Source organism: Bacillus rossius, chromosome 12 (genome assembly GCF_032445375.1).
Source record: "Bacillus rossius redtenbacheri isolate Brsri chromosome 12, Brsri_v3, whole genome shotgun sequence".
Taxonomy (NCBI): Eukaryota; Metazoa; Arthropoda; class Insecta; order Phasmatodea; family Bacillidae; genus Bacillus; species Bacillus rossius.
The window spans coordinates 17,061,802-17,133,890 of NC_086339.1; the positions used below are offsets into that span (position 1 = coordinate 17,061,802).

Consider the following 72,089-nt stretch of genomic DNA (forward strand, 5'->3'; position numbering starts at 1 on the left):
CTTCTCGTAGCGAGGAGCACGAATTTTAACGGAATATGTAGTTATTAAAGGAACCTTAGAAATAAATGGAACAGACTGAGGGTGATCGTTAAGTATGATATTTGTCCATGCCACGGGTTTTACGATTTGTCCAAAAAATTAAAACCTATAATATTAATAATGTTTATTATTACGGCTGTCTTAAATTTCAATTTAAAACACCAGCTTTAAAAAACGGTGCTAATTTTGTGCGTGTTTTTATTCCATCATGTTTTGTATCTAACCATTTTTTTTTAAATTTCATGTTTGAATGTTCTAGAACATAAAAGTTTATCCTTTAGCCTAATATGTTTTGCTCAGATATTTTGATTAGTCTACTAATTCATAAAATTTATGTAATTTCATCACATAGTTAAGTTCTTTATTTATAGATATCTAAAATTGTGTGTGCTTTAGAGATGTTAAATTGTTACACTGCATTATATTTAATTGCATACTTTAAGTAATTCATGGTATAGTTCAAGATAAGCCAAAGCCTCAACTTCTTCGCAGACAATAATCTCCGCCCCTGCCAACGCGGCATCTACATGAGAAAATATGGCGAAATTGCATCGAAGAAAAAATTATGGCCGAAATAAAATAAATAGTTAGTAGGCTTTAATTCTACCGAATATATTTGTGACAAAAATTATATATTTTTCAATTATCCACAAAGTGACTTTCCAGTGGCAGCCAAATTTTGTTGTCACGAATACATAAATTATTTTGCCGAGAAAAGAAAAGTGTTTCCTTGTCACCTCAAAAATTTTAATAGGGCGAAAGTATATGGTCAAAAATGGCTATTTTATGACAGTCACTATTTGTTTTTAGAGTGAAGCTGTATGCTTAATACATGGTAGTGCATGTGCATACCTATACAAATACTTATATAAATAAAATATTTAGTTGAAAAATACCCGCTATAAAGTTTGTCATAGGTAAAATAAAATAAAAAAGAACTGGACCTACTTCAGGTACATAGCTTTTCATACATAATAAACTAATTATTGCTTGTTAATTTTCACAGTAATGTAAGCAAAGTTACCGCTCAGTTGAGCGTCGCTCAAAAGAATTGTGTCATTTTTAATGACCAATTTATTATAGGCACATGAAGATATTTTCTCTATAGGTAAGGCCTGTGAGTTAAAAGTGCTCTAAAATAATATTTTTATAACTGAAATCTAAGTAGGCCTATGTTACCGACACGGGTATTTTTTCACTTTAAATTTAATTTAGCAGCTATATAAAGTATGATTTGTTTGTAATTTGAAAAGAAATTTAGTTAAATTTTGAACTATCAAAATAATAATATTAAGTAGGCCTATACTTATAAACGTTGAATATCCGTATAAATACAACTTAGTTATCGAAAATATATTTAGACTGATATAATCATTGTAAAATCGGTAACAACTACTTAATTCAGTTTATTTCAATTTTTTTGGACAGCCCTGTTCATTTTAACAAGCCCATTTTAAAACAATGCAAGTTTATTATTTTTAAATTTTTCACGCGTTAATTTGTGCCGTTAATGGAAATAGCATAATGAATTTATAGGGGAGGATAATTTTCTCTTTGATACAAACTGTGGTAAATGTTGAGTAACTACGTAAGTAAGTGCACAGAAAAAAATGGCGTTGGAAAGGAATAAAAGTAAATTATTTAATTTAGAACCGTTGTTGCTATCATAAACATTTAAGCAAAAAAAAAAACACTACAGTTGAGTTGATATGGCCATTTTTAATATTCTGATAAATTCTTTGTTAAGTTTTAACTCACATGGGGCCAATGTTTGAAGCATTGGAGCATACGTAAGTGACAGACGTGGATGAACCAGGCCCCAGGCGTAACGCATATCTCCCCACTAACGGCGCTAAATGCGGACGGGGGGTGTAAACGGGAACATCGCTGTCCTCCGGCATGAATATCCCTCCCCCACCCCTCTTTTTCCTTTTCCAGGTCGTAACGCAAACGGCGTGAAAGATCGTCCTCGTTAAACGTCCGCATAATAAATTCCACCCGGAATCTATAACGCGCGCCTGTCCGCGTAGGCAACCCGTCGAGCGGCACCGCTAAGCCAGTCGCATAACAGGGTAAGGAGTTGCCGGGAGGGGGGGATCTACCGGGAAGAAGTGCTGGTAGGGGCGGGGTACAAAAAAAAAAGGGTTGCCAGGCAACGACCGGCGCCGGCCACGCCCCGCGCGCGTCGTGATTGGGCGGCCGGCTTGCCCGCGGGTTGAGGGGGAGGGAGGGGGAGAGGGGGCGTGTCCCGGGAGGCGTTTGAGGGGAAACAAAATCGAGAGGTATCTCCCCTTCCCATCCCCCGGCATTTAGGGGGAATTATAAGAAGATTTTCCAAGTGTGACAGAAGCCGTTAGGAAGAACGGGCGGGCCACGTGGTTGAGCGCGCGCTGCGGCGAGTGAGTGAACCAGTGAGTGTTGCGATCGGGTTCATCGTTCAGTGTCGGACAGAACTGCAAGTCAACAGACGAGAGTCACTGCTGTTACTAGACAAAGATGCCTGCACCGACGGAAGGAATCGAAGAAAACGAAACCGCCAAGAAATGGACGGACTTTTAAAGTGTCGTCAGTGAAGTGGGACTGTTCGCGCGCTCGAGTGTCAGTGGAGAATAAACAAAAAAACAACTAATAAGTAAAAAAAAAAAAAAAAAAGGAGGCGGCCCACTGTGCCATGTTAGTATGACTGCGGTAATGGACAGACGGTTCCCGCCCCCGCCGCCGCCCGGCCTGTTCTCGCTGCCGCCCCCGGCGCCCGCCCCCGGCGCCGCCTACATGCCGCCCTCGCTCACCGCCTTCCAGTACGCGCTGCTGCTGCAGCACCGCTACCACGCGTACCACGCGGCGCAGGCGGCGGCGCAGGCGGCCCGGCAGCCCGCCCCCAAGCCGCCGCCGCCGCCCCAGGCGCCGCCGCCCCCGGCGCCCGCCTACCTGGGCGGCCTGTTCCGGGACGGCGCGTTCCGCAAGGTGGTGGGCAAGGCGGCGTCGCCCCACCTGCCGCCCGCCGGCAAGGACCCAGGTAGGCGCCCTTACGCCTTCCCTCCGCAGTCCTCGCGGCCACGAATCAAACAAATATCTGTTCATACATGGCGAAACAAATATTTACTTGGCGGAACAAAATAATTTTGTTCGTTTAACCAAACGCGGTAAGTAACAAAAAATAATTCGTTACACCTAACCAAACATACATTGACAAAATCATTTTGTTGGGTCAACAGGATCTTTCCTACTACAAAATATTTGTTTGAATTAAAAAAAAATATATATTTATTTCGCCATATATAAACAAATATGTTGTTGAGGCGAACAAACCTTTCTCTCAGTGTACGCCGTGTTGCAACCGCGTCTCCAGTCTGTAAGCGCCGCAAGAAATACCTTATTATTTCACGCGGGCGACCATAACTGTCGTGATAACCACACCAGCACACGAGTGTTGACTTCAGCAAGCAGCCAGAGATAAGTCCTATGCCATGTCATACCAAAAAAAAATAAAAAAAATAGCACGGAAGCTTTATTGCAAGCGGTTATCAAAATATTGAAAATTGCAAGATTAAGAGGCCTGATCCCCGTTAGGCTCCGTCTCACTCATGATGACTTTTCATGTTTTTTTTGTCATTACTTTTATTTAAAAGTTATTTCTGCAATTTTAACACAATACTTTCTTTTCGTTTGTTGTCCTGTCACAAATATTTTGAACAGATGTTCACTTAGTGGGTGTAAAAAGTCTTCATGATTATCATAATTTGCACGCCGTGAAACATTCTTGTCACTATAGGTAGGTATAGAATGCTTTACCATGAAATATTATTGTCAATATATTATAGTTGTCCCACGCAATATTATTGTCAATATATTATAGTTGTCCCACGAAATATTATTTTCAATATATAGCATGCTACGTCATTACATATTATTGTCAATATATTATAGTTACCCCACGAAATATTATTGTCAGTATATTATAGTTACCCCACGAAATATCTTGTAAATATAGTTGTATTGACAACGACATAATTATCTGGTTTCCACGATGTGTCTTATTTTTAGTCGTCACTAATAAATAATTTTGCTGATACTACAAAATTACTTTGAAACCACTATACATAAATTTGGTGGGGTCTAGCTTATACTGACAAAATATTTTTAAAGGCTGTAACAAAAATGTTTTCATTTGTTTATTTTAATTGGACTTAAAAAAATTGTTTACACCGCTTCATTTGTAATAACTTTGGAGCAGTATCTTTTTAATATCTAGTGTTTCACTGTAAAAATTGATCGAGATTTTTGAATTTGGCTAAGTTTGATAACGAATACTTAGATTTAAAAGCCATTATGCGTGCCTATACAAGAAATCCACCCATTTGTGTTTAATTTTCAGTTTTTTTTACAGTGCAACTTGTGATTTTACAATCGTTTTTACAGTCATGAAAAATTTATCCTAGTACCTGTTTATACATTAACGAATCCTTTATCTCTAACACTTAATCCACTATAAAATGATACAGTTATCGCTTGAAGTCCAAATAGAGGCGCGTTACAGGCAAGACAGACTGATCGTCAGTTCGGCTCTTGGCACGTAGAGGCGAAGACACGTGTGACGCTCGAACCGATGTCGCCCTTAGCGTCCCCCCCGCGCTCTAAGAGCTCGTGCGTCTAGCCGAGTCTACATCCATGTTTTTTTATGTGCTCTGAAATATTCAAATGGTGAATAATCTTAGTTATTAGAAATCAGCAGCATAAATGTGAATAAAATAAATAATTTCAGTGTCAAACTTGGCAGAGAAGCATTATTTACGTGTCAGATAGGACGAAGAGTTAACTATCGCTTAGTCCGCGACAAAATTTAATAATAACAGCACTGTTAGCATGAAGATAAAAAAAAAGTTGTGGGGTGGGGGCCCGGGCCAAAACTAACTTTTTATGAGTTTTTCTGCAGCACTAGCAAATATCATTAGAAAGTAAAAACTTAAAGGGCTTAGGCAGTAAGCGAGAGGAAAAAAAGAGCGCTGTGATTAATATTTATGCTTGACTAAATTTATCCTCTATAGGGATCATCATCATCATCATCATCATCATCATGAATCACCGTGGTTCCCAAACGAGACGATACCACTTACCTATGTGTACCCCAGTGGCATTACAGTAGGTTACTTGGTCGTTCAGACTAGGGAGAGGGGTGGAAGTAGAAACCGAAATGCTCCAACTTGGGTCGTTTGCAATTTCGAAAATTCACTTTCCTAATCCTTGATTTATTGAAATTATTACAGTTGAAAGCGATTGTCTTATCTTATTTATTTTTATTTGAAATCATTGTATCCCAGTACTAATTAATTTCTAACAATAAATACAATTATAGCATTATTACCAGTTATTATCCGTTCATAAGCTCAAAAAATATAATAGTATAGTGAAAGTTTAAAATAATAAAAATGTGTGTGTTGAGTGCATAGTGTCATTTTTCGATTAATATGAAGCCTATCATTTCACAGCACTTGGTAAATAGCTAATTTACTATGTTTTTTTAATTATTCTTGCATTTGGGAATGTTGATTTAAAATATTATTTTTGATACTACTCAATTGATGGTCTTCACAATACTTATGTCACAGAGAAAACCTGAATAATGGACCAAGAAAAATAAATACAAATCTGTCCATTATTCTCTTTGCCTCGCAAAAACAGTGTAAATCACAAATAGGGTAAGTCCAAATTTTTTTTTCAAATAGTTCACAAGTTCGTTTGTCGCGTAAAACATTTTTTTTAAATTTGTCTATAGGTTAAAAGAATATTTACAAAATCACATAATTTTTTTGTGTAGTTTATTAAAGGAAAACGGAGTAGGTACTACTTAAAAAAAATTAATATTGTCCCTGCCTGCCAGTAACTCTATATTCAAATACCACTAGATATCCTATCTAATGCCAAAAAATCAAGAAAATAAAGTATAGGTACTACATGTCAAAAGTTTTATGAAAAAGTTAATAATAACATGTCTCTAAAATACTTATGTAGGGTCTACGTGTTTATTAATGATCGGAATTGGAGTAAATAAAGTAACATTATTTACATATACCTACTTGTTTACATATTACCTATTTTTACGATATTACAGCAATTCACGTGATCGCAATGATGGCGAATCCACGAAAAAGTTGGTTTTGACACGTAAAGTAAAGATGTACCTAGCTACACAATCTTGACACAAAGATGACTGTCAATGAACCGACTGTAAAAATGTAGATACTAATCAAGCAACTGTTTGATATGCCTTTCCCGAATGTCGGGTATTAGTAAAAAAAATTATACCATACTCTTTAGTGTATGATTTGCTTTCAATATAAAAACTCCCTCATTAAAAATGTAAAGGTAGTTTATACAGTATCGTTGAGCCTAACATTTAATTAATTGAAACTTCTCAATTACAAATAAACAAATAAACCATCTCAACATAACTTATCATCAGTAGAATCCTGAATACCTAAGTCATTACCTAAGTGTTTTTATCAATGGATCATTTTACATCTTTAAACTTCCGATCAAATAAACTGGACACTCTGGTTCAGAAAATGAGAACTTAGGAGGATGCTGGAAACTTCATCTTTGTTATCGATTAATCGATCATTGGAACCTACTGCAACTGAAGTACTTTCACCAATCGCGATAGCTGAGTGTTAAAAAATTCCATTGTCAACTTGACATTTATTTTCAAAATAGAAGCCGCGGTTGTTGGCTTATCAAATGGGCATTATGTCCAGTTACTTATAAAAAAACTTGTCATTATCTTGTGTTTAGCAGTACTATGTAATAAGTGGTAATTATATGCTACAACTAGGTACAAATGTTTATTTCCGTCAATTTGGGCCAATATAGATACATTATTATCTTTTGTATACAGTTTAAACGTTATTGCATACCAACTAATGCTGACAGCATGTATAGTTAAACCAGCCTTATTATAAGGAGGTAAAGTTTATATAGACTATGCAAAATTTAAAATTTTCAAATTATATTTTGCGATGAAAAATGTTACACGAACTTGTACGTGAGGCCTCATTTCTCAACAAATTACTGGCAAATTATTTTTAAATTAAAACAGAAATGATAAGTTACAAATTATAAAATACGAACAAAACTAAATCAGCCATAGTTTCAGCTCGCAAATAAATGCAAAATTCGCGTTGTATTTACGCCTGGTTTTCAGTTAATTTGTTAGCTGCAATACTCTAATAAATTATTTTATTCCCTGACTTCGGTGTTAATGTCATGTTTTAGACCTAGTGGCAAAACCGCATTGAACATTTTGTTGTGTTGTTGTCTATGTTGTTTATCTATTTCGGTCACGGACAAAACACGTGTTCAAATTTTATGAAAAATCTTCTTGTGATTATTTTCAGGTATTGAAATATGAACTAGAACGTATTAAAAAAAGTAAGTATACTATGTTAGAATGAACATACACATTAAAAATACATTGTATAACTTAACTATTTTTATACTTGTTTGGAACAAGATAAATGTGTATGGCCCATTTTACACGGAACATTTAGCAAGTCAGAATTTATAATGGCGTTGTATTAGATATAACCTATACTATGTAATACATAGTAGTTATTAATTTTTTTGAGCACAATATTGCAGCAATAAGAGCATGTAAAATTCGTCTTTATTAAATTTTTCATCAGGTTTAAAAAATACGTATTTCATTTTATAAAGATTAAAAAAATAACATATTTAGATGTGAGGTTAAAGTCCATTAACAGAGATAATAACCATCACAGTATTCGTAAAGTTGCTGTTTTGCCGGCATATTAACTGATACAAAGTAAAAAAAATTAATATTTGGTATTTTTAATTGTATTTAACCTTTCTTATTACAAAGTTATTACAGTCTTCAAAAAAGTATCCTATATAAATTTGAAACCACTTTTTCACGTGGCGTTATTATTGTAAAAAAAAAAAAAAAACTTTTTTTTTTGTTTTCAGCTACAATTTTTGAAGATTAAATTGCTCGGCAATAAGAAAAAATCATTAAAAGAACCAAAATAACACAACTAAAAGAGTAAAGGTTGGAGTTGAATATCACGGATTGTGATAATTTAACGTCTGGAGTTTACATAAACATGTTGACAGCATACAGCTAATAACTTATTTAAGGCAATTTGTGTTACAGTGTTCCCCTTAGCTTAAGGTGTTAATTACTCGATTGGAAACTTTGCCATCAGTTTTTCATAATGAAAAATAGACATTCATTGGTAATATGCTTGCAAGTGTCAGTATTAACACTCAAATATTTCCGACTTATTGTACACACTTTAACCGCACTTAATATTCCCGATTCGTAATATTTAGGTTACTGTATTAAAAAATCTGAATCCATGTTTATTAATCTAACCTCTTAATGAAATAAATTTTGTTAAGTCCAAAGTCCTGGAACGTTTTTACTTAATTCTTTCGTAATAGCGATTTTGGTGAGTACTAAATTAAAAGACACTTTAAAAACTATAACAATTTTTAAAAATAAACATAACTTTAACGTTGTTATTAATTTTTGTATTATGCAAAGGCAATACCAACAGGTTTTACATAGAGTTAACCTTATTTTGAGCTCTTAAAAATGCATTAAATAGTGTTAGTAGTCCGCTAGGTGACATTTTATCACACCCAAGTGCATACGATATCCAAATTAATTGCAATTTAATTAAAAAAATACTGTTTGTAGAAATTTAGAGAAATATATTTAATGATATTAATATATAAGATTTTTTGAGGGAGTAACTAAGGAAATAGGCTTAGACAGGTTAATGGTATGCAATAACACCATTAATTTTCAAAATTCCTTTTTACTTTGAAATAAAGTTTTTTTCTTCAAGTAGCAAACATATGTAGGTACCTACCTACACACCAATCTTTTAATACCAAATGTTTCATATGCTGAAAAATGTTAGTATATAATGGTTCTTTATTTTTATTTTAAAAAATGTTATTAAATTGAGAGAAGCATTATTGTATCCATATGGGCTAATAACGCCAAATTAATTTCATTATTACAGTAAAAAACTACATTGAAACAAATTATTCGTCAGTAATTAAAATTTACATATAAGTTGACACATACAAAGAGGCAGTCTTTATTCACTGTCACAGCCAGGAAGATATCACAAATACCAGTTTTTGGATACCAACCCTGCACACAACTTTTCGTGGAACCAATGACTATATTTTGTGCACTAAACCAAGGTTTATTTTTTTTTCCCTGCATCATCAAAATAATTTTTCAGCGGGTAGTCGGGGCATGGTACAAGCGCTAGAAATACCACCGAACAAAAAAAAATTATGAGCTATTGTAGCCATGGCGTAATTACATAATTTACCCCATATGTAATTTTTGGAAGACTCAGCCCACAAATTTAATGCATGTCTGTTTTTTTTTAAAGTTGCAGTTTTGCCTTTTGTTTTTTTAAAATATTATTAAAATTTTTTAATCATGCTACAATTGTGTGGTATAGATGTATGCAGCCTGTCTTCCTTAAGGGAACTATATCTATTGTGTAAAATTTAATGATTTGCATAACTGTTGCAAACATTGAAATGAACTTTACTTAGTAAAACGTTGGTAAAGACAGTGTAGCATTTTAAAGTTACTATGGGAAAAATTAAATTAAATTTTATGAAAAACCAGAAAAAATAAAACAGCAGAAAAAATCACACGAAAATATATAAAAACCAATATTTTTACATATATTTATTTGAATATATTTATATTTGAAGTATTTCTACATTGTTTGCTTACACAGAGCTTTGGTAGTTAAAACAAAAAATTATTTCCTTAAAACCAGAGTAACAGCTAAGGCGCGGAACTCATTACCCTTGTCATATGGAAAAAAAAAGTAATATGGTTTTTTACCTTTACTAGACTTTACCCACCTCATTGTAGGTAGTATAGATTTTGAATTGATTACACCTACATCACAGTTTTTTCATCTGAATTTTTCACAGAAGCAATTGTTTATGTCACTTTAAGTGAGCTTTTATTAGATAAATTACTACTACCATTTCAAAAGTATTATCAATAATATTATAAACTTTTATCACAGTAATGATGAAAGTTAGATTTAATACGTAAAAAAATGGATACATTTATGTAGTAAGGGTTAAAACTATGAGCATCAGAAAATATTAAAAAAAAATTTACATTTTACGTTTTAGAGTAATATCGTTTAGATTTAGCCAACATATTACTTTACTTTCTATTACCCTAAATAATGATCAATTAATTTTCCAAATAGTTTCAAGCACTTTTATATTCAGAGGAATAAAAGGAAGAACTATGTAATGTTTAGCTATTGTTTAGCTATCGATTAACTGTAAGCTTTTTTTTGCGACATGTACCTACATGTATTGGGTCTAATGAGATATGTAGGTATGATCAGTATTCAATATTAATATAAACACGTGTATTCAATTAATTATTTATTATAATAATATAATCGTGATAAATTTTAATTTTAATGAAAATCATTAAAAATTCCGTATGTTTACTCTAATTTATAAATTTTTAATATTTATAAATAATAATATAATAATTAATTTATAATTTATAATGCCCTACGAAAACATATAAATAGGTTTTACTTGAGAATATACTTAAGTTTATATATACAATTTCTACCACTAATTCACAATTTATAAGTGATTTTAATTGTATGGACCAGTATTCAAAATCAATCACTAAATTTTTAAACGCCACTCACACGTTATTCCGCGCCCGCCACTAGAATACGCTATCGGAGCAACTACGTCGACAATCGACGTCGACTATTCGATTTCAGAGCGAAAGGTTGAACTCTATAATGAAATGTCTTCAACAAAAACGAACCCCCCCCCCTTCCCTGAAAAAATACTACATACCAGTTTGGACCTGATTACTGACAATAAATTTTAATAAAATACTTCACAACTTGTTAAAATCCATTAAAAAAGTGAATTCTGTAAAAGTTTCCGCACACGTTAGATGATGATAACTTATTACGCACATACTAAAGGATAGTTGTACTATTATAAAGTTTTATTTTTATTACCTATGCGAATTCACGAAAATTCATTTCCTAACAAACGTAATTAATTTAATATTACTTCAAGTAAAATTGAGAACATAGGCCTACCTAGTATGAAATAACCAACCCAATGGGCTGAGCTATGTATTTAATTATATTATAGCAATACGATTAACAAATAAATTGCATTCACATATATCTGCCTAAAGCACAATTTGTATAATCCATAGTAATCAGTAATTTTATAAAGTAATTTTTTTTCCTACTAACGAATTTTGAACCACGTTCATTTAGCCTAACAGCCGCGCACTATGACCACTGTGCTACGAAGACTAACTAACGATGATAAGGAGAATGTGTTTTATAATAGCTATTTGTAATACCAGTACATATTAGTAGGTTTTTTAAAAATTTAAATTAAATTTCACTATGACTATTTTAATCTCTAAAATGCATGTTCCAGGGTAGATTCACTATCATAAAGTTTCATTCGGCACACCAATACGTTTGGCATGTCCTATAATTTTTATGAAATTGACCATATATGTGTTTATGTTCATACACGTAGGTCCACCATCTTCCTGTGAAGATTTCTGTACACGGTGCGCGCGCATCGCAAAAATTCACCCTCGTCATTTTACTTTAACGCGCCTTAAGAAGTATAACTTTGCGATATATATTTTAGACGTTTTTAATTCACGTATAATGTCTGTCAGCCTTAATGTTCATCTTCAGTCCAGTAATTAGTTCCACTCTTACAGATAAACACATTTTTGTCTTTTTTTCACTGCACTACGCAAAGGAGAAATGATTTAGTGTTGTAAAACGGCATCTCCACAATATTTTAGCCACGTTATAAGAAACCAGCAATAAACACTGAAGAAGGATATATAGAAATAACGTTTTCTTGCCTATTTTACCGCAGGTAAAGAAGCCGTCAAAGGTATTAATTTTCGCCATCCATCATCACCGCAAATGCCGTAATTACACTGCCTTGACAATTTTAAATGCCATTTACTTATACACGTAAAACATGTCGGTAATTTTGTTTTAACAGACATGTCAGCAAATGTCCCAAGAACACGAGGAAAATCAATGTTTTGTATTTTTCATTTGAAAAATATGTCACGCTAAGGGTACCCTCAAGTTACTATGTAGTAAAGTTTCTTAGTTTAATAGTAATTTCTATAAGTAACTTCTGAAACAGGCAAGCGTTTTAGCGGTGAACGTTTCTATAACTGTCAGATATATGTATCTACATATATAGGTATTGTAAGATTTTTTATTTGTGCCTGTGGAAAAAATTATTTTAGCGACATAGTCTGTAGTATGTTCACAAGGTTTCCATTGTTTTAATTTGACTTAATCTTATGCGTTTCGAAGCACCCAAAATTTCAAAAACTGCCAGTAGTCTTAAAGGAAAATAAAGTTAGTGCTCTGGTTGAAAAAAGTTTCCGTGTCTCATTTGTCTAAATTTTTCGACAGACGTATCCTGCATTTATAGTCCTCAAATGGCAACTAATAACTGTGGCTCTTAAAACCTTCGCTTGAGAAGTAATTTGCACCTTTTACGTGGATTAGGGTCTCTTTAACCAACTACATAGCTAACCGCATAACGGTTTACTAAATGAAATATCTTGGCTTGATTATGAGTTAAGACAAGTATATGCCGTATTAAGACTAATCTCGGTTTAAATCCACATCCTATAAGCTCTCCACACTTTTGAATGGAATGGCGCAAAGCTGAATGTATCAATAAATCTCATTAATTAAATAGAAATCGAAGAGATATTTAGAGGAGAACCATTTATGAATTCGAGAAGAAAAAAAAGTATACTGGCATTATTACTGCTTAAACCAAGGAAAAAATCGTAAAGGAAATTAAAAATCAAATAAAATTATTAGGGCATACACCTAGGTACATGATTAGAGAATAAAAACGAAGGAATAATATGAACATCATTACATTTGGTGTAGGTAAAACTAAAGCGTAGATAAAATTTCGCTCTTAAAAATCGAAATGAATGTTCGAAGAAAATGAGAGATTTTAAATTCGAGTAAAAAGAGAACAAGTTGATACGCTAATTGGAAGTAAAAGAAGAAACAGCTAAAACACTATTTTTTAAATTAAAATAAATTAACAATGGCAAATTTAAATAAAACATCGTCGAAGAAAAAAAGTATCTAGAGCAAGAAAATATCGCTAAAGTACAAAAGAGAAAATATTAAGAAATTTCGTTGAGACAGTCACAAAACTTTGTTGAAAAACTAATGAGAAAGAGTTGTGCATATGATAAAATGTAGAACAATAGAAGTTTTACCAAGGAACGGTATGAAAAAAAGTATAATAAAAATAAGAACAGAAACAGAAATATTCATGTAAACTTACATACCTACTTATATTTGTCAATTTGTATATTTACATGGAAACAACTGTATAACTACAAAATACTGTTCGCAGTAATACTGGGTTCAGATTCTTACCCGGCATTTATGCTTTGTGTTGTCCCACCTTCATTATTTAAAGTTATTTGTAAACTTTATGTGTACGGACTCACGTTAAAATATGCTATATAAAAAAAATACCTGAAGTTTTGACTTTGGTTCAGTTTCGTAAGTACTAAGCATAAAATCCAGACTACAACACTACATTGTCCAAAAATAATTCACAGGAAATCTACCATATTTGAATTTTTACATTCCCAATGCAATGCATATGTTAGTAAATTTCATTGCATTTTCGGGAACCTTACCAAAATGAATAAAGTCATATTCAGGAAAATTCAAACCAGAGGTTGACTGAAAAACCGAACAGTGAAATCATACATTTATTTGTATTGTAAGGAGGAGCCAGGGCTGGCGCGTCCATATAGGCGAACTAGGCAACCGCCTAGGGCGCCAAGTAGCTGGGGGCGGCGCAGCACGACACATAACAGCTGATATATGTTTAACAATTATTGAAACTAGATGAAAGTGGATTTTTGTAACAGTTTGGAATGTTTATATTGATATAAGTAAGCCTGCTCACATTTGATTGTTGACAAAATCTTAGGCTTACGTGATGTATTTTGAGGCAAGAAAAAATTTTTTTTGGGGTGTCCGGCCTGGGGGAGGGGGGGGGCATTAAGGTTTTTCGCCTAGGGCGCCAATTTACCTTGCACCGGCCCTGAGGAGGAGCTGAATCATACGATGACGTGGCGGAAATCACCCCGAAAAAACAATCACCTGCACTCCACCTCTTTCACCGAAATGCTGTCATCGTCGGAACTTGCGGCCTTATTTGTAGCCAGCGCTGTAAAATCAAGCGAGAAGCGAGGCGGGCTGCGAACCGAACAACTCAGTCAGCTGGTGAACTGGGGCGCTTGGAGAGTGAACCACCGAGGAGACGACGGCAGAGAAGTTAAGACGTGGACCATTCAGCGGGGACGAAGGAACCGCATCCCCCATTCCGGCACACAGGGAAAAGAACTTGCCCACCGCCTACCGATTTTTCAGAGTCCTCTGTTAGTCCCGAGCTGTTCCGGGGCTTGCAACTGCGGAGGTTATCGTGGCCAGTTGCCCCATTAGAAAAGGGGATCATGCCTCTCCATCTTTGCAATTTTAAATATTTTCATACCGCTTGCAACAAAGCTTCCGCGCCAAATGACATGGCATGAAAGTTGTGGTCGTCCGCGTGAAATAATAAGTTGTTTCCTCGCCAGCGCTTACAGACTAGAGCATGTCAGTAAACATGTGGTTGCTACAAGGTGTAGAAAGTCCGGGAGATATGGCTTATGCCTTGACATGCGAACAATTGTGACAGATAGTCCAAAATTACATTTAGGCTATAGCGAAAAAGACGGAAAAAATAAAGAAGGCGGGGTCTTATCCCTCTTACGGATTCAGGTGTGATCTCGTCTCGTTGCACAAACCGGTTTTCCATCACGGGATATCTTGAGCTGTTAATAAAAAGCGCGTTTTTTTCCTTCTTAAGCTCTGCTAAGAAAAAAAATATTTTTCTTTTTACAAAAGATCCCTTTGAAAAACCAGTTGCCAAGAAAATGGTTTGTAATACTACAAGGAAGATATTGTAACTTCGTACAACACATGGATGTGGTAATTTTTGCATATATGAAAAACTTTTTTGGAGATAATACCGAGTAGCTACTATTTACGAAAATGGACGCATAATTTTATTTTTAATTGATGTTTAATTCAAGCATTAAATTTTAACCATTGAAATTACAACCGAATATTCAATAATTGGATTTTATTCTGTTTTAAGGCGACAGGGACCTGTTTATGACTATGGCCTGGGCTCCGAACCACTGGGCTACAGCTGTCCGCCCACCACACATTGTTCTCAGCACCTGCACCCGACACGTAGAACCAGGGGAAAACACCGCACGTCTCGAGTGCAGAGAGTTAGGAGCGGAGGGTTCACTAACTACCAGAGCAGAGTCAGCACAGACGGTAGTCTCTCCTTTCAGTGGTCAGGAGTACTTCCCCCCCCCCCCAACCCACCTCCTCCGGGACATGCACAGCACGAGTGAACTTCAGGGGCCCGGTAACCACTTCCCGAACACACGCGCCGTGCCAGTCCTTAAGGGGCGATCACACGGGCAGAGTAAACGGGATGGCAACAAGGGAAAGCAAAGAGAAGTCGCTCTACTATCCTCGTGTGGACAGTTGGGAGAGTACTAAAGCTACTAGTTTGAAGAGTCCAGTGGGGTAGCACATGAGGATAGCAGCTCGCCCACTCTCCTCCTCCCTACACCCCGCGTATGTACTTTACCTGCGTGGACCGGTGCAGTCTAGTAGAGGAGTTTACTCAAGAAGATGAGGTGGTCAGAAGCAGCAACTATTACATTTGTAGAATTGCGCAGAGAAAATGAATCTGTGTGGAACATTCAGGAACATTTAGGAACAAACTTCTCTTAAAACAATTTTTCTTGCTGGGAGCCACTTTGTACTGAAGCATACAATTTTGTAATTCTGTGCGCGGACAGCTACTCCGCCATGTGTAGGATATTAGAATTGTCACGAGATTTCGTTTTCCCTACTCGCTATCCCGTTCACTCTGTTTAATCGCGCCTTTGATACCTTTCACAGATTCTTTCTCTCACCCTCCACCTAAATTGTTCAGGAGAACAGAACGATGAGTTAAATCTCCAAGTCTAGAATGGGTAAGACTGTTTCGATATAATTGGCGTTTCTTGGACTGTCACCTTCCGGGTCTGATAACTGTCAGGGATCTACTGATGATGGTCGTTTTAGCTCATTACTGGGTACCATGAGCTCAGGCGACGCTACGGTGATGTCCTTATGCTTTTCGAAGCAGGATGATGCCCGCGGGTTGAAGGTGAAAAAGACATCACAAACACCCAGACATGAAAACCATGGAGAAGGTTAAAAAAAAACCCCCTCCCCGACCGGGATTTGAACCCGGGTCCCTTGGTCCCCCAGCCAGTCACGCTAGCCACTAGACCAAGTGTGCGTACAGGGTTTACCAAGGGTTTATAACTGCCATTTCATTGTATTATTTTCTGTAATAATTGTATATTATTTATCATTAATCTACGAGGGACGTTCCGAAAGTAAGTTTAGTCATTTTTTTTTTTTAGAGCAGATGGTACAAACAAGCAGGTGAAACAAACAATCGCCATAAGAATCCACACCAGTTGCTGGTTTTAACGACGGAAGTAGTCAGCGGAGGAGGAATGACTCATGCGCAGAGCGCCGAAGAAGAGAGAACAGCAGCAGACCGACGTGTCGGAGGTTGTTCGTGCACAAATCGCGTTGGCGGACAGACGTGTGCTGAAAACGTGATCGCCGATGGGAGTGCAAGCTGGTATCCCTGCGTTGAAAGCCGCACTCTCTGGAAATCACTTCCAAAACAATGCTGAGGTGGAGCAGGTTGTGCGACAATTCCTTGCTTCGCAGGGCACCGAGTTCCACCAGAGCGGTTTCTTCAAACTGATTGCACGCTGCGACAAATGTCTCAATGTCGGTGGCGACTATGTCGAAAAATGTAAGGTGTATAGTTCATGATGCCATGGTGTTCTTATTTTGGCAATAAAGTTTCGGGACTTAATTTCGGGACGTCCTTCGTACTTGGGTTTTCATTCGGGTGGCTAGAAGTTCTATGGTATTAGCGTGACCCTTCGGCTTAAATATTTTTACTGTACATGTACTTTATTCCTTTTAAATGTCGCTTCTTTATTATTTCGTTGAATGGGTAGTAGGTACAAGTCATGCCGGGGCTTCCGTTAACCACGAGCCTCGTCTCGTGTCAGCGTGCAGATGTGCACTGTGGGTACGCCCTTCTGACCTGACGAGGGGATTTCGGACACGTGCGAGAACTGCAAGTGATACCTACACGTGGTAGGCATTCCCGCGTGCGCTTTTGAAATCGACTGCAATGTCCGATGTCGGTTCCTTATCGCTTTTTTTTATTGTTTCGTTTAACTCTGTCGACTATTTTTGAAACACACCTTATCAATCGACCGACGATAGAACCAAAATACACGGTGAAGGTTTTTTTTTTTTTAAATGTAAACCATTTCCCCACTAGGACTTAATTTAAGTTTACCTGCTCGTCTTAATATCGTTAAAAACTATATTAAGTGGTTCAAGTTAGAACGAGTAAATTACAAATGAAGATTCATTTGCACATTAAAAAATTAAAAAAAAATTTTTACCTTGTTCCCGGAAGTAATCCCGAAAAAAAAAAGCTTCAAAAGAGCATTTGAAATATTCAACCATTCAAATGACGTATGAGGAAGAGGTTTTGAATGGGGGAGGGAGTGTTTAAGTAAATTTATTATTCAACGAGGACAGACGGAATGAAAAGAAGAAAGAAGGAAAAAAAAAAAAAACGGTATTATTTCCCGGGCGCACCGAAGCGGTGACGAGTTTTTACGTTTGATGAACTTTACTGGCAGTTGGGGCGGGTGGCGCGGCGCGAGGGTATAATGGGCCCGGAAGAGGCGGCACCCGGGGACTGCTGGCGGCCGCCACCAGCGCGCGTCACCTCGCCGTGCTCCGAGCCCGCAAGGCCTAGTCCCTACCTACACAGAGAAAAATGTTTGTTTGAATCAAAAAAAAAATTTGTTTATATATGGCGAAACAAATATTTACCTGGTGGAACAAAATATTTTGTTAGCTTAACCAAACTCAGTAAGTAACAAAAATGATTTGTTACACCTAACCAAATATATATCGGAGTTGACAAAATCATTTTTGTTGGGTCAACAGAACCTTTCCTACTAAAAAAAATGTTTGTTTGAATTAACAAAATATATTTATTTCGCCACATACTTACAAACAAATATTTTGTTGAGGCAAACAAACCTTTCTCTCAGTGTACACACGGATCCACACCTAACTTAGAACTGTCATAAGTTAGACCTGGCATAAACTTAGAAACACATAACGCCACAAAACAGAACTTAGTAACGTCGTAACTTATAAAATCAGAACTTAGACTGTCACAACTTAGAAATACACAATTTAGAACTGTTATAGATTAGAATTCTCGGGAAAAAAACATATAACTGAAAACTGTCATAAGTTAGAACGATCATAGCTTAGAAACACTTAACTTAGATACACACCACGCTGATAAACGCAACTTAGAAACACATAACGCTGAAAATATTAACTTAGAACTAGCACAAATTAGAAACACGCATCTTAGAGCTGTTAGAAACAGGTAATCAAGAAACATACAACGAAACACACAACTTAGCAAGTCATAACGTAGAAACACACAAATTAGAACTGTCAACTTAGAAACACACAACGCGAAACCACACAACATAAAAACGTCATTCCTTAGAAAGCCACATTTTAGAAATATCACAACTTGGAAAAACTGAGTTAAAAACGCAACTTAGAACTGTCATAACTTAGAAAATTCACATATTCTTGAAAGCAAATTTTTGTCGTGATACTCCTTCAAAGTTCGATCATATAAAACAAATATTTCCTGTACTGAACATACTAATCTATCTGCATCCAGCTCCATAACGTGGAAAAAAAAAACAATAACAATACTACTATACAAGTGAATATTAACTCAGATAAAAGGAACAATGAAAAACAGTATTTTAACGAGTCAGCTGTAAACACACTACGGCATGCCTTGGTTAACAATTTTTTTTTCTCGCGCATGCGCAGAACACTGCTCGCGACGATGTTTGGAGCAGTCGTTCGATGTTGTCGCCTCGTGTCTGAACGCGACAAGTTTTGAGGCGTCGTGTCGCGTCTGATCCTGTGTGCATTTCTTTCATGTAAATACGTGGAGGTCAACTGCCACCAGACAAAATGACGTGCCCCACTCTGTGTGCGCCCGGCCTTACACGCCGCCAGACTTCAAGTATACTATTCACAAGTAAATTCCCTCTGTAGTCATGGGGAAAAAAAAATCAAGGAAGTTGTTTCACAAAACTTACAATTTGACTCTTAACTGTTACAAGTGCAGATTTGCACGTCACAAGCTTTTTCTACAAGTAATACTACAGTCTGGTGTCTCATAAAGTTTCTTGCAACCTTCGCGGGCTTTGTAATATGCGTAGAAATTTCTACTACATAGTCTTACCACCAAAGTAAAATATTTTACGAGTACAGTTTGTATGCTTGAATTGCATTATGATAGATACAACCTTCTGTAAACCATGGAAGATAATACTAGTGTTATTGAGGTTAGTAGACCACACAATTGCAGTCCCAAGATTATTATGAATTTTATGAATTATTTAAATTTATATACTCATGTCAAATTATGCTTGAATATTTTTAGGCATCTCTTTGTGGTGCATGTACTTTAATATATTAGCTTTGATATTTTATCTGTTATGTTTCTAACTGAAGAGCATTTCATTTAAACAAAAAAAAATACAAGAAAAAGACAAATTGTTACGTTTCTCATCAAATATAAATTATACTTAATCACGAAAACAGTATTTTGCTCACTGTTGTATATTTTTTCAAGGTACGTATATGCCAAATAACATTTCTAATATACCTACAGCACATTTTATTATCGGGGAACAAGTCCTAGGGACAGGGGAAATTTTTTCATTTCAATCTGTAATTTCATTTTATCTTTTGTTTTTGTGATTTTATTTCCGGGTGATTTTGTCTTTAGCTGGAATTTGCTATGCACTTTTGGTTTCATTAAGGTAATTTTTTATTCTTAAGTTTTTAGACAAAACTTGCTGTCTCAATACGAAGATCCATCTAAACATAAAAATCCCAGCTGAAATGTAGACTCGTAACTCAGAGTTAGTGATTAGTGTGCCAACTTTTAGAAACCAAACCATTTCCTTTATGAAACATTTCAGTTTTACAATTGTAAAACTTTTATTTGTAAATAATAACGTGTAGCTTTTAGGCTTGTAGTTTTATGAAGTAGGGCTCAAAACACAAACAATAGTAAAAAATAAGCCCTTGTAATCACAAGTTGTTACGAACAGGGATTTCACATAGATCGTCTAAAGTTGTCATTATCCAGTAAAAGTTTTGCTTGTGTGTAACAAGTGTAGGCTATTAGTTGGTACATTTGTAACAAAAAATATTTGGTATCATATCCTAATTTAATTAATGTACTGGTAACAATAATATTTTTAGTTGCATCATAAATTTTTTTATGATCTTAGTTCATCTGTATTTTTTTTAAATACAGTAGGGTAAAAACTAAAGTACATAATCTTTCTGGGATAATTATTAGTAAACTTAAACCTAATCGTAATCTGCCTACCTTTGAAGGAAGGTGGAAAATTAGTAGTAGACAAGTGTCATACAAGTTTTTTTTAAACTACGCTTAACAATAACTCTGATATTTTAGGTAACATGCAATTAAAATACTTGTAAAATTGTTAAAATTCGTTTCTCATTACAAATTTACAAGTGTGCTTTTGTGAAACACTTGTAGCTACCTGTATATTTTACCGAACTTGTAAAATGTTACTTGTTGGTTACAAACTTTTACTTTTGTAAAAAGAGCTCCATTTCACCACGAAAGTAGGTCTACGAGTCAATAAATATCAAAGTAATGTTCTAAACGTATGGTAAGACGGCGGAATTTTTTTTCTTTTCATTAAATCAACTCATACTGTTTGAATTTGTACTATTATAAAACTTTTTAACTGTAGGAGAGTCCAATAATGTCTAAAATTAACATGATTTTTTAAATTGTAATAAAGAATTTAACGACAATATTAGATAAAATTCTTATTTCCGCTAATATTTCCCATGTGGGATAATTTAGAGTATTGGTCTAAACCATATTTTGATGCATGTTAAAAAGCTAAGGTAAATTGTTGCTCAAACAGTTCAAACCAAAATATTTATATACTTAAAGCACACACTACGACTGAAAAAGGAATTAAGACATGATTTTTATTGTAAAAATATTATATTTTGAAAATATAATAATAATTGCATATAAGTAACTGTTTTTTAAGTCTACAGTAAATATTTGAACATAAATATTTTTAGAATGCATTGTTAAAATTATAGGCTTCATTTTGGTACATATTAATTAATATAAAATATATAAAAGAGTGATTTTTAAAATTTTTACTTCTCACTTACCCTACCATCGATTTACCCCATCTTACCTTAGTGTGAAAATATCCAGTTATAGGTAAACTTCTTACAAACATACTCTTGTAAAATTTTAATGACCTAAATTTTTACAAGTTAACAGGTGATTTACTTGTATGCTAGTAATAAAACCTAGGCAGTTTACAATAGTACCTTAAAAACATGTAACTAACACTTGGGGTTTACTGATTTTATTTAAAACAACTGAATGAGCATACATCATTGCTGGTTTACACTGCAGTATAGAATTTACCTCAAGAATGGTAAACAAAGATGAATATAAACACACGAAGAATAAGTGAAATCAGCCGATACGAAATGTTTAGGATAATTAGTAAAAAATTCTCAGTGTAATACGATACACATATATTTTCCTACTAGATATCTACCGGCTTCTCAGGGGCTTAACTGTCACTGGTAGCTCACCAAATAAGCTACTCGCTACTGGTAGTTCGACATTCATAATATTTTCACTGCATGGAAAATGAGAAAATGTTTAATAGATCATATTGTAATAAGGAGGAACATAAAGATATGTACACTAAGTTATTAAAATGTTCCAGAGTTTATAAAGGTTTCCAAAATATTTCCAGAAAAAAAAACCTTCGAAATCTACCTACGACTGTAGGCTGTGCCCAAAGGGAATTTTTTAATTGACGTTTGATTAATGCATTATTTTTTAAATCACGGAAAAGATTATTGAAATTACAAAAATTTGACTTTAATTTTTATTATGCTTATTCATGTGCGCAGATAATAGGCTACTGGAAAGCTATTAATGGAACGGTTTACAAATAACTTCAATTATTGGATCTACTGGGACAACACAAAGCATAAATGCCCGCGTAAGAAGTTATAATTTTGTAGTGTTTTCATGTAAATGTACACATTAAAAAAAATCTGTAATTTTACACAAACATTTATGTTCCATCTACAAAACAAAAAAAATTTACAGTGTAAACTTAATGTAATTTCTAAGAGTGTACGCACATATGCAATGGGCCGGATACACTCATCTTACGACGCCAAAACAAACAACTCTTGTCTGCTCGACAGAGCACGATGCTGTATTGACGAGACAACTCGCTCATTAACCACTGCGGCACGGGTTTCGAGACCTGGCCGATCCGAGCCAGAAGTTCACCAGATAGCTAGCGCGCACTCTAAACTAAATATGGTGTAAACTGTTCTAAATCAGTAACATCCTACCTTACTGCGAATCTCGAGTACACTGCTCCATTTGAATCAAACAAACTAAACCTGTATTTTTTTAAATTTTAATTTTAAGGAAACGTGTTTATATTTTATTTTTATTTGCGAGAAATATACTAAAAATGAAGAGTTGCCACTTTCAAAAGATTAACTAAAATGTTCTCAGTTCATAGTACAATTTATGTATAAACAGGTATTAGAGTTTTCAAAACTATAGAACAATAAGTTATAGAAAATAACGATGGCTATTTTATAAATATATTCAAACTCTTTAGCGTAGTAATACAATTATAGAAGCATAATAGTTTAGGACACTGATACATTAAGTGGCTTGCTTGGTCAGGGTTGTATTTGTGTTGGTGTGTTGGGATGATAAGTGCGATGCTCGCTGGTGCTTCTAGCGGTGGAATGGCGCAAAAGTATTCCCGTCGTGCGTAGGGAAGTTATTAGTTTGGGGCGGAGGTCTTAACATTATACAGCGGGGATGTGAAGATAAAGTTACCATGTAAGTCCTTTGAGCGGTCTTAAGAATCTGTAGCAGGAGTTTCATACATAAAAAATTATTATTCTGAAAACACGCGTTTCAGCCATTTTCACTCTTCTAAAACCTAAGTACCGTTCAAAAACGAAATGCGAAAAACAGAACTACCCATATACCCTCAGCGTATTCTTGAGTGCTTTTCGTAGACAGACCCCGCTCGGATATCTCGAGCGGATACCATTTTGTTAGAAACATCTTTGGTACCTTCACAGATTTAATTTTAAGTGTCGGATGGGTCATATCACGCGGGGGTAAGAAGTTCGGGAGTTAGTGTGTGCAGTGTTTGCCATGACTAATTATTTCAGTAAAAACTATAACGGCCCCCTACCTCTTCCCATTTTTTTCTTATCAATTCAGCAAAACTTTTTTTGATGGAATTAATTTTAACGTTCATTCCTTGCTGATGTTTCGTGAACATCTTTGCGGAACATTACTCACTTCATGATGGCGTTTTTTTTACAGTTCTTATCGGAATTATTTCAAGATTTTGAACAAAACTTCAATATTAAGTATCTTTTAAACAGCTACAGTTAGTTTTTGCTAACAAATTGCTAACCAGAGACGCACTCCGTAGGACAGTAACTCACAAGGGTCATATTAGGCCAAGGGGTGGCATCGTCTGCATGATTACATCGTAAGAGTGTGTGTGAAGCCTTTATTTTCTTTAGCTAATTGTTAAACCATATTGGTTAGACGCCCAAAACATTGGCTGAAGTATAGTGTATGTTTTTTGGAAATAGTTTTAAATATTTTTTTTTAAATGAAAGTTTTTTTTTAACGGCAGAGATTCTAATGCATACTTACTAATCATCATATAATGTTATGAAGCATAATTTTTGCAATGTTTTTAGTGAAACAATATGATGATGGTGAGGTTAAAAAGCAACTTCAAATTCGTCATAGCATTACATCTCTTGACAATTCCTAACACCATGTATTAGACATTTATTTTAGGGGAAACATTTAAAGTTGAAATAAGTACGACAAAATTTAATTTTTTTTAAATTTATAACAAAAAATTCTAACTATATTAGCAACTCTTCTTTACATCACTTATATCTGAGCACTAAAAGGGCATGCTAGGGGTTAAGTTAGTTATCATTATTTTGTCAAATACATTTTCTCAAATGTTCCTATAATTTCTTACTACATATTATATTTAAACCCTGATCCAATTATTTTCTTTCTTCAATAACATAACATAATCATCCTACTGCCATAGAAGAAACGAGATATTTACATCTCCAAGGTCATATAACATGTGGCTTCAGCGTACTTTTCATACTAACAATATTGTTGTAAATCATTTTATCCCTTCACGAAACCTCATAAACTTTGTCTTAGAGATTTATTACAGTGGTGTGTATACAAAAATACTATAGCAGCCTATAATAATCTATACATTTTACTAGCATTATTTTTACTAAGCTTTTTATATTATTGTTCTTTTTATATTTTTCCCTTTATTGCGTTTTTTTGCATGTATTTCCTCTCTTTGTGTTTTTTTTTCGTTATTGTATTTTTGAAGTGCCTGCCTTCTTTTGGACAATGTCTGCCCGGCTAGCACTTAAATAGATAAACAAATAAAACAATAGAAGGAAATAACTCGAGCAATACCTTTTAATGTGTTTACGGCTTCTATAGGTACCTATATAACTTACGTATATTAAAGTTCAGATGACCGCATCCTCCCTCCCGCACCACGAGTGTTGCGCTCTCACGTACGCGCCGCTGATGTGTAAATAATGCGGCGGTAGTTTTTGCCCCGTGTTGCCCTGTGCTGCAGCGCAGGGCAACAACTGGCGGCGGAGGGATAGATTACCGACGGGCGTGAGACCGGGTGGGCGAGAGTCCGTGAGCGGCGGGCGCTGCGCAGATGGCCATGTGGCCATATGGAAAGGCCACCGGCTTTTTTTTTTTTTTCCTTCTCCTCACAACGCTGCCAACATTAAATCAAGCGTAGAAAATTAACCCGCCGTACCTATCTTCATCGAGTTTGTTTCATCTTTTTACCAAAAAATAATATCTGCTGGTACAGCCCGGCTTCGAAAGAGTTGATAAAAAATTTTTTTAACACAGCAAAATTTATTTTAAATAGTCAAGTACAAAAAAAACTGATAGCTACTTAATCAAACACCGAGTGACAAATACAACGCCCATTTTAAATAGTTGGGTCTAGAAGCATGAAAGTTTGCTTACGATTTACTTATATAACGTGAAAATTAAGAAACTATTTTTTTAAGGGGGTTAAATAGGGGATGAAAGTTTTGGAAATCCCATCGGACACACAGTTTTTTTAAAAAATAAATTTCATGTTACAACTATTTTTTGTACCTGTCCTTCAAATGTAAAATTAAGTAACCAATACTGTATGGATATTATATAATAATTACAGAAAGAACTGGATTAATATCAGAAATTTATATATCTTTTAGATATACTACTTATAAAGGTTTAATATGCCTAAGTCAAGAAAACAGTCAATCTGGTCGTTTTTCACCAGTTTTAGTTACAAATATTGGAAATTTTTGTTTCAAAAATATGGTCATCCGTAATAATGTAGCTTAATAAAATTGGAATAATTTTTGGAATCAGTCTAGTATTTTCGCGTTAACTTAGTTTTAAACAACAAACGTTCGCTCTCTCTTTATGATGTTAGTATGGATTTGTAGTGAGAAGGGTAGAAATTCCATCCCGAAAAAAACAAACAAATATTATCTGAATCTCCAGAAAGAAAAAGATACCTAGTTCCCTAATATAGTCAGATAAAAATATTTTTTTGTCACAAAATTATCTTTTTGAAACAACAAATTAAAGTCTAAATTATTAAAAATATTTTTTGGCAGTTCATTAAAAACTGGACAGTCTTAAGGCCAAGGGAAGTTTATTTTCTGAAATTTTAGACAAAGTTTTGCCTTTCTGTTACGTTAGTTTCGAAATATTCTATTGAAGTGTGTAAAAAAAGTCGTCTGAAAGTCAGATAATATTTTAATATACCTATTATTACGTAAGATTATTTGCAGCACGAACAATATGAGAACACATGCAATTTGGCTCATTACCGAGGTTGGATGTTTACACATCACTGGCGAGTGCTGAAATACTCGCTCACAATTTCTTTTGTTAAATATTGTGGTTTCTTGTGAAGCTCTGCACACTGATTGTGCGAGTAGGCGGGGGCCTTTTAAGAGGCCACTCCAGTATTTAAGGGGCAATACGCAACCCGCGTTAACCTCATAAGATTCAATGCTATTTTTAATTTTGCTTATAACTAATAAACTAATATAGATTTCGAAATGATGCTTGCTTGATATGTAAGACAACGATGCTCTTATAAAAGCCCTTTTCTTCAAAAACGTTCATAAATTATGGTTTTATTCTAATCTTTACCAATATGCATAAGTGTATTGTCTAGGTTTGAACCATAATTTATGCACGTTTTTGAAGAAAAGGGCTTTGATAAGAGCATCGTTGTCTTACATGTCAAGCAAGCATCATTTCGAAATCTATAATAGTTAAAAAGTTATAAGCAAAATGAAAATAGCATTGAATGTTATGAGGTTAACGCGGGTTGCGTAGTGCCCCTGAAACACTGGAGTGGCCTCTTAAGGCGGTGACTCGAAGCGCCGGCGAATGTTCGTCGCCCAGCTGCTGGCGGTTACAAACAAGCGGGCAGGATGGCAATACGCCTTAATGGCGGTTTAAGTGACGCCTTGAGGGACCGTTAACACCCGCCTCCCCCTACCCTTTTCCAGGCGGACACTCTGGGACGCACGAATTACCATCACGCGACATCGGCTACTCAAGTATCCGTTGAGTAAGAGGGGTGGGTTAAACTTAATGATTCTCCCACTCCCCCCCCCCCCCCCCAGAAGGTACATACGAGAATAAGGGACTCCGGGACATGGTGTTATAATCCAAAAAGAAAAAAAATATATTTAGCGTTGAGTTAGCCACACATTTCCCTTCTGAAACGTTCAATTTATTATTTTCTATGGTAAAATAGAATCCGCAAAATTCCTGACTTAAAAACGATGTTCTGGTGCCCCTCAAATGACTACCCTGAATGCAAAGGGCACAAACCTTTAAAGAAAGGCTTAAAAAATAAAATTTTTAAATGGCCAGAACAAAAAAAAAAGCAGGTAAAATGTAGACTCCTGATATTTCACTGATTTGCAGCAGTTCTCATAGTTTAGGGTTCAGTATTCAAATATATCTTGGCGGCAGGTCTTTCACCGAAAGGAGCACGTAACAGTAAAAAAAAATTAAGAGGTCAGGTTTAACGTCGCATGGTCGCAGAGGTTTAAGGCCCCTGTCTACCCAAGTACACACGCGGTGGACTGGGCTTCAGAAGAAACCACACCATTTGAAAACTGCTCAAGATATCAGAGTAGTGTTTGTTTACAAAGAAAAAGAAACATTTAAGAATACGCTGAGGCCGGATTAGTTCTTTTGCTGTATTCTTAATTCTTAGAAGGGTTAAAATGATATAACACATGCATTTGAATAATGTTTAGGCATGTGACATTCTGTACAGATTCTTGAAAGCACACAAGGGACCTGCATTACAACCTGTTAATTTTCGGCCATATAAAGTTTATGGTTGCCACTCAAATATCATAGTCGTCCTATGCACGACGAGAAGAATGCGCTAGAGTCCACTGCATTGCGCAATGAGAATTTTTGGCTTAGAAATTACAGTAAATTTACAGACTTTTTAACTGAATATAGTATAGTTCTTCGTAATTTTAAATAACTGAATCTTTGTAGATTATTTTGACCTAGAAACTACGCTTATTTCGACTTCCGAGTTTGATGTTTCGTTATAAACAAAGGTAAACACACACGTGGACAAAATTAAGAGTGTTCTTGCTGAGTTTTTGAATGTTTTCAAGTTATACCAATTATATCCTTTTTGGATTAATGTCCAAAGTAAGTGAGCCAAGTGTCCGTAAATTACCGAAGATAACCGTAAATTTACGAATATCCCTGGATAATTTGAAACCAGCATCCTTCGTAAATTGAAGGTGAAAATTTTGAACAGAGCGCAAGTGAGCTATCGAGTTAAAATTGTAGAAATAACTGTTAAATAAAAGAAATTACATGGTGTGTGAGACAGAGCCAAAACAGCTCTCCATTAATCATGTTAACTGAGTGGATCATAATAACTGGGTGGATCATGGTAATTGGGTTGATCATGGTAACTGAATGGTTCATGGTAGCTAGGTGGATTTTGGTAAGTGGGTGGATCATGGTAACTAAGTGGATTGCGGTAACTGGGTGGATCGTGGTAATAGGATTGATCATGGTAAGTGAAAGGTACATGGTAACTGGTTTTATCATTGTTACTGGGTGGATCATGGTGGCTGGGTGGATCATGGTAACCGGGTGGACCACGATTGTAGGTTCTGTGGCCAGAGCCACCGAGTCCTGCTTGGCTTCTGGACGTGCACGAACACTATCTCAGCCCAGGAGCCAGGAGGAGGTATCTGCAAGACACGAACAGTGGACCGAGAGCAGGCCAAAGACTGCGCAAAAAGACAGTCCTCTTGGTCTCGACGGCCGAGTGACCTCGACCGTGACCTTGTTGCCGCAGAGGGACCAGCGGGCGGCCGGGCCGACGGCGACCACGACGCCGCGCACGGAGAGGACTTCCTGCGCAGCAGCAAGCGGCGGCGGTCGCGCACCAACTTCAACAGCTGGCAGCTGGAGGAGCTGGAGAGGGCGTTCCTGGCCAGCCACTACCCCGACGTCTTCATGAGGGAGGCGCTCGCCATGAGGCTCGACCTCAAGGAGTCCCGTGTCGCGGTCAGTACAACCTCGACAACCTCACTCACGCTCCCGTCGACATGAGTCGTATTGCCGAGTAGTTGGCCACAGAACATAAGGGTTTGCTGAAAGTAAACCATAACATTCAATTAGGTCTACCCATAGGCGTAGATCCCTGGGGGCTCCCCCTGGAATTAAGAAGGCCCTCCCTTTGGCTTATGCTTGCAAAATTGTGACTGCGAAACGGGTTTAACATCAAAACTATGTCTTAAGGAAAACTTCTTGTATATTTTATTGTTTCCTTCTTGTTACATGCATATAGGCCAAATAATGGACAGCATACAACATACAAGCACCCTATCCAGATATGATTTGTGTCGGTTATAACCCACAAACGCCAAACTCTTGGGCCGTGGTGGCCCCCCTTGCGGATCATACAGATTTGCGCCCCTGGCCTACCCCCTTGTCATTCGACGACTGTATGACCTGTAAACCGTATATATGTCTTACAGTTCGTACATACTGCCAGATGTTATGCTGACTAGTGGACATGCATGTGTCTCAAGAATGGTACACAGAGAGAGTTCATAGCCAGGGGCTTATCAAGTTCTAAAAATAAAAAGATGGAGGAGAGGGGCTATTTCTAATTTTAGATTATAAGTCCATGAAACCACGAAAACACATTGAAGGCGATTGCTTAGCATGGCAAACACATTTAACCTGTTTTCACCAATAGTGCTTATAAGCCATTTCTATGATAGGACGGAGTGAACTGCACCATAACTCACACTAATGAATTATGCAATGTAATTCCCAAAGTTATCCACATGCTTGCAGGTGTAGTTCCAGGACAGGTATCAGGCTCCTGAGGGACATGTCGCTCTTACCACAAACCTGGGTATCTTCACATTAAGATGTGTCTTAGACACGACAGCTGGAGCGCTCGGGAGTCCGAACCCTCAAACGAAAGATCAGTGACCGATACTGGCCCTTACTGCTTCCTCTGATAACCCTTTCCCGGCACTTGAGGATTCCTAAGGAAACCCTCTGCGGTCAACACCGTCAGTACCATAGGGAAGCAGAGGGTTGTCATTAGCGCAGAAAAGCTATAATAGCGCATCATAGACCCTTTCTGTGGATTTGTTGGGGGGTTTTCTCGGCTGCTAAAGATGACAGCAGCTCCAACACGTCGTAGGCCAGCAACCGCTCTCATGGGAGTCAAGATCACACTCAACATCATAATGTTACAGCAGGATGGTGTGACTCGAAGAAGAGTCCTGTTATGATGATGTGTGTGTGGTTGCAGATGTGGTTCTAGATGATGAGTTGGTGAACTCTGCCAGACATCATGATTATGAATGTTGCAAAGTATTGCCGAATATTAACAACATAGGTACTTGCAGGCGTGGTTCCAAAATAAGAGGTATTGAGATGTCCTCGTTCTAACGATTGATGCAAATTACTGTCCAAAATTATACAAATGTTACAGCATCATGCTGACTCACGCATGTGAACAGGCGCAGACTTCGTTAAAGAAGAATTGGGCATGGTTCTAAGAGGTTATAGATTGCTAAAGAAGCAGTAATATGTATGAGTTGATTGTATGATGACTTGCGCGTGGTTCAGCTGTGATCTGTGCCAGACATAATGTTAATTAAATATGCAGTGTATTGCTTAAGGTAAGCCACATGCTTGCAAGTGTGGGTCCAAAACAGGAGGTCATGGCTTGCGGTTCTATAAGTGGTTATGGCGAGGGATACAGTCGACTGTACGAGGACGTGTTTGTGGTTTCAGAACAGGGGCATTGCTTGAGTGTCTACAAGTGGTGATGACGAGGGATTCAGTTCATTGTACGATGGATATGTGTGATTGTAGGTGTAGTTCCAGAACAGGAGCATGGTTTGTGGTTGTATAATTGGTGATGGCAAAGGAAACAGTCGACTGTACGAGGACGTGCGTGTATTAGAAGGTGTGGTTCCAGAACAGGAGGCCATGGCTCGAGAGTCTAGCAGTGGCGAGGTACGAGGACCGTGTGTGGTTGCAGAGCAGGAGGGTAATGGCTCGAGAGCGAGGTGCGAGGACCGTGCGTGGTTCCAGAGCAGGAGGGTAATGGCTCGAGAGCGAGGAACGAGGACCGCGCGTGGTTCCAGAGCAGGAGGGTAATGGCTCGAGAGCGAGGTACGAGGACCGCGCGTGGTTCCAGAGCAGGAGGGTAATGGCTCGAGAGCGAGGTACGAGGACCGTGCATGGTTCCAGAGCAGGAGGGTAATGGCTCGAGAGCGAGGTACGAGGACAGTGCGTGGTTCCAGAGCAGGAGGGTAATGGCTCGAGAGTGAGGTGCGAGGACCGTGCGTGGTTCCAGAGCAGGAGGGTAATGGTTCGAGAGCGAGGTACGAGGACCATGCATGGTTCCAGAGCAGGAGGGTAATGGCTCGAGAGCGAGGTGCGAGGACCGTGCGTGGTTCCAGAGCAGGAGGGTAATGGTTCGAGAGCGAGGTACGAGGACCGTGCATGGTTCCAGAGCAGGAGGGTAATGGTTCGAGAGCGAGGTACGAGGACCGTGCATGGTTCCAGAGCAGGAGGGTAATGGCTCGAGAGCGAGGTGCGAGGACCGTGCGTGGTTCCAGAGCAGGAGGGTAATGGTTCGAGAGCGAGGTACGAGGACCGTGCATGGTTCCAGAGCAGGAGGGTAATGGCTCGAGAGCGAGGTGCGAGGACCGTGCGTGGTTCCAGAGCAGGAGGGTAATGGCTCGAGAGCGAGGTGCGAGGACCGTGTGTGGTTCCAGAGCAGGAGGGTAATGGTTCGAGAGCGAGGTACGAGGACCGTGCATGGTTCCAGAGCAGGAGGGTAATGGCTCGAGAGCGAGGTACGAGGACCGTGCATGGTTCCAGAGCAGGAGGGTAATGGCTCGAGAGCGAGGTACGAGGACCGTGCATGGTTCCAGAGCAGGAGGGTAATGGTTCGAGAGCGAGGTACGAGGACCGTGCATGGTTCCAGAGCAGGAGGGTAATGGTTCGAGAGCGAGGTGCGAGGACCGTGCGTGGTTCCAGAGCAGGAGGGTAATGGCTCGAGAGCGAGGTGCGAGGACCGTGCGTGGTTCCAGAGCAGGAGGGTAATGGCTCGAGAGCGAGGTGCGAGGACCGTGCGTGGTTCCAGAGCAGGAGGGTAATGGTTCGAGAGCGAGGTACGAGGACCGTGCATGGTTCCAGAGCAGGAGGGTAATGGCTCGAGAGCGAGGTGCGAGGACCGTGCGTGGTTCCAGAGCAGGAGGGTAATGGCTCGAGAGCGAGGTGCGAGGACCGTGTGTGGTTCCAGAGCAGGAGTGTAGTGGCTCGAGAGCGAGGAACGAGGACCGCGCGTGGTTCCAGAGCAGGAGGGTAATGGCTCGAGAGCGAGGTACGAGGACCGCGCGTGGTTCCAGAGCAGGAGGGTAATGGCTCGAGAGCGAGGTGCGAGGACCGTGTGTGGTTCCAGAGCAGGAGGGTAATGGCTCGAGAGCGAGGTACGAGGACCGTGCATGGTTCCAGAGCAGGAGGGTAATGGCTCGAGAGCGAGGTACGAGGACCGTGCATGGTTCCAGAGCAGGAGGGTAATGGCTCGAGAGCGAGGTACGAGGACCGTGCATGGTTCCAGAGCAGGAGGGTAATGGTTCGAGAGCGAGGTACGAGGACCGTGCATGGTTCCAGAGCAGGAGGGTAATGGTTCGAGAGCGAGGTGCGAGGACCGTGCGTGGTTCCAGAGCAGGAGGGTAATGGCTCGAGAGCGAGGTGCGAGGACCGTGCGTGGTTCCAGAGCAGGAGGGTAATGGCTCGAGAGCGAGGTGCGAGGACCGTGCGTGGTTCCAGAGCAGGAGGGTAATGGTTCGAGAGCGAGGTACGAGGACCGTGCATGGTTCCAGAGCAGGAGGGTAATGGCTCGAGAGCGAGGTGCGAGGACCGTGCGTGGTTCCAGAGCAGGAGGGTAATGGCTCGAGAGCGAGGTGCGAGGACCGTGTGTGGTTCCAGAGCAGGAGTGTAGTGGCTCGAGAGCGAGGAACGAGGACCGCGCGTGGTTCCAGAGCAGGAGGGTAATGGCTCGAGAGCGAGGTACGAGGACCGCGCGTGGTTCCAGAGCAGGAGGGTAATGGCTCGAGAGCGAGGAACGAGGACCGCGCGTGGTTCCAGAGCAGGAGGGTAATGGCTCGAGAGCGAGGTACGAGGACCGCGCGTGGTTCCAGAGCAGGAGGGTAATGGCTCGAGAGCGAGGTACGAGGACCGCGCGTGGTTCCAGAGCAGGAGGGTAATGGCTCGAGAGCGAGGTGCGAGGACCGTGTGTGGTTCCAGAGCAGGAGGGTAATGGCTCGAGAGCGAGGAACGAGGACCGCGCGTGGTTCCAGAGCAGGAGGGTAATGGCTCGAGAGCGAGGTACGAGGACCGTGCATGGTTCCAGAGCAGGAGTGTAGTGGCTCGAGAGCGAGGTACGAGGACCGTGTGTGGTTCCAGAGCAGGAGGGTAATGGTTCGAGAGCGAGGAATGAGGACCGCGCGTGGTTCCAGAGCAGGAGGGTAGTGGCTCGAGAGCGAGGTGCGAGGACCGTGTGTGGTTCCAGAGCAGGAGGGTAGTGGCTCGAGAGCGAGGTGCGAGGACCGTGTGTGGTTCCAGAGCAGGAGTGTAGTGGCTCGAGAGCGAGGAACGAGGACCGCGCGTGGTTCCAGAGCAGGAGGGTAGTGGCTCGAGAGCGAGGTGCGAGGACCGTGTGTGGTTCCAGAGCAGGAGGGTAATGGCTCGAGAGCGAGGTGCGAGGACCGTGTGTGGTTCCAGAGCAGGAGGGTAATGGTTCGAGAGCGAGGAATGAGGACCGCGCGTGGTTCCAGAGCAGGAGGGTAGTGGCTCGAGAGCGAGGTGCGAGGACCGTGTGTGGTTCCAGAGCAGGAGGGTAGTGGCTCGAGAGCGAGGTGCGAGGACCGCGCGTGGTTCCAGAGCAGGAGGGTAATGGCTCGAGAGCGAGGTACGAGGACGGCGCGTGGCTGGTTGCAGGTGTGGTTCCAGAACCGGCGCGCCAAGTGGCGCAAGAAGGAGCACACGAAGAAGGGCCCCGGCCGGCCGGCGCACAACGCGCACCCGCAGACGTGCAGCGGCGAGCCCATCCCCGAGGAGGAGCTGCGGCGCAAGGAGCGCGAGCGGCGCGACAAGAAGCTGCTCAAGGCGCTGGAGCGGCAGCAGAGGAAGCTGGCGGCCAAGGGCGTCGCCGTGGACCTGGCCACGCTGCGGCGCGAGTGGGAGGCCAAGCACGGCTGCGACGCGGCGCGGCCCTCGTCGTCCTGCGACACCAACCAGTCGTCGGCGGCGCGCTCCGAGTCGGAGCCGTCCTCGCAGGGCGGCCGCGACGACGCCGACGACGACACGGACATCGACGTGGAGGACGACCAGCCGCCACCGCCGATGTCGCGGCCCGACGACGCCAGCGGGGACGAGGACGTGAACGTGACGTCGTCGTCGTCGGAGGAGGAGGAGGAAGAGGCCCGGCCGACGAGGCTGTGCCTGCCGGCGCCCAAGTCCAACCCGTTCAGCATCGAGAGCCTGTTGTCGCGCGCGCACGACAAGGTGCAGAGGAGAGGCGGCGACGGCTGCTGCTCGTAAGACCGCTGGTCCGCGGGCTCATGGGACGCGTCCCTCCCATCTACTCTCACAGACTGATGACGGACGTAGCCAGCGTGCAAGCTGCTCCTTAAAACATTCGTAGCCCCAAAACTGAACGGCCTTTTTTCCCCTCTCAACATAAGTGTCGAAACGTCGTAGTCAATGACAAGAAAAAAAGATTCCAATCCTAAACGCCAATCACTTCAAGAAATAAACTTTTTGTCTCCATTTACTTCAGACATTTCATTAAATTATATACTATGCTTTAACGAAGTCTAATGTTGAGTATAAAAGGTAGAAAATTGTTATGGCAAAAAAAAACTGTTGAAATGAATCCATCGATTCATGTCATCATATCATGTTAAGTAAAAATTACCATTTTACAAAGCAATATTCTAAACTAGATTTATTGAAAACCAAGCAAAGTCCGCAAGTAGCAGTTAGTTTTTTTTTTTTGCGACGAGTTTAAAAAACAGCTGTCTACAAAATTCTAACAAATTGCGGTATACATATGTCACAAGTAATTTAATCTGCAAATATTGAAATCAGGACATGCAGTAAATACAAAGTTTCAATTCATTAATGCGCTAGCCTGTCCTAATGAAACGAATTTGTACACTTTTGACTCAAACCAGCTGAAGTAGTTCAATTAAAATTATTGAAAATAGTAAAAATAAACTTAAATAATTAATTTTTTTTTTACATTGTGATACACTCTTACACATAAATGAGGGCCAGAGTGACGTCGACTTTTATGATCAACGACTAGAGACCGGCAAAACTCCTTTTATTATTTGGAAGGAGGCTGGAATGTACGCCATTACACACTTTAACTGCGTTTTCATTAGATCATAGATGGTTTTAACACCCCTCGAAGGACGAGAAACCAACGAAAAAAAAAAAGGAAATTACGAAATTAAAATTAACCTGTTACTATGGCCGTGTGCTTTTCGCGTAAAGATCTCACCGCTCATTAGACTCCAATACGAGCATACGCCCGCCAGCGGTTTCTTCCTTGTGATTGGCGACCGTCTCGAAGTGCAGCCACTGCCTTATTTGGCCGAGCCACTCAGGACTCGTTTGCTGACACACTGAATGTCTGTGATTCGTGTGTTGACAGTGAACACGTACCTGAAGCTCAACCGATCTCGAAACACTGGCGATGCTCCACTCTCGGCTAGTCTCGGGATATTTTATCGAGACAATCAGATGGACATAAAGCCCCTGGAAGTGGGTGTGCCCAATGTTATTAATTAAAGTCAGAATGAGAATTTTCTCCTTACTGACCACCTTCAATCTTTCTCATCTGGATTGCAAGATATATTTTGGTAATAATGAAGTTCAAACGCTGATTCCGTGCTGATGTGATGTTAACATACTTGTATAACAATACTTACCTAATGGTGACATTTGTTCCATTCTTCCTCGCGAGTTCCTTTCAAGCTGTTAAACAAGCAATGTGACAGCAGCCAACGGGCAGTAGACACCGACGTACCTGTGCACACACTCTAAAAAAAATTTGTACTTTTACAAGGGAATTTCTTGGAAACCCTGTTGCCAAGGATATTTCTTGCAAAACTACAAGGCAGAGCCTTGCAAAATCGCACATCGTACAAAGCTCTGCCTTGTAGTTTTACAAGAAATATCCTTGGCAGCAGGGTTTCCAAGGATTTTTCTTGTAAAATATACAAAAATTTCTTTCAGTGCACATGTGTTGAGGTGTGGTGCCAGAAAATAACGCGAAAATCAGGTCCATACTAATCAGCAGAAACTGAAAAATTTCGCGACATTTACTTCGTAATTGGCTAAACCTTAAAAAAATGCATGTACCATCAAGCTGGTCTCGCTATTGGCTCACTGTTCATCTTGGACGACTCTGGGCCAATAAGAAACCGTCAACCAAGGAAGTATCGAATACAGGCAAGTCAGTCAGCAAATGAACTGGCGTTATTTGCTCGACTTTACAGTAAACGGCGTAGTTTACCCTTAATATAATCGAAACAGCAAATTTTTACAGTCCCTACACAGTATATCGACAGTGCCACGCCGTGAAAAGCCAAGAAATAATTACTACTAGGCGCAAAAGTTCCGGCACGTTTAGGTATCGGGACTTTGTTTAAAATAGGAACCACAACTCCGTCACAACAGTCGAATGGGGCACAATCAATTGAAGATATGTTACAAGTAATGAATTATGTAATTTATGGTGCCTTTAGAATGCTGTCGTGCACTTCTCTGACTTCTTTTTTTTTAAATAAATCTCAGGACAATTGGATATGTTGTTTTCCAAGTGGCGAAAGTCACAAAATTTCGAAAGTGGATCAACACCAGAATTAAATACCATGTAGTGCGATTCGGAAATTGGCTAAGTAGTATAGGTCTTAGTTGATTACCCTTTGCACCAAATCATTAGCTTAAAAAGTTATTCCATCTACTTAATAAAACTATAACACTGAATGATTGACAGACAACGCACAGCTTAATACGGTGGGTCGATAAGCACGAAATTTTGCACAGGAGTTCCTTATATAATGTAGTTGAGCACAAAGAAAGGAGGGTTTTAAATTATATCTTTAAAGAGGTAAAAAGGTTGACAAAGTGTGTAGGAAGCGCAATACCACTCACTTACTAACACATTACGAATTCTACGGAACTATAATACCTTCAGTATACGTATACCTATTATATTTTTCTACCAAGGCACCAGATAAGAAAGGAGTTTACGAAAATCGGGTCCCAAGGGGGGTTGCGTGGGTATTAAAGTTCAAAATTTCCCGTATTTAAAGTATATATCCTACAAACTTGATCTGATGCGTACAGCCTGGTACTGTAGCTAGTGTATTTATAAAGAGCTGTAAATTTTGGATTTTTTTCCAGACAAAATTCATTTCAGACCTACACCACTTGGAAAAACCCACCCGATTGGTGTTTAATTTAAGGGTTGAAGATATGAGCCGAAATATGTCATATTAGTTTTTAAAGTTTTTTTTTGCCATAACAATGATTTTTTAGTTTAGATTGTGAAATTTTCTTTCGTTAAGGCAGCAAAAGAATTTTAAGAAATCTTCTGAGACTATAAAATAGTGTGTATTGACATTGCTACTAAAACTGTAGAATTCTCGAATATGAACTCAATACTAAACGACAGTCGCTTCACAGGGGAAGCTATCTGTAGCAGCCGGTCACTGCAACGTCAGGAATACCGCTCAATTATGTGCTATTTGGTTTAATGAAGCTGAATTTTGAGAATCAAACGACATGAAATTGTAACGACCTAAAAAAATTAAAACCAAGTGTGCGTCCTACTTTTTTTGTCTCCTCCATTAAGGTGGAGTCTCACACGCCATGTTATTTTTTTCTTTCAATTTTCTCGATGTTAAGGTCTATTTCTGTAAATTTAACACTATACTTATCTTGAATTTGTTGTTGTGTCAAACATATTTTCAAGTAGGTAATTTTTACTACATGTGATACACTTGCTGTAAAAAGGAGCGCAAGTGATAACAATATTACAAGCACTTAACACCTTTTTACTCCTAATACCTATAATAACCTTAGTAAATAAATTTTGAAAACATATTTGACAAAACAACAAATTCAAGAGAGACATAGTGCTATAAGTACATAAAAAGTCCTTAGCTAATACATAGAATTTTTTTTTCTGTAGTTATAAAAAAGATTCCTCTGGAAACAAGTTGCCAAGAAATAGTTTGTAATACTACAAGAAAGATATTGTAACATTGTACAACACATGGCTATGGTTATTTTTGCATAGCCTATATGAAAAACTGTTTTTCGAGATAATACTGAGCATTTCTTACAAAATTTAGAGCATAATTTTATATTTTTAATTGATGTTTAATTCAAGCATAATTTTTTTTAAACCAAGGAAAAGATAATCGAATACTCAATAATTTTCCTTTATTTGGTTTTATCATGCTTATTAATGTGCGCATTTAATACTGGAAAGCTATTCAGGGAAATGGTTTACAAATAACTTTTAACCATGAGAGGTACTGGGACAACACAAAGCATAAACGCCCGGGAAAAAATCCCAACCCAGTATTACTCGGAACACTATTTGTTTTTATTGATACAGTTGTTTTCATGTAAATGTGAGATTTTACAAATAATTGTAATTTTACACGAATATTCTTGTTCGATTTGCAAAACTGTAGTTGCGGTGTGGTGACGATGAGACTCCACCTTAACTGATGATGGTCCCAGTCTTTTGATCAGGTCCTGAAAGAAAATGACGCCCCAGGGTTTGTACCTCGGACGTGTGAACGTGTAAACGCTTGGAGCGAGTGTGCGACCAGAGTTCGCGCGTGACGCCTGGAACTATATCGAACGATATCGAACGATATCGACGGCGCTCGGCGGCCCCGAGAGACGCAACCACTTCCGGCGACGCCAGGCGCTTGTCTTTCTCCCTCTAGGGAGGCTCCGTCGATCGTGACGTCACACAGTTGAAACATATCTCTTTGCCGCATGTGACTACTGCACTAGAGAAGTTATTATCGTATAGAAATATCATTGTGTTAATAAAATTAATGCAAACCATTTTCGGTGTTTTAAACTCTTTTTTTTTCTTCCTTCGGCAGGATGTGCCAAAATAAAACCTAATTCCTTCCCACCATTTTCCTACCTCCCCCATTGAAGTAAAGAAAAAAATAAAAAAAGTGTTACTTCCAAGGGGAGCTCCCAGAAATAATTCGAAGTTGAAAAAAAATTACGTATAAATATCTGGGAATCTGTGGAGAATTAAAGCTGTTATAAGTACTTTGAACATTTTAAAAATCAAAATTTTGGGAAAAGTTTGTAAAATTGGGAAGGGGGGTTTCAAAAAGAAAATATTAAACAAGCGTAAAACGACATGTGTCATTAAAATACAAAAGAACTATAGCTGTGCTTAAAAATAATCGGCTTTGCTGATAATCGCAGGCATGAAGGTACTTCCCTGTGTGGTTAGTAAAAGTTCCCACGAAAAAGTTTTACGGCGATTTTAAAGAGGTTAAGTTGGTTTCACAATCAAAATAAATAAACACAAGCGAGTGCACAGCAAGCCACACGCACGACTGTACACACGACTTTTCGCAATTGAAATATTAGGTACTGTTGATTTCAGCCAATGAAATTTCACGATGTGTACTTCCGTTATTATTTGAACAGAGCTGGTATAGCAGAGAGAATTTGCCACGAGGCTAGCTCACGACTGAGTACTTGATAATAATTAACGTTCAGAATAAGTCTTGTCCTTAAAATACAACTCTGTGTGCACGAGAGTAATGTTTTAACATTTTCTTAACGATTATCACAAAGCATTGATTGCATCCGTATACACAGAGTCATATTTTAAGAAAATACGTACTTAGGTATTCAAACGTAAGCGAGCCTTTGAATCCGGTCATAAAATAATATTCAAGGATGCACTTTATTGCCCTGCGAAAAAAAAAAAATCTACTTCTTGACGGTTTCGAGATATTTTTTTTTCCAGGCCGCGTCGCAGCTTCGACGCGACACGCGAAGCATCGAGTCGAGGTAGTGTTTTTTCGAAACCTCGAAGAGTTTCTCCACAGCGTCTTATCCATAGCAAGATACCTGGTGTCGTACACGGGGCTTTATATACACCCGAGGGGAAGGTGATGGGCAAATAAAGGTGGTTTCCATCAGAAAGTATGTGGTTGCAGCTTCACGGAGGATTCTGCGAGGTTCCATCGAGAGAGAGAGAGAGAGAGAGAGAGAAAAAAAAAGTTACTGGTCCGAGAAGGTGACGATCTGGTACGTATTGCGATGCGGCATGCGCCAGATTTACGGCGGGACGAGGTAGGTAAAAGCTATCGCGGTCGCGCAGTAGTTCCGCCTTCCGCCGCGGAAAGAAGGGGGGAAGGAAGGAAGTGAGAGAGGGGAGGTTGGTAAGGATGGTGTTTCGTATTTCCCTGAGTCGCCCACTGCTCGCTTGAGCATGGGATGTGTCGCAAAGTGCAGTTCAAACAGCGAGGGGGGTTGGTTGGTTGGTTGCCACCAGCGGAAGAATGATGTCTGGAGGGCGAAGTGAAGAACCCGAGAATTGTTGAGCGAAAGGGGGACGAAGAAGAAAGACGGAGGGAGGGAGGGTTGGCGCGTGACTCGACTGCAGCACGAGTTGGTGGGGTTGGTTATCTCCCGGCCTCCCCTATAGCGATATAATGCACCCCCTTCAGACCTGTAAACACGGACCGACGCCCTCCCCGGCGACTGCTTGTTAAGTAAAGCCACACACGGACGCGCGCGCACACAGCTCCGGGGGGTGTGAAATTGGTTCCTGAATAGCTTCGCTCTTTTCGCCGCCGACACAAGACTACAATTGGCCTGCGCCCTTCGCCGCTATCTCCCTAACTCGCGCGCAACACCGGCCTATGTCGGGGCGACCGAACACAGCCAGGTCACGCCACCACACTGCAGTTTGTGCATTTGTACATGCACACGAAAACAAATGTATCGATACGAGATAGTTGTTCGCAGTAAGACTGGGCTATAATTCTTACCCGGGCATTTATGCTTTGTGTTGTCCCAGTACCTCCATGAGTTGAAGTTATTTGTAAACCGTTCTCTGAATAGCTACCCGGTATTAACTGCATATCAATAAGTCAAAATTTTGAATATTCCACTATAATTTCCATGGTTTTTAAAAAAAATTATGCTTGAATAAAACATAGATTAAAATATTATATAATGCGCCAATTTTCGTAAGAAATACTCAGTACTATCTCGAAAAAAACGTATTTCATACATGCAAAAATTAACCATAGTCATGTGTTGTACAAATTTTCAATTTATTTCTCATAGTATTATTATAAACTATTTCTTGACAACTGGTTTCCAAAGGAATATTTTGTAAAAGTACAGCAATTGTTTTTCCTGTGCATGTGACTGTGGAACAAAAAGAACACACACTTTACCTAACCCATTTTTTCAAACAAAACTAGTAAATTCAGTTAAATTCTTGCTTTTTCATCACTAGGATTTTACTTTATAAAATTAGGCTGAACTTACATTTATCTATTGCATCCGTTTGTACTATGATAACAATTTCGAGGCCTCGTAACTAATCACAGAGTAAATATTTTTATTTTCCTTTCGTCCAAACATCCGTCGAAATCTTGGACGGACGAACGGTTATGTCCCCGCCTTGTAAACAAGATTTCTCGAAAGGTTGTTTGAAAACACTTGATTGTTTACTTTTTATTCTGTTGCCTAATACTTACAAATGTGTATTTTTTACGAATTGATGGTAATAGAAACTAACGAGAGAAAAAAACTTTCGTAAAACGGCTTTTAAAAATAATTTTAATAGACATCAGGAATTTTCATTAATTTCTGAACGATTTTCTAAAAGTAGAAAGTTTTACAACAACGTTTAAGAACGGTTAATTGAAAACATATGATTTTACATACCTGTATGATGTAAGTTTATAATGAGGTTGAAATTAAAGTGGTCTACAAGATTTAAAAAAAATTGTTACTTTGATAAAAAGTCGTTATAAACTAATAACAATAGTTACATTATAAATTTACTTAAAAAGTAAGAACAAACATTATAGGGGCAAGTGTTATTCGCGAAAATATATCTGGTTGAGCGTTTCTCATTGGTCCAGAATCCTCCAGCTAAACCACGAGCTAATAGCCGAGTAGCACAAAAGTGTATATATATATATATATATATATATATATATATATAATTTCAACCCAGTGTGAAATGAATCCGCGATTAATTTTTTTTTTGATGTGTAATATCTTAGCTCTCGGTATTCGGAATTTGGTGGGAGTAAAAGTGAAGGAACGGAAATGTATAACAATCACGGTGCTACCTCTGTAGCAAACAAAAGTTCACAAAGACAAAAGGAAACTTTATAGTATTAACTGTTAAAAGAATTTTAATAACATGGACAGTATTTTAATCAAATTCCTTGTCGACAATCAGGTCCAAAACCGGGGTATAGTTTTTTTTTCAAGTCCTTTTCACCTTTATCGAAGCCGTTTCATTATATAGTTTAAAATTTCGCTCTGCTAATCAAATGACACAATGGTCAACGTAGTTTCTCCAGCCGCGAATTCTAGCGGCGGGCGCGGAAACTTCGTGTGGTTCGAGTCCCAGAAATACAGTTGAAAAAACAAATCACTCTCGGCTTTATTCTAAAAGAATTGCACGAAAAAAAATTTAGTGTTCGAGTTCCGTATAACGAGTGTACTTGCAACATGAGAATACGTGAACTTGATCGTTGCCGAGGTCAGATGTAACACATCTCTGACGAGTACTGAAAAGACTCGCTCACAAAATTTGTTCCCCTGCGTCCGTTAAGCACCACTTCACCCACCAGAAAATAAACATGAAAAAATAACACCGACACACACCATCAAGTACTGGAAAGGCTGACAATTTTGGACTAGTCCATAATTTAACAGACGGATACAAGCAAAACACGCAAAACAAAAAAAAAAGACCCTACATAAACCATAATGTGTGGTCGACTAAAAAAACAGGGGGGGGGGGAAGTTGTTCAACAGTTATAGGTTAATTTTTATTTTTAATGTGAAAGCCGTGTCTCAGTGGTAACCGCCATTTCATCGTACGCCTCATGCGTGACGCCCGACCCAGCCGCGGTGGTAGGGCCTAATGATGGCGGCGGGCCCTGCGTTTGTCTAGCGGCAGATGCCACGGTCATTAACAGCGTCCGAGCAGCGCGGGGGTATCCATCCACGTCGGGGCATTATATGAAGGAGGAGGGCGAAGGGAGGGAGGGAGGTTTGTTTCCTGCAATGGCGGGCGGGTGACGGAATAGAGAAAGGAACATGTCCGCGGGCGGTTTTTAACTGTCGCAGAAATGCCATATCAGTAGGGCCATGCATATTTCGCGAAAAGAAACCAAGGCTAGCTGAAAGTTAAAAAAACTGTAGCATCGTCTGTATTCCGTGATTGGGTGAGTTTCTTCCAGGTACATGTCGATTGTTACAACACCAATCACAATAATTCAGTGCGGAAGCAAACGCGTCCTGAGTGGCTCGATCAAATAATGCAACGACTTATCTTGCAGACGGCCGCCAATCGCAAGGAAGAAACTGTTGGTGCGGATATATCTTGTTGCAATCTAATAGGCGTTCAGATTTATTCGCGAAAAATGTTTGCCCCTACATATCAGGTACGATGTGTGATCAAAGGGGGAAAAAAAGGGGCGAACGAGTTTTTTTTATAGCAGCAACTGCTGACGCTACATCTACTTGAAGTACTAAGCCAGATAGCCTGATCCGTTCAGATAGTCAGTGTCAAGTTTGAACAAGTTGTGACTTGTCAGTCGGCTTCCAGAGCCGGAAGAGTGAGGTCTTGTTTACCGTGTTTGTCGCGCAGCATGGGTAGACACCCGGGAATTACGCGGATTCGTCTGGCCTCAGGGTAGAATTTAAAGTCGTAGGTGTGCTCGACCCAAGTTTGTTTGCCCATTCGTCGATTTCTTAGCCAGAACATTTTTTTATGCTCGTTGATTGACACTACCTGTCCAAATAATTGCGGTCCAATCATGAACACAATGAGAGAGTATGACTGTTTGTATTCTAATCAACGACTTATCGATAGAGACCGGAAAAATTCGCGAATTCATTTCGCGATAGGGTAAAATATAAATAGTTATACCTCAGTGCTACCTCTGCTATTGGCTCACAACTCACCTGGAGGACTTTGGTCCAATGAGAAACACCCAACCAAAGCTTTATACTAATCACAGGCTGCTACGTTGGGACGTCTCACAAGGCAGCAGCCAATGGGTGGGTTACATTTGACCGAGCGTACGTAGAACTATGGAGTTCATCCTGGAGGTCATTGAACCTGCGAATTTTTCCGGTCCCTACTTATCGAGAGCGAGAAATTTCCGTAACTCTAATCATGAATCTCAAACAACGGTTTTTAATATATATATATATATACATTTTTTTTTTTTGGCGAAACAGATACCATTAAGATGGGCCAATAGCTTCCTCCTTCAACTTGCCGTACCACACCTCGCTTCTGAGCCGCGATTTTTTGGGCGCACAATAGGTTTCCGTCCGTCCACATCCAGAAATGCTTTCAACCATGGAATCAACATCGGACTAAGTAAGCGCCGATAGCCAAGTAGACTATTTTTGAAGGAGATTAGTTCAAGATTGAGGCATGCTTATTACTTTGTTCGTAATAATTTACAGTATTTTTTAACACATCCTATACATTTGGAAATTGTGCTTGAACACATATACCTAACGATGGTTGATAAGTATGAATTAGAATTTCCATCGTTCGCACATCGTCACTTGCGCGAAACACAGTCCTTTAAAACTCTTTCTACGATGCTCCACTCAATGTCTATGGCGTTTCACCAACATGCTGATGACCATCGACTGGACAGAATCTTTTTTTTGTACTTTTACAAAAGATTCCTTTGGAAACCAGGTACCAAGAAACAGCTTGCAATACTACAAGAAAGATATTGTACATAACCATGGTTATTTGGGCAAATATTTAACATATATATATTTTTTAAATCGAGACGTAATGGGATAATTGAGTAAAATTACAAAACAAAAAATATATATACATATTTTTTTTATAAAATCGTTACAAATCTGAATCGAATATGCTCTTATTTCTAATACTACAACAGCATGCTAATTTAATAGGATTATAATTTTTGTTTAGCAAATGGTTCTTTTTATTCTAATTGTTTGCGCTAAATTTATCCTGTGCATGTCAATTTTCACACACGATGATAGTTTTATACTAATTTAGTACACTATTGTAATAAAAAATACCTAGGTAAGTTTTTACATCTGAACTTACTCAACGGGATTTTTTTAAAGTTAAGTTAAAGTTTACTTTTTTGCCTATTTGTTTTTATTTCTATAAATTAATGAGTTCAGAACTAATTCTTTAGTTGTTCTTTACATCTAGCATTACCTTATATAGACGAAGGATGCATCCGGGACCAAATGTAAATAAAAAAGATCAAATCTAAAACACGTACAGTACAAAATGGTCAAATTTCGGTAAAACTTAAGAAAAATATATTTTTAAAAATTTTAACAAAACATTTTAACCCCTAGGGACTTTCCGCTCAGTACGTATTATCTAAATGGTTCCACCATCACGCCAGTTCAGTTAGTCCAACCCTCTACAAATCATCCTGTATAATCATAAACCCATTTATTCATTCTCAGATTCCATTGAAGACATAGACAGACCCTAATAAAATAAGGTCTAATTTCAGCACATGACTGCAAGTGTTTTAAATATTACAGCACCTTTAAAAAAACATGCCCCAGTGAAGTTTCACTTCTAATGCGCGTAGCCGGTCACGCACCCATTTAAAATTTTTTTTGTTACGATTATTTTTCTTTGCGCGCGAATGACGTCATCGCTTCCCCTCGCCCCTTGCCCGATGAACGGAAAGACGCGACTCCAGTGGATTTAGGGGGGGGGGGGGGTGCCGAGCCAGCGTGTCGGCGCGACACGCGGCGTGAGCCCGCTAAAGGGCGTAACTCTACCCCCCCATCCCCTCACCGTACCGCGGGGGGAGGGGCGTCGAGGCATGCGTTGTTTGTGCACGCTTCCCTTTTCCACCAGCGACCGCACCGCCACTTAACCGGGCGTCTCCTCGCTAATTGGCCAAGTTACGAGGGCTTCTCACGCCATGCCTGCCCGCAGCTAAACCATCCCAGACATCAACAACAAAATAATTTGTAAATACACGAGGAGGTACGATCAAAAAAATAATACCGTGAATGAGATCCCAAAGCAGCAACTGCCGACGCTACATTTATTTGTCTGATGTTAATTAAATCCGCGTCATTTCTGGGTCTCTATAAGAGCTGTGACAGAAAACCGAGAAGAATTTTATTAAGAACAAAGTAATAAGCCTACGTTAAATTTGGACTAATCTCCTTCAAATTACTCTCCTTGGCTAGTGATGCAATCCCAATGTTGATTCCAAGATTGGAAACATTTCTGGAAGGGCCTTTGTAGCCCTCTCAATGTCGGGAATAGTGATAAAAAGTTTTCCTTTTATCACTACCGATATTCCTGGTCTCCGATTCACAAAAAAAAAAAACTATAATATTAACGCGTAGTTCGAAATCAGTGATTAGTGATACGTAGGGACCCCTGTATTTCGCGAATACGTTTCGTGTCAAGGTATTTCACAAAATACTATAGCTTTTCTCCTGTGGTTATTGGCTGAGGTCGGTGAGAGGTGTCTTCCCACTCTTGACGGGGCCAATGATAATGTGGTCACCGTACTGCTGCACCCTCACAATTTGCCATGCCCATGACTAGAGACCGGAATAATTCGCGAGTTCATTTCGCGATAGGCTAAAATACAAATATTTATACCTCAATGCAGCCTCAGTTATTGGCTCACAACTCACCTAGATGACTCTGTGCCAATGAGAAACACCCAACCAAAACTGTATCGAATCACAGGCTGCTACGTTGGGACGTCTCACAAGACAGCAGCCAATGAGTGGGTCACATTTGACCGAGTGTGCGTACAACTATGGAGTTCATCCTACAGATCATTGAACCCGCGAATTTTTCCGGTCCCTACCCATGAATCATAGAAAAAGCTACAGTGTTTTGTGAAATACCTTGACATGAAATGAAATCGCGAAATACAGGTGTCCATAGTGATACGGAAATTTCGCGCATTCAAGTCGCAAGTTAGAATGCAAACCTTCACACTCTCACGCTGTGTTCATGATTGGACCGCAGTTACATGGACACGCCCCTCTATGACCGTGAGCCAACTATTCCCAGCTAGGAGTGAAGTAAGAGAATCAGTCAGTACCAATTAACAAGGATAAAAATGGTTCTCACTAGGAAATCAACCAACGTGAAGGCAAACGTGGGTTGGGCACATCTGAGGCCGGACGAATCCACATAATTCCCGGGTGTCTACCCATGATGCGCTACAGACACGGTGAACACGACCTCACTCTTCCGGCTCTGGAAGCCGACTGACAAGTCACAACTTGTTCGAACTTGACACGGACTCTCTCAATGGATCAGGCTATCAGGCTTATTACTTCAAATAGAGTAGCGTCAGCAGTTGCTGCTATAAAATGTATTCCAAATACATTCACATCTCGTAAATATTAGCACAATCGAGTAGCCGGCGTTAAGATAAAAAAAAGTTGGACTTATTGTTCGGGATGGGTTAGTAACTATCTTAGTCCGTCCATCTTGATCTCAATTTTCCATGTTCGCACGGCTCCTTTCAACAGGACATAGTCGAATTCATTCAAAAAATTTTCTAACCCGCAATGAGCAAGTTCTTCTTTATATGAGTGTCAGTTTGGTTTTTGTATACAAATCTACAACTTTATTCCTAGCTCGATGAAATATCGCACATTTGTTCTTGAATACAACAGGAATGTCACTGTCCACATGGGATCTCGAAAAACCACCACATCCCCTTTTTCCCGAACCATTAAAACAGAATTTGTGGTATTTCTTGGTGGATTTTTTTTTGCACTTTCGACGTTTAAAATAAGAGGAAAATCACTGTATGCAACTGGATGTAGTTCCTTGAGGCGGAGGGGGGGGGGGGGAGAGAAGGTCATGAGATGTCCCACCCAATTTGGATACGTCTTGATGAAAATTTGTACACTTGAATTTCAAAATAAGAAAAAATCCCTATTTGCATCTTACTTCGGAAGTAAAAAGCCGACCCCCATCCATCTGAACTGCGCAGGGCTCACGCCACACCGGCGACTCCAGCTAGCAAACAGCAAGGAAATAAAAGGCGAGTGTGCATGTGGATGAAGCGCATCATCTGCGGACTAGATAAGCGTGCACTCGGCACGCTGCCAGTTGTTTCGGAACAGTTTCGATGCGGTGTAGGCGCACGACACTGCGGGGAAAAAAAAACGACATTCAACGAAGCCTTTGAAATAAAACTGTACACTTTAAATAAAAAATAATATTCAAAAAATCTTTCTTTAAGTAAATAATCATTTTTTCTTCCCCCCCCCCCTCATTTTTCCGTGGTTATAAGTAGAGACCGGAAAAATTCGTGGGTTCAATGACCTCCAGGATGAACTCCATAGTTCTACGTACACTCGGTCAAATGTCACCCACTCATTGGCTGCTGTCTTGTGAGACATCCCAACGTAGCAGCCTGTGATTCGATAAAGCTTTGGTCGGGCGTTTCTCATTGGCCCAGAGTCATCCAGGTGAGTTGTGAGCCAATAGCAGAGGCAGCACTGAGGTATAACTATTTGTATTTTAGCCTATCGCGAAATAAATTCGCGAATATATCTGGTCTCTAGTTATAGGTAAATAAAAATTACTTTTTGTTTAGAGATATGCGAATGAAATCTCAATCTTGTACCGCTGAATTACACGGAATGTTCCTGTAAATATCCGAAAGTAAATTTCAAAACGTGCAAATTTTTTTTCAAGCTGGACCAATAAAATAATTATGAAATAACAATCCTGTGAACTACTGTAATCTTATTTGAACTTGCAGAGTGTGTGAGCGGAGATAAGAGAAAGTTCACTAAAAATAGGAAAGCGGTCCAACTTTCTGGAAGGGTTAAATGTAGATGGGGGGGGGGGGGGGGGAACTCTTTGTGTGTGGGAGAGGGGGTGATGGGATGATGAGGGAAAAGGAAAAGGAGGGTGGGGGGAGAGAAACCGTTTATCTCCCGGTCATGAATGGTCGGGTGTTATTATAACACTCCACCACTCTCTGAATGTTTCCACTAACTGGGCTGATAACGGTGCGTTAATTAGGTGCCCGAGAGGACCTCGATAAACACATTTCATATAATTAACATTTGTGTGCACTGCAATTAATCATATCAGCGCGCTATCTTTCCCCCTTATCCTCTTCTCGTGAGCCTTTTTACTCTGCAAACCGGGTTTCGGTTGACAACGTCTAACAATGAGTGCAGTGATAAAGATAGCTTTTTTTACGCGCGACGCACAACTAATTATTATCTCTCGCAGAACGAACAACGTATTCATTTTTTATGCTTCACCGTTATTTACGTGTAGAACAGCTTGAAGTAATCTCGGTAATTCTCTCACACACTTCTAAACATTTAACTAAAGACTGTGCCCTCTCCCAAAAATATAATGTATGTATCTTAACTTATTGATTAATTGCGGTAAATAAGTATTTTCTGTAACGTATGGCCTGCAATTTGGGTTATTCTAGAACGTTTTCAGCTTAAAGTTCAAATATCTGTGGTGGTAAATTTGTGACTATAAATAGGCACCCGAAAATTTCGGGATTAATTAGATGTCAGGTTGAAATTCACAGTCCTATGAATAATTTTTCCTCTGTTGCTTTTCTATTTGGCTGATTTCTCACTGCGAAACCCATTCTTCTTTAAATGGGCTAACGTAATCAGTAGAGACCTGTAAAATTCGCGATTTCAAATCTCTAAAGGATAGACTCCATGATCCTCTATGCACTCGTGCAAATTACATCTGCTGATTGGTTACCGACTCGTAAAACCTGTTGACTGGAATGATCGTGATTCGCTAAATCTTCTGTTAAAGATTTTTCATTGGCCCAGAGTCCTTCAGATAAACTGTGGCCCAATCACTGAAGAAAAGTAATGTCAAAAGTATTTGGACTCTATCCTATCGCGAAATGAATCCGCGAATTTTACAGGTCTCTAGTAATCAGGACTGTCTGCTGCCAGCTGGGATCTAACTGGCCCATAGTCGTAGAGAGAAGTGCTTGAAAGAATTGTAGTCCAATCATCTGAGCAATGTGAGGTATGCGTGTTTGCTGTAGACACTGTTAGAAAAAATGGAGTAGATTTACGGAAGTTTTAAAGAAGAAATTACCTGAAATAAGCGAACAGTTCTTCGTGGTTTCAGATAACCAAATCTCCGTAAACAAAAACAACTACGCAGTATTTCAACTTTCCAGTTCCTTGCTACGCGGCTGTGAACAGGGTAAACAGGCAAATGTAAGGAGACCGTTGACTTGAGTTTTTGATTTTTTTTGTGGTATACCGAGATTATTCTTGGGGATTCGTGCTCAATGCAAGGGAAATCATTGCCCGTTAATTTACGAAGATAACCGTAAATTAACAAACAACCCTGGATAATTTGTAACAAGAGTTCTTCGAAAATGTAAGGTAAAAATTTTCTAAAATTGTACTATTGGGCGAAAAGAAAAGATTCCGCGAAATGTCCGTTATCTCTAACTACAGACATGCAAAACTCCCGTTTGTTTTCAAGCACCAGGTTAGACTTCACAACCGTGTTCACAGTCGAGCCGATGCCAGTGTTGTCCGTTACTATGGGCATGCATAGGGGCAGGCATTTTTCGCGAATAAATCTGAACGCCTATTAGACTGCAACAAGGTATACCCGCACCACCGGTTTCTTCCTTATGACTGGTGGCCGTTTGCGAGAGAAGTCGTTGCCTTGTCTGACAGAGCCACTCAGGACGCGTTTGCTTCGCACTGAATTAGTCGGATTGGTGTTGTATCAATGGACATGTACCTGAAAGAAATGCACCCAATCACGAAACACAGACGGTGCTACAGTGTTTTAACTTATCACTAGTCTCGGAATCTTTTCGCGAAATATGCATGGCCCTAGGCAAGCATATTTCAAGAAAAGATTCCGAGACTTACTGAAAGGTAAAAGACTGTAACATCGTCTGTGATTCATGATTGGGTGAGTTTCTTTCAGGTACACGTATTTCGTTATAACACCAATCACAGTAATCCTTTGCGGAAGCAAAGGCGTCCTGAGTGGCTCGGTAAGACAAGGCAACGACTTTTCTCGCAGACGGCTGCCAATCACAAGGCAGAAATCGCTGGTGTGGGTAGGTATACCTTGTTGCAGTCTAATGGTAGTTGAGTTTTTTTTCCCCCGCGAAAAATGCCTGCCCCCTATCCATTACCTGCTCACACACATTTCACCTTCCTCCCCAGGTAGAGCGTAATTCTCTCAGATGATTTCTTAAAGGTTATTTGTCTCCGCGTCAGGACATTATTTTATATTTACGCTCAACGTGGTTAAATAAGTAAACTTTTTTTAAGTGGCTCAACTTTCACAAAATGAAAAAAAAAAATTACTTCACAAACGTTTTGCATAAACAGCTGGCAAAGTTGCAGTTTTAACGATTTCGTGTAGTATGGATAAGGCGAATGAAATTGAATATAAACCTGGAACTTATTAGGTTTGAAGTTAATTTTACTGACTACTATGTGATGTAGTTTAATTTATATCATAAAATAATAATTTAATTTTTACCTAGCCTTTTGAAATACAAATTATATTTATGATTTTAAAAGGCTGAATAAAATTTAAAAAAGTCTGAAACCATTAAAACCATATCACTTAGTAGCCATCAGCATTGCCTTTAAAGTAATTCAATGTGTTTCTCCATACTGTACAAAACTGTTGAAAATTAAACATTGCCAGAAAATTATGCAAAGAAGTATGCGCAGTTTTTTTTTTTTGTAGAAGTTCAGCCACTCAAAAACTCCACAAGTTTAATCGTGTTAAACGTAAATATAAAATAATGACCTGGAGCTGGACATATCCCTTTAAGTGATTGTGATTGGCTTCTACAGTAGTAATCCGGAGGAAAAAGGATATTCTAAGTGCACAACATATTTGACGTCTAGTCTGTCGCCAAATAAAAGCGCGAATCTTGCGTGTCTATAGTTAGAACTTGTTTTCGGACACACAGTGCCAAAATTAAGGAATAGGAGAATATTCTTAAGACGGGTTTGATCCCCGGTATAATAAACCTGAGGATAGGGCCTATTTTATTGTTTCGATCATTGTAGGGAGGTGAACAAAAAAAATTCTTTCCAATTACCACTTTACACCGACCGTCGTAATAAACGCTGTGATTGGGCGGGGCCGCTAAGGCTCTTAACCCACGCAGTGATATCCGCGCGTTCGCAAACTACACCTACTACAAAAGCATTGTTCGGACCACGTCATTAGTTAAAGTACTGCCCCGCCAACAGAGTGAATTTTTTAAGTTAACAATTATTGAGGCGCCAAAAAAAAATCTCGGCTGTTGCGAACAAAGAATAGTTTAGCGTAAACAATGTGACAATTTTTGTGTCTTTTTTAACAAGACGCAGCAGACCAAGTGCTTGTTAACGAAACAACAAGAACATTAATCGCAGCAACGAACATAACAGAAAATTCACATTATGATGTGGTACTTATGTTTAAAAGATACGCGCTGTGGAAAATTGCAGAAAAATGTCCGGAATATTGATTGAAGAATGCTTAAAAAAAGAAGAAAAAAAAAGCGTTCTACAGAGTGTTCTGTCATTAAAAGAGTAAACACATATGTGGATTGAATGACTGACTGATTTTTTTCTGTAGGCTTAACGTAAGTATCCTCGGTACTTGTGAATTTACGAAGATACCCCGGGACAACAGACACACAGTGTTCGACGTACATTTAAGATGAAAATTGTTTAACAGAGGACCTTTGCACGGTGGCATATAAGTTCGATTAAGTATGCGATACTGGGTCTAACTATAACCATGATATTATTCTGAATAATCTGCAGCTCGAGTAAACTATTTTTTTCTTTCCGAAAACACATTTTTTTTTTTTGGGTTTTGCCTCATATCAGTAGACTAACGACTTTTCCCGCTAAAAGGTTTGAGCTGACCGTGTGGTGGTCTGAAGGCCGGACAGACACAGATGGCGCTCAAACATTCAGTGAAGTATTCAACATCACTAAACATCTGCACAACTATGCCAGAAACAAAATAATTTCGTGCTTGTGATTCGGTAAAAATTAAATTTTAATGATTGAGCGGTTACAGTTGTAAATAGTTTAACAAACAATGAATATAAATGAAACGAATGCCCCAATTTAACATAATATGTAAGAATATAAGGCATATTTCATATAAACATGCCTAATTTTTAATTTTAATTTTGGAAGATTTCTATTCTGGAAGCATTCAAGCCTTAATATTAAAAACAAAAAAACAACAACATAATAACTACATTTATTACCATTTTTTTTGTGTCACAAGTTCTACTACATAAAAATTAATGAGCTTCTTAGTAAAGTAACTTTCAAATTGTTAATATTTTCTATTGCGTACTGTAATCTATGATTCATTCATTAATCCGTCCATCCACTCGCACTACTGAAGCATAGTGGCCCCCAAACATCTACAAGTAGGCCTATTCTATGTCCTAAAGCTGCCGCCACACACACGGCAATCCGTCCCGGAATGAAAGCCCCGTACCTGCATGGTACAACACAGGAAATGGGCGGTCAGGGAAATCACCATCGTCGCACAGGCATACATTACATCAGTTTCTCTTCGAGGGTATAAAGACGTATTCATCCGCCCGGCGTGATGAAATCACGCGCGCACAAAAAGGGGCCCGGGCAATGATGAAGCGAAGTGGTGGGGGAGGGGGGGGGGGTAGAGATGATGAAGGCGCTTCTCTAAGTGCCCCATACGCCTAAATGCAGTGTTAAGTTTCTACCTCCATCACTGGGGGGGGAAGTCTTATTTACTCGCGCCGCTCGTAAAACACTCGATAACTGGCCGTGGTTCGACGACGAATCCGCGGAGAAGGGGGGGTATTTTAATTCCCTCCCCTCGCACAGAAATAGTGCCTGGTCCCCACTTTTATTATTTTTTTTCCCAAGTACTGGGGGGTGGCGTTCGCGGGGGTAATAACTGTAATAAGATGAATGATGATGGGGTCTGCGTGACCGTCAGGTCTTTTTTAAGAGGAGGGTAGGGGGGAGGGAGGGAGAGAGTTTGTAATTATCAGTCGATTGCTCGCGTCGTATCTCCATGCCCCAATGAACATACGCCAGCTTGACTTCCCTAACCCCCCTTCCTTACCCTTCACCCAACCACACCTCTCCCACCATTATCTCCACCATTATATAAACCCCATACACCCACCCAGCCCCTTCCTCGCCATTGTTTTTACTCGTTGGCGACGTACGAGGGCTTCCGTGGCGCCCGACGTGGGCGAAAGGTTGTCCCTAGGTCGTAACGAACAGTCATGGTTTTCGCAAAGATATGCACATTACATGGCTCATAAATAAGCATAACAAAACAAAATAAAGACAAATTATTGAATATTAAACTATCTTATCCACGGTTTGAAAAAAAATGCATGAATGAAACATAAATTAAAATTTAAAAAAATATTGTGTCAATTTTTGTAAGAAATACTCAGTATCATATCGTTAAAACGCATTTCATGCATGCAAAAATAACGAAATCATGTGCTGTAAACAGTAACATTATTTTTCTTGAAGAGAAATAAAATATTTCTAGGATATTGGTTTCCAAAGGAATCTTTTGTAATAGTACAGACATTATTTTTCTGTGCACGTAAATTAAATTTATCATCCGGAACATGAACCCGGAACCTGATGTTCCTAAGCTCACACATCAAGCGTAAGGTGTGACAAAAAAACTTAGAAATTAGTTTTTTTTTTTTTTTCGTTTTATGAACATATGTCTACGTAACGTAGACACATTCGATGCGTGAAATTTTTCTCGTAGGCCTTCATGACCACGCATTTCTACCACAACTATTTTATATGTGAGTTTTTTTTCTTTAAGATGTCTTTCGGATTATGTTAGTCAGAGTAAGAAAACATCCATTGTACTTTACCATTACTTATAGAAACATGTTTAAAAATTGTTCCTGTTTATTTACTTACGAACACCAAATAGAACGATCAACAAGAAGTATGAGTAGAATTAACTTAATATTTTTTTTTGTTATATGTAGGAACCAATTTATAATGATACTGCAAATTTTTGTTATCTACCAACTGTAAAATAGCTAAGAGCTAAGCATAGTTGTGAATAAATATATAAATAAATAGAGCTTAGAAAATTTATCTCAAGCAAAACAGGGTAAGTAATTACATTAAAAAAGAACTAATTAATTACGTTTAGGTGCATAATCAGTATAAGGTCACGCGCTAAATATTTGTGCTACACGATTCATTTTAACAGAAAAAGTTTTTTTTAAATATTTTTTAATTTCGTAACTTAAAGTGTATCTCTTTTATTTCAGTAAGGCTACACTTCGCTGTCAATTGATCTTAACAAAAAAAAAAAAATCCATAGAGGCTTAGTGGTTTGACGCCCAGGAATCGAACAGTATCCATGTAGGAAAACAACTGCGGGCACACGAAAATGCTTCGCTGTGTCCGGTTTTAATTGAACCTCTTCGCGCTCCTAATTGAACCTATCCGCATCTCCGCATCGTGTTGTTGGCCGCGGTAGGCCCTAACACGTAAAAATGTTTCAATATTTCGATTAAGGCTGGTATTTTTATTCCCTACACATTTTTATACATTCGTTTCGAACAAATGCTACACGCTAAAAGAGTGAGAGGAAAAAAAAACTCACTTGCACAGTATGGGTATTCGACAGCGTGTTTCACGAAATTGTAAATAATAATAAAAAAAAGACAAACATACGACTGTATGAGATACTGCTGTTGTTGAATTCCACCAATGAATATAGGCCTATGTGTAAATATGAATATGCATGCCTGCAAGTTATATCTATGCACTTATTCAATTATTTCACCGCTAAAAGGATACGATTGATGCGAACAAATATTTGTTAGTTTTCGTTCAAACAAGTGTTTTTAATCATGCAATATTTTTTTTTCGGCCTAACCCCAATTTTTTTTATCCTTAATGAAATTTATCTTGTTCACCTAACAATACGTGCCGCCGATTAGATGGAACTCGATTTATTTGAATCAATTGCGTAGATTGATTTAGCCAAAAAACAAGCATACATTTGAAGCAAAATAAATATCCTTTCTCTTGGCACAGCAATTCTGGGAACGAATTATTTACTGGCTACGTTATGAATGATAGAATTTACTGGAGTTCGGGGACTCTTTAGACATGGTGACGGGTGAAGATTGATGGAATAAATACGGAGCACTGACGAAATTAATGTTTGGGGGAATAGGAAGTACCCAAGAAAACCCAACCCGCAATGGGTTACGTACGCTACGTTTCCTTCTAGGGAAAATAAGGGAACTAGTACGTATACATGCTCTTGTTTGGAATTAATTCATAAATCATGTGTTTACATCAAACGAAAGAGATAGCGCATAGTGCCTCGTCCTATTAAAGAGAACAAACGAAGAGGAAGTATTTTTTCTACACCATGTTTTTTCGAAAATAATTTACTAGAATAATAAATTACATATGGGTAAAACTGAAGAAAGGCATATCGCATGAAAAAATTCCGTGGTATTAGCGTAATTTTTTTTAGTTAAACATTAAATTTTTTTTACCTCGTAGGCATAAGTCACTATGTCACATAAACCACATTTTTCATGGGGGAAGTTTAAATAATCTTAAATAGTATTTCGCATATTTGCTCAACTATTTTCTACCCAAAATATGTGAATATTTTGACATCGTATATCTTGGTGTCGTATGCCACTAGAAAGAACGTCAAACGGTGATCAAGTTTATAGTAAAAAGTACATTTTGTTCAAAAGTGGACATAGAGAGGTATTCATAGACGTTCGGGTAAGGTAGAGAAATAACACTGCCTTGTTGGGATACAACCGTAACCTAACTCGCGGGCCGTATTCCAGATCGTGTCCAAACCGAATCCCAGCAAGGAAACAAATCGACAACAGTTTTAATAAACGGTGCCCTGCGCGAGGCTAGATACTGGTTTCAACGCACTCCAGCACACGTTTAGCAACCATCGATACAATTGTTACGGCAAAAATACTAGATATAGCAGCACCATCACACTAATTTTTTCTCAAGTACATTTTAAGTTGGGATTATGTCTTGTGATCATTAAAATGTGTACAAACTGTATTCCAGGATAATTTCGATATCATAAGGTTTCATTTGGCACACCTACACTTTCGGTACCTCCCCCGACGATCACAAAAATTGACAATACAAGAATTAATGGCGCCAGACGCGGGTCCACCACCAAAACGAAATCAGGGAAGGGGGGGGGGGGAGGGAAGTGAGCTCTGCGCATGCGCGGAATTATGGGGCCGACAGCTCGGCAACGGACAGGACACCAAAGGGACTGGCCGTGTCCTATCTTGCACTAGGGCTCAGGGTTGTAGCACCTGAAAAAAAAAACCCTTGTTCTGTGTCTTGTGGCCCTTTTTAAAATTCAATATTAGTTTTTTGTCTGTCACACAGACGATTGTTTTTTATTTTCGTTCGAGAATGAACCACGTGCTACGTTGTGTAGGTATCTGTCGTTTGGAACAGAACTGGACGAAACACGCATGCGCATCGGTCATTGATTCGGTAAGGGAAGAGGAGGATAATTATCAGACGGACAGAGGAGGGGTTTTTCTCGAACATCGGAACGTACGCGCGGACGAGAGAGCGCGTCGGGGGAAGTATGAAGATAGAGGGGGGGGGGAAGAGGGAGGGTGGAAGGCCCGCAGCGGCCGGCGAGAGAGCCGGAGGAAGCGGCGACCTGCGATAAAGAGGTCACAGAATCCGGCGGGGCTGGAAATAACGCGGCTGCGCCGCGCTGTCTGCGGCCGGCGGCCTGAGTCCGAGACTCACGTCTGCAGCCGCCACCGCCCGCCAAGACAGCGACGCTCCGCAGACCGGCTGTGGTTCCCACCGGGAGGCAGGAACTGCCCCGAAAAGAGTCGGAGCATTCCCGTGACGTAGTCGAAGTCACTTTTCAACCTCGCCATCCCCCCCCCCCCATTTTTTTTTTCCCATTCCCGCTTTAAAACACTGCGTAACTTGCGCTTGAAAACGTCCGACGTAAATGCACTGTCAAAAAACCAGGTATATTAACAAACGTACGGCTATCTTGGCAAATTGAGAGACAACGAGTTGACTTGCTTCGAAAACGAATCCGAAAAGGATGTTATTAGTAGTCTGTATCAACGAAACATTAAAAAAAAAACTAGTTACGTCTACAGTCGGAACACTCTTATTTTTGGTCTACTTTTGTTTGGAGCTAAACATGCAAATCAAAAGGCTAAATACGGCGTTGTTTCTATTAAGATTTTGTGATTTGAAATTACGAACAATACTGAATTAATTTTAGTTAAATTATTCATTTAAAAGTCTGTAAATTTTCTGTAATTTCTGACACATGGTTTGGGCGTCTAACCAATATGGCGTAACAATTAATTGAAGGAGAAATAAAACGGCTTCACAAACTTACCATGTATAATCATGCAGACGTGGCCACGCCCTGGTAATTAGTTCCACGTCAGCTCAACGTCAGCTGCTTATGCCATCTGTGTTTTCGGCGAGAGACTTGATACCTGAAATATGATAGATAAATTCGCGATTGGAAAAAAGTATTTACTGTTTATCTTAACACAGCACAATTATACTGGGTGTGCGTAAGTTGTGTAACTGAAAATTCAGTTTCTTAATAATGTACAAGAGGCTTCAGAATACTGTGTGAGTGTTAAAAAGGCTTCATAATAATACGAGAAAATGTGAAATTGACGTAATCGCAGCTCCAAGCCTCGTTACACTCAACTGCTCAGCGTAGTCACAGAAGTGCCAAGGACACATACATGTGTGCCATATAGCAATGGAGTTAGGCCTATACACTACTCTTTTCCTATTCGTTGCACACTACGTAAGGCTCATCAGAGGGTTACACTTTTTTAGTTACGTTATTTTCATTACTATATGATTACCTATAAATTAAAAACTAAGTGACGGTTACAGTCAACAACGCAGCTCAAGGAAACTGGATAAAGGAATCGGCCTGCGGCCTACCTGTAGGTATAGTGTTTTCCAACCGGAAGGCCGGCTTATACTCTACCTCCCCTCCCAAGTATGCGCCCTTATAGGGTAGTTTGGGTGTCTGCCTACAGATCTGTGTTTAAACATTCCAGAGCCGATAGATAAAACCAGAACAGTTTAAGGGATTACTCCCCAGTTTTGATCAGGAAAGGTGTTAGAGCTTCAGCTACGAACAAAGGCTAGGGCTACCCATCCCAGCATAGTCACCACCTCAGCCTCCTGCCTCACTCAGGTAACCAGACTGTTCGCTGTGTCCTTAGCCCTTTGATCTTATATAGACTGTATAGAAGTCGCCAGCCCAGGTTAAAATTTCTAATACGGTTTTGAGGTAGTTGGTTAATTCTCCGCCGCAATCGCCACCATCTCTAGGGCATCGACTTGTGGTGGTCCCTAGCGGACAAGTGTCGTACTCTTCAAACACCCCTTCCCCCTCCCGTTGAACGACCTTGAGCTGCAGTGAATGATAGGTGCGGGGTGCGGGGAATGACACCGGGCGACAGAGCTGCCCTCTAACGTGTAAATAACAACTAAGACGATACACGGCGTTACGGCAGCGCACTGCAGCGGTGAAGTTCCCAAGCTGCTCATCATACGCTTCTGAAAAACGTAGAGTAAATCCTATCCACTCGCGACTTCTATACAGTATATATATTCAAAGTCAGCACTGCTGGCGCCTACCCCGATCTCCCTCATGTATATAGTAAGAGACCATACTAGCTTTGCCGTGGAAATCTGAGATTAAACTGGAGACCACTGGATGCGAATCCAGCGTCTTTTAAGGAGCCCACCTAGTCAGGAGATGATAAGTGCGACTCTCACTGGTGCTTCTTGCGCGGTGTCGCCTCTAAGCACAAGGCTGTGCACTGGCGCGCAGTATTCTCGTCGTGCACAGGGCAACCATGGGATTTCAGTCGTAACCATTACATATGGCGGAGAGATGAAAATAAAGTCGTGATGCAAGTCCCTTGAGTCCTTTCTGAATTTCTACCGTAAAAAAAATATTCTGAAAACACTCGTATTAGTTATTATTAGAGACCTGAAAAATTCGCGGATTCATTTCGTGATGGTCTAGAATAAAAAAAATTTTTTTTTACTGCATCAGTGATTGGGCCACAGTTTATCTGAATGATACTCGGCCAATCAAAAACCTTAAACAAAATAAGTTTCGAATCACTAGCGTCCCAGTTAACAGGTGTCGCGAGTCAGTAGCCAATGAGCAGATGTAATTTTCCCGAGTGCATAGAGGATCATGGAGTATATCCTACAGGTCATTGAAATCGCGAATTTTTTTCGGTCTCTAGTTATTATCACTCTTTTAAAAAATAACAACTGAAATACGTAAACAGAACTACCCTGAAGGCGATCATACATGGTTTTCCGTAGACAAGACACCACTCTGGTAGTAGTAGCAGTGGTTTCTTCTGAAGAGCTGCGCGCCGCGTGTGTGCCTGGGTGGACAGGGGCCTTAACGTCGAGTGGTCCCGCGCCCGAGGGCCAGTCCAAGTGGCCGGCAGACGACGGGATTGATTAACAAGACGCGCGACCGGCGTAACGAGATATGCAGCGTCACCCCTTCTTCCCGTGGTCCAGGAATTCTTCCCGTCGGCGGCGAGCGGGAACGCCTTCCACGCTCCGCTCGGGCCTTAATAAATACGTCGTCTTCGCCATCGCCGGCGGGGGACCTATCTCATTACGGGGGCGTGTCGCTTGCAGTCACAGTTTTTAATTGGCTGCCTGCTAATTACCCGACTTCCCTCCCCGTTCCCCTCACCGCATTATCCCATCTGGCAATCAGGTCGGAGGGGAAGGGGGGTTGAGGACCTGGGCGGAATGGATTAATTCTTCCTTAATGAGATTTGCCTCCTCCAATCTTATTGTTGGCTCCCGGTAGAAACAACCGTCATTACTGTTTAGCGCTGAGGGGTAGAAGAGGAAGTTGGGGGGGGGGGTGTAGGGAGGAAGCCTGCTCCGACGACACACAATCGTACTCAATTAAATCCCCCCGCGGGCGATTAATAACGCTGCGCCGTTGTTTTCCGGACTCATTTCCGGCACTCCACGCCGCTCGTTCGCTCGCGGTTGCTGTTGGGCTGAAACAACTTCCACGCGCATCAGCGTTGTCTATCCCCCTCAAACCTTCAGTATGACACCACACCCCCTCTCTTTTTTAATGTTTGACGTAAAACCTATTTTTTTTTTAAAATCAGACCGAAGCGTAATGGCACCGAAACAGAAAACGACTGTATCGTCTGGCTTTAATATCATTCCACTAACTTTATTCTTGAAAAGTTTAATTTTTTATAATAATAATTTTTATATTAGTTTTAAAAAACTGATTTCTATTTATATTAATTAGAACCATCCCTACTTCTGACACCAGATGTTACGAGTGGGGAAACTGATTCGAAAAGGATAACCCAATTAATTCAATAAAGTTTAAGTTACTTATCACTATTTACAATATCAATCAAATAAAACACTTAAAATGTCTGTCTAAAAAATAATCAATATTTCATTAAGTGCGCAGTTTAATTTCCCCACTGGAGCTCGACTCGACAGTAGCTATCCCTACCGCTTGCCTCTTACCTCGCACCTCTGTTCCAGCACACTGCCTCGCACCACTCACTCTCTGTCGCACACGGTACAGTCCCCGATGCACCAGTCTGCGCACACGAGTCTCGTCGCTCGTCGCCCACCATCGCTCGCCAAGGCGTCACTCGCCCTCCTCACTTCAGTGCCTCGGAGGCTGGCGTCGCCGTTTTTAAAACCCCCCTCTTTCCGGAATGGTCTAGCACCCCTTCGAAGTGTGGCGTCCATCAGGGTCGAATTGACACCCGAAGCTCCCAGAACAATGGCGTTCTAGTTACGCCAGTTCACGCAGGCGGATCTCTGGAAACGTGCCGAACCTTCCAGAGGCGCTGAGGAATTGGGTAGTGGGAGAATGTGGAGGGGGTAGCGAGGAGCCGTTGCTAGTCCGGCGAGGCGTTGTAACGGTAATGGAGCGCGCCTCACCCACCCGCCCCGCCACCCCGCATCTACAACCCTGGCAACAATTGTTTGAAGCTATACTTATTTAGGCGCGTAATGAAAAAAAATGATGAGAGTGAATTTTTATGAGATGTGCGCGTCATGAAAGTTTCATAGGAGGAAAAAATAAAGCCTTCATATAAATAACAATTATACATGTGTTTTTAAATCTTATACTTTAGTCATTTATATTGAATACTGGTACATATAATTAAAAAAGTATAATAATTGTGAATATTAGTAAAAAAAAATGTGTTTGTGTTCTTTTTCAAGTGTATTTTTAGAAGTGAGGTTATGTTCCCGTAGCGTATGTATAATGATGTCCGGTTGCTTGTTACCTTCCATTGTCGCTGGCAGGGAGTGTCCGTGGAAGTTTTAATACCTAGTCTCCTGGCAGTTTTCATGGGAGTGTTTTTGAGGTTATATGCCAGTATGTATAATTTATTTGCATTATAAATTATAATGTTATTTAATAGATAATTGAAATAAATAATTCAGGTTATTTATTGATTTTCATTAATAAATAATGTTCATCTCTATTATTTTAATAAATTAAATAATTAATTTCATACACGTGCTTATATTAATATTGAATACTAAGTACTTAAATATTTTTTTTAAATTTTATTGAATTTGATTTTTAACAAACGTAGCCTATTTATAATATAACTCAAGTTCTTCGTATTTTATTTCCATTAATTATTTTAAAGCAAAATTAAATTTAGATTTTTTTATCATGCCAAGTAAGTATGACTTCTAACGCGCGTACATAGGTACACGGCGCACCCATTTTTTAAAATATTTGGTTTTTCTTAATTTTATCGAGTAGACTTGTTTATCATGATGATATGATTAAAAAAACTAAAAAAAGTGTAATATAATCAAAAGAAAACTCAATGAATGAATGAATTAGGGTTTGTCACCTTGGTGACTAGAGATTACAAGTGTGGATGGAGCATTGCAGGAATGAATTGGATGGAGGGGACAGGAGTACCCAGAGGAAACCCCTTGGCTCGCGGCCACGTTCGCCACTTCTCCCACTTGCGTAAAGGCAAGGGAATCGAACCCGGAGGAAACCTTCAAGTAATCCTGGTAATATGTTGTATAAATGTCAGCTGAAACCAACGTATTCAACACGTTAACGTATACATACAAACAATAGACAGGATGCTGGTAAATATAGAGTTTTAAAGAACACGATTTTGTGGCCTACAGACAAAGTGTCAACACGAAGGGGAACCTGTAAATTTCAAATAGACTTCGAAATATTTGGCCAGTAAATTTACGGACTTTTCCAATGAATAGTTCTTGGTTATCCTACACTGAAAGAAATTTTTGTATATTTTACAAGGAAAATCCTTGGAAACCCTGTTGCCAAGGATATTGCTTGTAAAACTACAAGGCAAAGCTTTGTACCATGTGCGATTTTGCAAGGCTCCGCCTTGTAGTTTTGCAAGAAATATCCTTGGCAACAGGGTTTCCAAGAATTTCCCTTGTAAAAGTACAAATATTTTTTTAGAGTGTAGCTAACTCTGCTTTCGTAGAAACAACGTCATATTTTGTCAACCGGGTTTTGATTACGGTAAAAAACACGGTGAATACACAAGTGGAAGAAATCATTCGGTTTTTGCATAGTCTTTTTCCACTTTTTGAATGTTCTGCTCACTGTAAATATTATATTTTTTTATACTGTTACAAGGATAGTCATTGGAAACTAAGTGCCAACTATATCTATAGTCAAATTTCAAGGCAAAGATTTGTACCATTTTCAAGTTAACAGCAAATTTACGAAGATCCCTGGATAATTTATAACCAGGATCCTTCGTAAATTTATGGTGAAAAGTTTAACCGTATATGTGCTCATACATTTATATGATACACCAAGACGGGAATCGAAAACAAATGATGGGCAATAACTTCCCCCCCCCCCCCCAAAAAAAAAACTTACAATTGAAACTGGGACATTATTTTAAGGACACTGTATTCTGGTTTGAGATGATGATATGCCTGGCGTGTCAGTATGCCCTGTTGCAGCCATCTTCAGGACTTCAGTAGCTCTTGAAGATAGCTACAAAAATGCTTGCTTATACGTTGCCCGTGCCATAATTTTCACTTATGTAGCCTCAACCCAGGAGTAAAAATGGAGTTATTGTTTTATATTTAAAAATATATATTTTGAGCGTGCAAATTTCAAAACTTCGATGGCAGGAACTACATTCAGTCACCAAAACATGGTACACGAACATGCTAGATTTTTAAAAGTAGATATAAGCAGACGGTTTGATGCAGCTAAGTGACATATTCCAAATCCAACTAACAGCAAGCTATTGCAATTACAATACTTAAAAAAAAAAATAAACGTGCAACGCCCAATATGTTCTTGTGGGGTCGCTGGCAGTAACTGTATCCCACTGCCGTCGCATTCGTGAGCGAGGGGTGTACTTATTCCCGAGGAGACGCAGTCTGTTTATTAGCCGCACGATCTCTCATCCCCTCCCGCACACCACCCACACGCTACAGGGTAACATGCTGTTAAGACGGAAGGCGTACAACGCAGAGGAGTGTCGCGAAGGGTGGTAAGATTGGGGTGGGGGAAGGTGAAGTAAAAGGGGGGGGGGGGGAAAAGCTTAACAAGAATTTAGTGTCCGCCTCTGTCTCTGGTTTATGCATAAAAACCATGTATTTAATTCGTTAGTGGGCTGTGCTTCTTTGTTAACCCTCCGAGGATCCGGGTGATAAAGGATTGCCAACACGCGACCCCTGGGAGGTAGGGCGTTCTTCAACGGTTTCACCCGCTGAAACCTCTGCTCCTCTCTCCCTCCTTTTTTTTTATCTTCAACCCCCCTATCCCCCTCCACATTTGCTACACCAGAGACGCGGTCCCTACCCCCATAACACCGCCCTTTCCAACCCCTCCGACGAGCTTGTTTACTAATTCACGAGACGCCCCCCAGGCACCGAACGGCAGTCTTCGCGCCGTCACCCATGCGTAGTAAATGCCTTCTTAAGACCTCCCGACGCCCGGCGAGCGCCTCTTATATTTATATTCCACCCCCTTCACCCCTTCCATTGCAACCCCGCGGAAGGGGTGGGACGTGGCTTGCGGTTCGAAGAGAGCGAAACCTCGTCCCCGTGAATATTTCATCGACTAGCCGGCCGCGAGAGCTTAATTCAGTAAAGCGGTTGACTCCCCGTCGAAGAGAGACTCTTCCCCCCCCCCCCCCCCCCCCGCGCGGAACTGACTCGGAGCTCCCGCGGAAGGTGTCTTAACATAAGGAGCTACACAGAAAAAAAAAATAATTTTCCTGTTAAGTACGGTACCCAAAAGATTCCTTAAAAAAAAAAAAAAAGAGTTTCTAATTAAAAAAAAAGTATGTAAATTTTTACAACACAAGACTATGGTTATTTTTTGCATACGTACGCGAAATTTTTTTTTCTCGAGATAATACTGAGTATTCATCACGAAAATTGGCCCATGATTTTATATTTTGATTTCTGTTTCATTCAAGCATACATTTTTTTTTCAAACCATGGAAAAGATAATCGAATATTCAACAATGGGACTTTATTTTTTTTATCATGCCTATTAATGGAGGAAATGGGACAACAAAATACACAAATTCCCGGGTAATTATCCGAACCCAGTATTACTGCGAATACTATTTTTTTTTTGCGATACAGCTGTTTTAACTTAAATGTAAAAAAAATTACAAATATCTGTAATGTTACTTGAACAGTTCTGTTCCATTTACAAAAAAAAAATACAGTGTAACTTTTCTGAAGTCGCGCCCTGCTATCCTTCAAAATTCATGTTCATTCTGGGTCATTATCGACAGTTGAAGACCCAAATTGGGGCTGAAGGCATGGGGTAGAGTTCACCATGCGAATGGTTGATTGTGCACCTTGCCGATATGCCAACTGCGTATTCTTAAAGGCTTTTTCGTAAACAGCCACTGAGTGTGTAATCTTGAGCAGTTTTCAAATCGCGTGGTTTATTTCTGAAGTTTTGCACACCGTGTGTGTGCCCGGGTATGCAAGGTTCCTTTAAGGAGGATCAAGCCTCGCAATCTTGGATTTTTCTCTCTTTTTTGCTATAACTATATTAAAAAAAAATTCCCAGTTTTTGGCTTGCCGAGGCGTAAATAATACCCTCCAGACCTGTTATACCTTCTTGCAACCACATAATTTACTAGCAGGCTCTAGTCTGTAAGCAACGCGAGGAAATAACTTATTATTTCACACCAGATCGAAAAATGGTCCAACCTAAATCCCATGCCGTGCCAAGCCAGAAAATTTGCGAGCGGCATGAAAAATATTTGAAAATTTGCAAGATGGCGTGGTCTGCTCCCCCTTAAGGATGTATGTATTTGGAAGCAGAATATCATCGATAACTTCAGGCTAACGAATGAAACAGTTCTTGCGATCCTACGACAACACGTTAATTTATAATTATTTTATTTTTTAGTAAGTTGCTGTCCGGTGGGGGGGGGGGGGGAGGGGGGAAATTGATGAAAATAAAAGAGTTGGTAATTTGGGGGAGTACCTATGGCGACCCCGTGAACAGACGAGACATCCGTATTCCAGCGCGACGGGTGGCGGACCGCGGCAACTTGCAGGATGCGCGCGCATCTCCTCGTGACGTCATCACCGTGCGCGCGCAGGTTCTGACCTGAGACGTGTCCGTGTCCGTGTCCCTCGGAGAAGCCTAAGATGTCCATCAAGTTCTGTCCCCTGCCCGAACACGCCCGAATATTATTCACCTTCGGCCAACCTCGGGATTTGTTTCATTTTTGCGCAGGAAAAATGAATTCAAATATTAAAAGTGGTCGGTTAGGTTAGCTACGTTAAAACACTTTAAAACACTATGGACGGTTAATTAGGTTAGTATAGCTACATTAAAATAAACAGAGAAATATAAATATATATAAATAAACCCGAGGTTGGCCGAAGGTGAATATTCGGGCGTGTTCGGGCAGGGACAGAACCTGATGTACATCTTAGGCTTCCCGTGTCCCTTATCCCTAGGCCCGTCACTCAGTGAGCCTATTGCACACTAATGATTCCGTCCGTACCAACACCACAACGTCATTCACATTCAGAGCTGAATTTAAAAAAATAATGTTTCAATTACGTAACTTGTGAGCAATCTGTGATTTTTACGTAGGTACTAAATTATTTCGGCTCGTACAAAATTTTAGTGTCAAGGAAACCCCTTTACGAATTTTAATTTTAATTTTTAAATACAGGTGCGAATCAACAAATTTTTACACCGTTAGGGTTGGTGTCCTTGTTTTTTTTTTAATCGCGCTAGTTAAAATACCGCTGTGTTTTGAATATTTCCGGTCTAATGCGTATATTTCAAATAAATAGCTTGCACAACTATTTATTCCAGCAGACGAGTCCCTATTGGCCCGACCAAACAGGGCTATGGCTTCTATGGCCACCAACCTTATTGCAGTATAATTAGCCACCATATTACTAGTGTTAAAGTCCGTTCCGCAATGACACAGATGTGGAGACGGGTCACGTAAACGTTGGCGGATCTCACGGAAAATAATATTTAAAATGGCCCGCAAGCGGACACGGAAGCGTACGGATTAGTTCGGCAGCGCCCAGCTCTTCCGTTTACGTTACTCCGTGTGACCCATAAGATCCGCGAATTTTGTCTCGGTGGTATGTTTTAAAAACGCAAAAAAAAAAAAAATTGTTTTCAATTACTATATTACAAATTTATTTAGTCTTCTACAATTACTGTGTGGTTAATTTTTATTATACAGGATCAATAACAGTCATTAGGCCAATTAATTTGAATTTAAAAATAAACAAGATTAATAAAAAATGTGCCGTCGTTTTTAACTTAGAGCAGTTTTTTTTTTTTTTTAAGTTTTAAAATCCCTACCCAGCGTCAAAATATTCGATAATGTCACTACAAATTGTTGTTGCTCAATCCTGAATAACCTTACTAATTCAAAATAAATTCTCTATCAAACCATTCTTAATTTAAATATATAATTTAAAAAAATTACTATTCTAACTAAGCAAATTATTCAGAAATATTGCTCCCCCCCCCCTTAAAAAAAAAAAAAAACACAGGCCCAAGGTTTCCACCTGTGCAGTTTGTCGTCGCGCTTCCAGATCGCGAGTGGTTTGGAAAAAGTACCGGGCTGCGGAGTCTGACGAGCCAGATGGGCGCTGTTTGCTTCTCCCACGCGCGGAGGGATACACTCACCGGCCGCGAAGATGGCGGCCGCCGCTTCCCGCCTCTTCGCCGCCGCGCGCTCTCCGCAGAGTGGAGAACCCTGTCGGCTGTCCACCAGGTGGTGAGAGGTGGTGAGAGGGGGAACAACTGCCCGGCTGGCCGGTGTTTGCCCTGCCATCAGCGGCTTCGAGTGGCCAGTTCCTCTATCTATCTCCCCGCTCCCCCCACTCCCTTCGTCATCGCGTATCACCCGCGTCCCCCCCTTTCCAACCCCTACACTGTCACCAACTGTATCGCGGTAACACCGTGCTCGGATTCTTACCCGGGCGTGTATGCTTCATGTGTGTGTCCCGGTTCCTCCAACAGTTGAACCTTCCCCTGAATAGCCAGCCATTTCCAGGAAAAACCGCGTACCTACGTTAATGGTTGAATACTGGATTATCTTTCCCGTTTGTTTTGATAAATTATGCTCGAATAAAACATCAATAAAAAAAATTGGTTGTTTGTAAAGTCGGTTTGCGGACGATAGTTTAACGTGACAACGTCATGACAAAACATTGATGAAATGATTGCATACTTTTATGAATAAAATTGAATCATTTTTATTGAATTATCACTATTTTGTATGGATACAAAGAAGGAGTGAAATGAAATCTAAAATTTAATTCATAAAAATACTTTTATTTGCACTCATTAATTCAAATATGTTTATTACTTTAGCGAATAGATTATTTTAACTATAACTTTTATACATGTTTGCTATTTAACTTCAAATCTGTGTCATTCTGTTAAGGATACGAAGATGATAGGAAAAGTAGGAAACGAATGGGAGTGTTTCAAGTTTAATGTGCCTCGAAAAAGTCAAATCGATGGTTGTTCCAATTGAGTGGAAGAGAGATAGTTGCGGCGCAAGCGTACAATGAGCGTAACGGGACAATGTGCGTAACGGGACACTTTCGTGCGTGCAGCCGGCGTTCATAGATTTATTAGACGTTGTCACGTCAAAAATATAAAACTATGCGCCAATCTTTGTCTCGGAAAATATAACAACGTATTTCATGTATGCAAAAATAACCGTGACCACGTGTGGTACAAAGTTACAATATATTTTCTGGTGGTAGGTATTACAAACTACTGTATTTCTTGGCAACGGGTTTGCAAAGGAATATTCGTTGAAGTACAGAAAATATTTCTTTTCTGTGTTCTTTCGACGAATTCATCCTGGCCGTAGGCTGCTCCAGGGTGGAGCACATTTAGACGCTTTTGCTTCTAATATTTCATCACTAATAATCATTTTCAAATGCTTATGAAATATTTTTTCTACTAAAGAAGCACCCTTATTTAACGGGTTTTATTAATTTAAAGGGTAATATTTATGTCAGTCCTAGCATGTGGGCCTACTAAAAGGATGAAACCATGCGGTGTACAGTTTTAAATTATCGGTTTCGCATGTAGTTTCCTTCTGTAAAAACCATCATTAATAAATAAAAAATTACGTTTCCATAAAACTCAGAAAATCTCAGTTTTCTATGATTTTGGGAAACATAAATATATTTTTTAATTTATGTAATAAATTATATACTAAAAATAATTACTTTCTTATGATTAATGACTGTCGGGTAGTCTTCTTGTCGTGCACAGGGAAACTACGGGATTTGTGCGGTGACCATAACATTATGACAGAAATTATGATATGGTGTTTTCAAAAATTTGTACCGGATTATCCATCCCTAAAATTTATTCTGAAAACACGCGTTTGTAGACATTTTCAAGCTTAAAAAAAAAAAAAAAGCTTAGAAAAGAAATACGAAAACAGAACTACTACTAATTCACCCTTAGAGTATCCTTGAGTACTTTTCGTGAACAGGCACCAGTCTGATATATTGAAGAGTTTTAAAATCACGCGCTTTCTTCTGAAGCTCTGCACACCACGTGTGTGTGTGTCCATGTAAACCACAAAGAGTGAGTAAACAGTTACATTGTTCTGAAAACACTCTTTGTGCGACAAATAAATATATATATATATATATATATATATATATATATTTCGGGATAAATCATCATCTCTGACTATAGTAGTCAGCCAAAAAGCACTCTACGTGTTACACTCAAAAACATCCATCTCGGTAGTTGGAATGAAAAATAAAAAAATAAATATCTATTATTGTGAACAGGTAATTGAGAACCATTGCAGGATAGTTGTGTGTATGCGACTGTTAACGCCAAAAGGGGTCAAGATGACAAATGACTGGTGATAAAGCCCTGCAATCTATTTCATCGAATGCTGTGAGGTGTTCACCACCCCCCCCCCCTCCCCTCCCCCGCGGTGATTCCCTCGCCTGAAGCGGACCGGAAATAGTGGCGGAGTGCTCGACGCAGACTTCTCGTGTGACGTCAGGTGGGGACTCGAGAGGCAGGAAGCCGGGCTAATTGCGTCATCGCCGTCGATCAGTCATCCCGGCGACTGTGGCTCGCCGGAAGAGAATTAAGGGTGGAGCGCACCTCTTCATCGACCCACCCCCTGAAGGTGCGCGGCATTGTCGAGGTGTCACGTGGTCGCTAATGGAACCTTGGCAGCTCGGAAAGAGCTTTTCCCGGCCGCCCGGATGTTTTATCATCCACTCAGCTCTCTCCCGTCACCCATAACCACATCCACTCCTCGCAGAGTCCTCAGGAAACTCAGGAAATAACCTCTAGAAAATAAAAATTGTCCGAACCTGAATTTTGTTCACGGTGGTAAAGTCCCACAACCACTCACAATACTGTGTTGAAAATTATCCATACCTTAAAAAATGTACGTGAAACCCCCCGCTACAGCCTTCTTGACTGTCCAGTAAATACCTACATGCTGGAGACGAAGACGATAAAATAAACTTGTATGGGCGAGTGCAATCGCTCTTAAATGATATTCGTACACTGTGAATTTTTTGTGAATGGAACAGAAATAATTATTTTAAAGTTACAGATATTTGTAAATTGGTACATTTACACGAACATAAATGTATCAGTAGAAAATAAGTGTTCGAAGTAATAACAAGTTCGCGTTCTTACCCGGGAATACATGCTTTGTGTTGTTCCAGTACCTCTGTAACCCGTTCCCCGAAAACCTTTCCAGTATTAACTAATTATTGAATACTCGAATTTCTTAGCCATGGTTCAGAGCAAAATTACGCTTGAATTAATTGTCAATTAAAACATAAAATTATGTGCAAATTTTCGAAAG

At 39.8% G+C, this 72,089-nt stretch overlaps 1 protein-coding gene across 1 annotated transcript; it reads left to right on the top strand.

Annotated features, from left to right (window-relative positions):
• Positions 1-7,378: 7,378 nt before the first annotated feature.
• Positions 7,379-35,053, top strand: LOC134537626 (homeobox protein unc-4-like). Its single transcript, XM_063378285.1, has 3 exons — positions 7,379-7,464; positions 29,030-29,241; positions 34,219-35,053. The coding sequence occupies exons 2-3, from the start codon at positions 29,191-29,193 to the stop codon at positions 34,819-34,821; spliced, it is 654 nt and encodes a 217-aa protein (XP_063234355.1). The 5' UTR covers positions 7,379-7,464; positions 29,030-29,190; the 3' UTR covers positions 34,822-35,053.
• Positions 35,054-72,089: the final 37,036 nt, after the last annotated feature.

Bases quoted from the DNA above. Each gene is read 5' to 3' on its own strand.
- LOC134537626 (XM_063378285.1), top strand. From the start codon at position 29,191: ATGAGGGAGGCGCTCGCCATGAGGCTCGACCTCAAGGAGTCCCGTGTC. The intron at 29,242-34,218 runs GTCAGTACAACC...GGCTGGTTGCAG, and splicing joins TCAAGGAGTCCCGTGTCGCG to GTGTGGTTCCAGAACCGGCG.